Source organism: Stenella coeruleoalba (genome assembly GCF_951394435.1).
Source record: "Stenella coeruleoalba genome assembly, chromosome: 3".
NCBI lineage: Eukaryota > Metazoa > Chordata > Mammalia > Artiodactyla > Delphinidae > Stenella > Stenella coeruleoalba.
The window spans coordinates 126,426,130-126,498,218 of NC_137148.1; the positions used below are offsets into that span (position 1 = coordinate 126,426,130).

At 40.5% G+C, this 72,089-nt stretch overlaps 1 protein-coding gene across 2 annotated transcripts; it reads left to right on the forward strand.

Annotated features, from left to right (window-relative positions):
- The first annotated feature begins 1,498 nt into the window (after positions 1–1,498).
- Positions 1,499–23,139, forward strand: SMIM3 (small integral membrane protein 3). 2 transcript variants are annotated; one of them, XM_079916081.1, is made up of 2 exons: positions 1,499–1,784; positions 21,835–23,139. In XM_079916081.1, exon 2 carries the CDS (start codon positions 21,846–21,848, stop codon positions 22,026–22,028), a length of 183 nt encoding a protein of 60 aa, XP_079772207.1. In that variant the 5' UTR covers positions 1,499–1,784; positions 21,835–21,845; the 3' UTR covers positions 22,029–23,139. The 2 variants fall into 2 exon arrangements, with proteins under 2 accessions (XP_079772207.1, XP_079772208.1); XM_079916082.1 differs by lacking the exon at positions 1,499–1,784 and adding an exon at positions 14,997–20,674.
- The last annotated feature ends 48,950 nt before the right edge of the window (positions 23,140–72,089 follow it).

Here is a 72,089-nt window from a genome sequence, read left to right on the forward strand (position 1 = left end):
ATTATTCTTCCCTTCCAAAGCTGTCTTGGTAAAATCAGCCCAGCTGAGACACCAGACCTAATGTGGGATATCTCCCATAGGATATTCAAATTTCTTCTTCTGGCTTGCCTTTTGGGTGCCAGGGCAAATCATTACGAAAGAGAGACTGAGACACTGTCAAATGGGAAAGGCAGACCAAGCTTGGCTGCAACTGGCTCTGTTCGGGGCCTCTTCATTCTCTAAGAAGGAAGCCAGTGTTCATACAGGGCACATGGAGTTACCAGCTGTCCATGCAAAGGAACCTCTGCCCCCTTCCACTAACCAGGGAATATTTTGTATTAAGTTGAGATTATCCTCCTTTAACTTTTTATTTTTCCCTGTCAATAGTTTTGTATTAAACTACTCAGAATTGTGTGGTACTTGTTTTTAGGATCCCATACTTCTCTTTTCATTAAAATATGCTGTTGAGTGACAATTCCTAGAATTTTCGTCAAATAACTTCTCATGTCAGTCCCCTTCATCCTCATTGCTTGCCCTCTAAAAAACTGGCATCTGGTAGTGATGATTTAGAAATCATTTCTGCTCACCTCATTCCTGATTCAGAGAAAAGAGTAGGGGTTAAGTCCGGCGCTTACGCCATAGGAAATTTGGTCCTGAGCAAGTATGGTTCCTACTGTACATATCTACTGGGCAAAGGAAGAAACTGAAACACAGCGGGGCTCCAAGACTCCTCAAGTTTGCACTGATGGTCAAGGCCTGAGCTCCTGTGTTTTAAAATAGTAAAACTGAAGAATGCTGGGCTACTGAATTAAATATTGTAGGTGCCGAGATGGGACTGGGAGTCCCCTTCACTGGGTAGATCACAGAGGTGTGTAGGAGATTGCAGAGTTGGCACTGTCCTTGTGGAAGCTGGGTGGGGAAATGGTAGGGCCTGGGAGGCCTCTCAGACACTGAGCTCTATTGGGCCCTAGATTGGGCCATTTCACTGTTACCACAAAATAAACAGGAGGCACAGAGGCACGTTATAGCAGGCAACCAAGCAACGTCATTCATGCTGGCCCTCCAACCCTGTCCTCACAACACGACTGGGAGACAGGTGTTCCTGTCCTCATTTTACAGAGATTGCAACAGTCAGCGAGGTGAAGCCTCTTGTTAAGGATCCTACGCTCAGTACATTGCAAAAGAGGAGCTTTGAGTTCTGCTCCTCCATTCAAACCTCCTTCCAAAGCCAACTCCAACCAAAGGGCTAGACTTTCCCATGTGTAAGACTACAGCTGGAAAGTATCACAGAGGACACATTTTAGGTCAATTCTCTCTGTTTACAATACAAGAGAGTGGAGACCCTCGACAGAAGTGATTGCTAAGGTCACAAGGCGAGTGCGTGACAAGTGGCACTCTCGGAACCCCAAGACTCGGTTTCTTCTTTACTGTGCAGCCCGCTGGGGAGGCAGGGGGAGGAGTTGAGCCGGGCTGCAGCTGCCGAGGCCCCCGCGTTCCGGGGGCGGTCCCTGGCGGCCGCGCATTCCAGAGCCTCCAGAGCCACCCGAGCAGAGCGTGCCCCGTGCCCAGCCGCGCGTCCCGGCCATTGCTGCGCGCTCCCGCCTGCCGGGGGCTTGGAGCTACGGGGCACATTCGGGGCCGAGATCCCGGGGCTAGGGGTCGCATCCCACTGCTAGGACCCGTACCGTCCGAGGAGACCTGGAGAAGCGTTCCGGCTGCCTCTACCCCAGGAACTTTTCGCAGACCTGGCACGATCCAGCAGCGGCGGGGGCCGTGGGTTTTCAAAGGAGCTGTGCGGATCCAGGGTGAGTGGGGTTATTAAGTGTAGTGCCTGGGATTCTGGCTCTCGTGCTGCCTCTACCCCAGTGCCCTCCCAACTGCCCTCTTTTCTTCCACATTTCTCCCCCTTCATCACTTTTGCTTTTCTCTTTTCTCCTTCCGTCCGCCCCTAAGTTCCAAAGACCTTCGGCGCTCGATCTTGGGCTTCCCCGGAGGCCGGAGCTTGGATGGGTGGGCTCCCAACCCCACCGGAAACGGGCCTCTCTCGCGTTTCCCTGCTCCTGCCCGGGGTTGGGGAGCGCGACCCCTCCTCCAGCAGGCTCTGCTACCTCTGCTCTCCAGGCGCGGCGTCAGGGCTCAGCTCCCCAGCCTGAGCACCGCTGTGGGCGCTGTGCCGGCAGTTTGGGTCTTTGCACCACCCAGAGCAGCAGGCTATCTGTCTTACTTTTCTCAAAGTCCTGCGTGGAGGGCACCAGAGGTTTGGAGTCAGGGGTGGTGGGTTCCAGCCCTGGTCTGTCACGAGCAGTTTCTCTGTGAAATGGAGAAAATACCCTTTGCATACAGATCAAATGAAAAGGGAACGTGCAAAGTAACTCAGAGAGAAGCCTTCCTCCCAAGCTCCCTCCTCCTGCCGCTTAGGACTTGGTTGTTCCAATTGCCAGTTCTCTTGCACCCCTGAACCCCCTTGAGTGTAGGGACTGTCTACACTCCTTGAGTGTAGGGACTGTCTCGCATCCTCAGCGCTTGGCACAGGGCCTGGTGAACCGGCGCCCGATACTGCCTGCTGAGTGAGAGAGAGATGTAAACCGTTAAAAACCATACAACTGTCAAGGTTGTTTTTTGGATTCAGTGGCCAGGCTGGGCTCTTATGCATGCAGCTCCACTTGTTTCTTCTTGACTCGTTTTAGTCTTGTTGGCACCTGGGAGCTCGAGTCTCACATTTGTCTATAGATTCCCTCAAAGCTCTAGGCTGTAGTGTTGAGAGCTGCTCACTTATTCAAGGATGAAAGATTCCCTGATCATCTGCTATGATCTGTGGTCCCAGTGTGGTGGGTAAATAGTCCATAGTCCGGAAGGATTGTGAATGCTTGAATAGGGTGGGGCTGGGGGTTGGGTGAACCTTTCCTTGGGAGTCAGGAGACACTGAGTTACCTTGAGGGGTTTCCCTATCTGGACCTTGCTTCCCCCACCTATAAAATGAGGAAGGGGAGGTGGAAAAGTTGGGTGTCTGTGGTTAAGGGGGATGTGCTTTGGGGGTTATTCAGGGCACTCAGCAATCCTCTGAGCACATATGAGACAGCCCAGCTGAGCCTCAGGACGTCATGTACTTCTGTCATAACAACAACCAAAAACAGCCATGAAGAAGCGTTTCTCTGCTCCAACCGAGACCTCCTGTTTCCAGCTGTCTCGGGGTTATGAATCTTGCCACGGGGGTTATAACTCATGCCCCATCAGATCTTCCAAACACTGACCTCTCAGAGCGTCAGAGCTGTGGGCTCCGCCGTCCCATAAAATGTCTGGGGATTCCCTTTCTCTGGCCCAGCCTGAGAATCACTGAGCCTTGGTGAGGTGTTTGAGACATAAATCAGAGACTCTGGGGACCAAGTGTGGTTGGGTCACATATTGGGCCCAGGGGTGCCAGACCAAGGGGGTAAAGAGGTAGTTACAGCCTCAGATGCTTTCCCAGCCATATTCTGATCCTTTTTTTTAAAGAAAAGTGCTTCTCAGAAAAAAAATGACTCACAAGCAATTTTTGTTAGCAGTAGCTAGAGAGTGGGTAAGTGACCATTCTGGTGAATGTAGTGGTGCACCTGGTCCTTCTTGTGGCGTTTCTAAAAGAGGCCCCCGCAAAGATCCACCTTGTCGACTATCAGGTAAAATAAAAGAACATATTCTAGAGGAAATAATACCTACAGGACTTAAAAAAAAAAAAAATGCCGCCAGAAAGTGTAGAGTCTGCTCTTCCAGGGGAAAGCTCAGTGAAACACGGTATATTTGTAATAGATGTTCTGTTCCCCTACACAGAGGTGCCTGCTATACTGCCTATCACACTCTAACGAAATATTAGAATGCTTTAGTGAGACATGTACAAAGTTCCAAATAAATACATGAAGTGCGAAAAAAAAAAAGAAAAAGAAAAATGCTTCTGTTTCTTCTCCATGGATTAAAGCATAAAAACACAGGAAATATTTCCAAGGAAAGAGGATCTTTATCTTGATTGTCTTACACTACCACTATTGGCAGTGGTATCAAAGACACACGTGTACTCGCACTCACAGTTTATAAGAGTAAATGTTGGTATTACCACACATTGCTGACCCCCTCCCTGATTGGCCAGGTAAGCTGAATAATGTAATAATAATCATACTTGACATTTATTGAGTGCTTGCTATTAGCCAGGCATTATTTTAAGCATTTTACATAATGCTATGATATTTACCATAATCCTATGAGGTAGGGACCATCACTGCATCCATTTTATAGATGAGGAGAGTGAGATCCAGAGAGAGTAACTCACGCATGATCACACAGGAAGTAAGTGGCAGAGCTGCAATTTGAACCCAGGCAGTTTGGCTCCAGGGCCCGTGCTCTGAAGCTCATTGCAGTTGGGGGGATCTGAATTCAGATCTTGCCTCTGCCATTTACCCACAGGGTGACCTGGGGGGGTTAAGTGAGAATTTGACAGCCACTGGACTAGTGAATCACTGCGGACCCTAGTACCCTTCCAACTCACTAGGGAAACAGACAGTGAACCTCAAGTGAGAGTGGTGTACATCTGGGAGTAAAGGCTAAGAGTTAGGGCAACTCTTAGCCTTAACTAAGGAAGGGCAACAGGTCAGAATTATAATTGCCTGGCACATTAAACAACAGCAGAACAGATTCAGGGACTAAATTGTGTGACTTTAAACTACTTAGTTGTGTGTAGATACAGCTTCCTTATTTTGTTGATTTGGACCCTGGTTGGCTGATTGGGCATGTGAATTGCTCGTAACCCACTACATAGGACCAGGGGAAAAGAAATGGAGGAGGAAGGAAAGACAGAGAAGACAACTGGGTTCCCCAAATCAGTTTCAATTAATGACGACACATATCTGTCACACACATCACTCCTCCTAATTCCCTGCCCCAGGCTGACACTGATACCCAGGACTTTTCAACAAACCTCCACGGGGCAGGAGAATCCTTCTTAACACGGTGCTCTGGACAGCCTCTACGGACTGATTGTGAAGCGTCTGTCTAGCCCTCTCAGACTTCCCACTTCGTTCCTCTGGGATATGTATGGTCAAGGAAGTAACGAGGGGCAAAACAGGAGACCTTTCTTTTTGAGTGCCCCGGGTGGCATCTTAGGAAACACCCTGGGGCTTTTTAAAGATTAATCTTCTTTTTCCCTCACTCTTCTCTATGTTTTCTTTAATGGTTTTCACCCCAACACACCATCTTGACCTGGGGCGGAGCTCTCCGGGGAGCAGAGTCAGTCTTTGAGAGCTGGCCCCTTAGGGGGGTCACCTTGTCCATCCTCTCCTATTGACCTACAGGAAACTGAAGCTCACTTTGAAAGAGGGACTTACTGAGGATCACACCCTGCATTCGTTTTCTAATGCTGTAACAAATTACCGCAAATTTAATGGCTTCAAATATATTGTATTACAGTTCTAGCAATCATACATCTGGCATGGATCTACCTAGAATAAGTCGAGGCCTCCTCAGCCTGCGTTTCTTTCTGGAGTCTTTAGGGGAGACTTGGTTCCCTGCTTATCTGAGTTGCTGGCAGAACTCAGTTCCTGTGGTTGTAGGACTAAGGTCACTGTTTTCTTGCTGGCTGCAAGCTGAGGGCCGGCCATTCCCTGCTTCTCAGGCCACTGCATTCCTTGGCGCATAGCCCCCTTCCTCCATCTTCAGAGTAAGTAACAGCCAGTCAGGTCCTTTCTCTGACTCTGCTGCCTTCCGCTTCACTTTTAAGGACGCATGTGATTAGACTGGGTTCACCTGGGTAATCCAGGATACTCTCCCCATCTCAAAGTCCTTAACTTTAATCACAGCTGCAGAGTCCCTTTGCCTCTCCCCCTGACTCCTCCCTCTGAGCCATGCTTCCTTGTTCATATTTAAGGTTTGAGGACCGGGATATGCACATCTTTGAGGGGTCATTATTCTACCTACCATACACAGCAAGGTCCACTTCAGCAGAGGGACTTGTTCTGGATCACACATCTCGGCAGGGGGTTCGCACCACTGTGGTGCCCTTGCAGCTCTATCACTGACACCCCTCCACCCCCCAGCCCCCCGAGAGCCGATCTCATGGAGGTCTCCTTTGTCAGCCCAGCAGCAGCAGGCACTTAGTCACTGGCAAATAACAATGATGGATGGTAGAGGCTTAAACAGGATGCTGTGGATTTGGCCCGGGTTTCTCCTCTGCTGGCTCCCTGTTGGTTTCTAAGACTCTGTTATTGGCCGGGTCAGATGGTACGTGCAGTCTTGAACAGCTCTGGCTGCTTTCTGATCTCTTTGAAATATCCTGGTGTTTTTCCATTTTTCCAGCCACAGAGAGCAGATAGAAACTCAGTCAGGGAACAAGTCTTTAGACTGTTAAGAATTTTGGAGGAGATAGAAGCCAACTGGGGTTAAATGAGAACAGAGTGCTCCTCAGGGACCTCGGGTCATTGGAGAAAGTCCTCTGATTTGCTTTATTTCACATTTTTCATAGTTGTGTGTCCTTCCACTGGCCCCTTTCTTTGGAACAAAGGTCCCTGGTGAAATGGACTCCTTGCTGAGTTGGTAAATAATTGAGGCTAACTATTACATAACACTGTTTCCAAGAGTAAATGTGAAGCTGGGATGGCCTTCTCACATTGGACTTGTCGTGAGAAATCCCCTTCCCTTTTATCAGCCTCTCTGTCCTCTTTGGAGAACAGAGAGAGAAAAGGCCATACTCCGGGCAGTAACCCCCCAACCCCTACACATCCACCTCAATGCCCAGCCCCTGAACACAGGGAATCAAAACCTGAATTTGACTCACCAGCCCAAGCAAGTCAGTAGGTGGGAAGCCTAGAGGACATTATTCTGAAAGGCCAGTGCTCCTCTGCCTTGCACGTACAAGGTGGACTGGGAAATAAAGAGGCCCCATAATCCTTCCTCAGTGTACAGAGATCAAGTCAGAAGGTGTTACTCTATTCAAGAGATAAGGTTCTGGGGGCTTCCCTGGTGGCGCAGTGGTTGAGAGTCCGCCTGCCGATGCAGGGGGCGTGGGTTCGTGCCCCGGTCCGGGAGGATCCCACATGCCGCGGAGCGGCTGGGCCCGTGAGCCATGGCCGCTGAGCCTGCGCGTCCGGAGCCTGTGCTCTGCAACGGGAGAGGCCACAACAGTGAGAGGCCCGCGTACCGCAAAAAAAAAAAAAAAAAAAGAGATAAGGTTCTGACTTCAAGGTCATTGAACTTCTACAGGGATGAGGATCCTTTCTGGACCTCCCCCACTAACTAAGTTCTAGGAGTTAAGCTCAAATCTAAAGTTCCCCGTCTGTCCATATTCATTTCTTTGTCAATCTCACATTCATTGGGCACTACTGTGTCCCAGAGCAGAGCCTGTGATGGGTACTAAGTGAACAGCAGAGAACAAGAGATGATGCATCTACTCTCCTAGGACTTGCACTATACATTGAGTGGGCAAAGATGGCCAATAAAAACAAACAAGCAAACAAACAGGCTAGTTTCAGGCTGTGAAAAGTCTATGAAGAAAATAAAACAAGGTATGAGATAGAGGATGGCTGGTGGATAAGATGGTAATTTAATAGGGTGGGTCTGGAAAGGCTTTTCCAAAAAGGTGGCATTTAAGTTGAGATCATGGCCACTGAGACACTGGATATTGAAGAGATCCGGCGGCAAGAGCATTTTAAGAAGAGGGAAGAGCAAGCGCAAAGGTCTTGAAATGGAACAGCGCTTGGGACACAGGTCACTAGGTACCCCAGGCTACTAGGTGGCCAGTGGGGTCCCTTCTTGGTACATGAGTTGCCCTCTCTGTCTGGCCTAAATGCTCCATTCTTTTCTGACAATCTCACCCGCTCTTTCAGAGGGTAGAGCCTTACGAAGAGGTGCTATAAACTGGGCCTTGCTGGTAAACCCCCTAGTCTACTCCCCTGTGAACCATTACCTCATTGTTCACATTCTGCAAGCTGCTTCAAGAGATGCCTCCAGCCCAAGTGACTCAGAGCTGGTTCTAGCTGCCTCCTCCCTGGCCTCCGTGTCTAGTGGAAAGGAATCATCAGCACTGTCTGCTCAGAGCTCTGGCAGTGCCGGATTAAGGCCACACCTGCAGGAAGCCACCTGCCTCTATCTGCCTTTTCTCCCACTCTGGCATAATTAAGTTTGCCTGCCATCAGGAAGTCATTTCTTTTATTGCATTCTTCCTTGGAGAACTCCTTGGTGGTAAAACTGGTTGGATAACCACTGGCAGTCTCTCAAAAGTTAACTGTTAGCTGCAGTTCAGATGTGGAGAGTGTGCATTTCTGGTGGAAGGTCAAAGCTGGGACAGACATCAACGGCTGTTTGTTTATGAAACTATCACTACAGTTTCCTAGATCAGTCGCAGAGCAGTCATGGTGCCCAAACTAATGGTGGAGGCTCTGAACTTTGTGTGAGTTTGGGAGCTGTGTTCACTAGCTCAGTTTAACATTTATGAAGCCCTTACTGTGTACCAGGCATTGTCCAAGTGCTTTATGTGTATTATCTCATTCAACTTCCATGGCATCCCTATGAAGAAGTTACTATTAATAGTTATTATTATTCCCATTTTACAAATGAAACTGGAGCTTTAAAAGGTTAAGTTTCTTGCCCAAGCCACCAGGACTATATGTGCTCCCAACACACCAAGTATCTCATCAGCTCTGGGCTTTGTTGATGATGTTTATTCTACTGATCTTGCCTTTCCCCATATTTCTTTCTTTTGAACTCCTACTTATCTTCAAAGTCCATATCAAAAGCCCCCTTTTTTGCCTTCAATTTTACTTAGACAAAAATGAAGGCATGAGGATTAATATTTTTTTGAGCATCTGTTATTTTCCAGGACTCCATACATATTATCTCACTTTATCCTCGCAATAGGATATTGCAGTGCAGTGCTTTTAGTGTCCCTATTTTAAAGATGAGAAGACAGGTTTAGCGTTTTTAAATAACTTGTCCAAAGTCATACTTCTAAGGGTGGAAAGCAGGATTCAAGTCAAGTACTCTACTTCTTTCCTCCTTGGAGATAGCATGTAGTTTGTACCTTTAGTCCACTTTTCTGCCTTGTATTGTAATTCATGTCTTTTCCTCCAGAAGAGCCTGAGCCTCCTAAGGGAAAACACTGTATTTCTCTCTGCCTCCTAAGGGAAAACACTGTTTTTCTCTCTATCTCCACACCCACTCCCCGGTGTTAATCACAGTGCCATAAATGTTTACTGAATTAGAATGAATTGCTACTCTACTTGGACTGGAGAAATAGGTCAGCTTAACCAGTGCTGCTGCTGGTTGATTAAAAAAAATTGCTGGGCTTCCTTGGTGGCGCAGTGGTTGAGAATCTGCCTGCCAATGCAGGGGACACGGGTTCGAGCCCTGGTCTGGGAAGATTCCACATACCGCGGAGCAACTAGGTCCGTGAGCCACAACTACTGAGCCTGTGCGTCTGGAGCTTGTGCTCTGCAACGAGAGGCCGCAACAGTGAGAGGCCCGCGCACCGCGATGAAAAGTGGCCCCCGCTCGCCGCAACTAGAGATAGCCCTCGCACAGAAACGAACACGCAACACAGCCAAAAAATAAATAAAATAAAATAATAAATAGCGTTCCCTTAAAAAAAATTGTTAATATGGATTAAGCATCTATCTTCTTTGTTGATAAAGCGAAGACACAGTCCAAGTTAGGGATGCTAACAAACTCTAGCCAAAGGGGTGGATATTTGCAGAGAGTCCCTATGGTCAGGAATTATTAATCATAGGACGAACATTTGTAGAGTGCTTACTGTTTGTCAGAACACTGCTAAGTACTATATGTGATTATCTCATGGAGTTCTCCTAACCCTACAAGGCAGATACTATTACTTTCCCATTTTTGTTTTTGTTTTCAGCTGAGTAAATGGAAGCATTAGGAAGTTAAAGTAACTTATACAAGGTAGGTGAGCTAGAAAGTGGTACAGCCACATTTAAATCCAAGCCGACTGGCCTCTAAGACTGGGCTTCTAACACTACTCTGCAGTCTGAGTGTTTAGGAGCTAATTCCCTGCTGTTTCCAAGTATTCTCTCTACTCTAAGAGCTTCCATCACCTTACCAGATTACAGGAGCTTGGGGCTTTGCTGACTTAAGAAATGTTTATTCAGTACCTATACCACTGAGTAGAGAGGGAAGGCATTCTGTGAGGAGAACGGAGCTGTGTTGGGTAAAATCAGTGCTGGGGCAGAGCTGGAACCCAGGCAAAGTCCATTCCTCTCCTAGTCTTTCGTCCTCTATGCATGTTGGCTTTTTTTTTTTTTTCCATTTTGGTGGAATCTCCCACTACAAGTAGGATTCCATTGTCTCTCCCTGTCTTCTCTGATGTTCTTACCCAAGGTGAGGAATAAATAAGTTACAAGGCTTAGTCATTACGTTCCTCACTGGGTTGATCTGCATTTGGACCTTAAGTCAAAGGGATGAAATACAAACGCTGGAACTATATCCATGAGTGCTTCTGACAGGACACTGCTTTGCTTTGCTTTTGGTGTGTGTGTGTTTGTGTGTGTGTGGTCCTGGAAAACTATCTCCCTGCCTCACCTTTGGGGAAATTGTTTAGGGCTCTGGGCCTAAAGGTCCCCTTAGGTTTTTATGTAGTAAAAAAGGTACAGTCGAGAAGCCTGTACCAGCCACTATGGAAAGCAGTATGGAGGTTCCTCAGAAAACTAAAAATAGAATTACCATATGATCCAGCAATCCCACTCCTGGGCATATATCCGCATAAAACTTTAATCCCAAAAGATACACGCACCCCTCTGTTCATAGCAGCACTATTCACAATAGTGAAGACAGGGAAACAACCTAAATGTCCACTGACGATGAATGAATAAAGAAAATGTGGTACATATATACAATGGAATACTACTCAGCCATAAAAAAGAATGAAATAATGCCATTTGCAGCAACATGGATGCAACTAGAGATTATCATACTAGGTGAAGTAAGTCAGAAAGAGAAAGACAAATACTATATGATATCACTTATATGTGGAATCTAAAATATGACACAAATGAAACAGACCATGGACATAGAAATCAGACTTGTGGTTGCCAAGGGGGAGGGGATTGGGGGAGGGAGGTTAGGGTTAGCAGATATAAGCTATTATACATGAAATGAATAAACAACAAGGCCCTACTGTATAGCACAGAGAACTATATTCAGTATCCTATGATAAACCATAATGGAAAAGAATATTTTAAGAAAGAATATATATATGTATAACAATCACTTTGCTCTATAGCAGAAATTAACACAACATTGTTAACATTGTTAATGTTAATGTAATCAACTATACTTCAATACAAAAAAAAAAGAAGCCTGGCTGGGTCTCATTCATTATATTAGTTTATTCTCTATCACTGCTCTCTCCAACCCGATGCCCCACCGTCTTCTCCCAGCTCCCATCTCAAACAGGATAGTGATGGAATTGAAAAGAGCACTGAGAATCAGGAGGCCTGAGTTCTCCCCTGGGTCCTGCCATTAACTTGCTATGTGACCCTGGGCAAGTCATGTGCTTCATCTGTAAAATGGAAGGTAGATTATGTGGTTTAAACTAGATAGTGTCTAAATTCTGTGTAGATTTCTAGAATACCATTACTTTGTAGAAGTTTCACCTCCACGGAACAAACCCAGTAGGATACAGTATTGCTGTATTAGTTTTCTATTGCTACCATAACAAATTACCACAATTTTGTGGCTTAAAACATACATTCAGAATCTCACAGTTTCCTTGGGTCAGGATTGCAAGCACAATTTAGCTAGGTCCTTACAGAGCTTCAGTCAAGGTGTCAGCCAGACCTCATTGTCATCTGGGGGATCCATTAGGGCAGAATCTGCCTGCAAGCTCTTTCAGGTTGTGGGTAGATTTGTTTCTTGCAACTCAAGGCCAGCAGAAGAGTATCTTTGACCTAGGGAAAGCTTCAGCCCTCTTTTAAAGGACTTCTACCTGATTAAGTCAGACCCACCCAGGGTAATCTTTTCCATTACTTTAAAGTAAGCAATTCTAGAACCTTAATTACATCCGCAAAATCCCTTCACCCTTGTTACTGACCTAACCTAATCACAGGGTAACACCAGGGAACGGAGATTATGGGAGCCACCTTAGACTTCTGCTTACTGTCATTGCTTTACAGAAATAGCCTATTTACAGTTGTAACTGGAGCATACTAGAGCCAGCTCTCTATTTTCTGAGTCAGGTCAAATGACTTAATGTATGAAATAAGTTCTAAAACTTACTTGTTCCTACACTAAAACTACTCTGCTTTGAACTTGCTTTTTGAATGCAATACGTTATGCTTCCCTTTATTCTAATGTAATTACTCTCCAAGTTATTCTCTTCCAATACCATTAATGAATATATAGTTATTCATAGAGGAAATAATCTAAATGTTAACTTTTAATTTTAAATTAGTTTTTCTACTTGAAATTATATATTGTAGAAAACTACTAATTTAAGAAGTTTTCTGTGTCCTTAGGTGATTTCTAAAATCTTTTTGTTCCGTCAGTATTTGAGAGAGATGTGTTGAACTCTCCCACTATAATTGTAGATTTGTCCATTTCTCCTTATAATTCTGAGATTAGGTATATTAAAATTAAAAATCATTTTATCTTTTGACATCTCTAGTTATACTTTTTGCCTAAAAGTCTACGTTTTCCGATGATAAGATAGCTCTACTAGCTTCCAAAATTTGTGATAGATGGTATTTCTTTTGTTTCCATTTACTTTCAAAATTTCTGAATCCCCATGTATCTCTTGTAAAAAAAAAAATTATATTTTTATATGCTCTGATAGTTTCTGTTAGTTTGGGTTTAAATTTACTATCTTTTTATGTGCTTTCTATTTGTCCCACCTGTTCTGTTTTTCCCCCCCTTTTTCTTGTTTTCTCTGAAAATCATGTACCCTTTTGCTACTTTTAAATGGCTACCCTAGAGATTACAATATACATCCTTAATTTAACAAAGTCCAATGTTATTTGGTTATCTTGCCCTTTCCCAGACAATGCCAGAAAATCAGAACACTTTAATTCTGTTTCTTCTGCTATTTATTTACTGTTATTGAATATTTAAATCCTGTATTTTTATCCGAAATTTTATTTCATCTTAATACTTTTCAGTTATTTTTGTTCACTTTAAAGAAATCATTCTGCTTTCTAGATTACATTGTTTCTGTTGAGAAGTTAGCTCTCAGTCTAACTGGTTTTCATTTGAAGATAATCTTTTTTTCTCTTTGTCTCTGGCTTTCAGCAGATTTACTATAATGCACCTAACTATGGATTTCATTTTATTTATCTCGCTAGGACTTCATGGGGCTTCTTTACTTTGTGAATTGATGTCTTTCATCAGCTTAGTTCTTTCTTTCTCTAATGTTGTTTCTGCCCCATTCTCTCTTCTCTCTTTCTAGGACTCCAGTTACGTGTATGTTGTATTGTGTCACTGTTTCCTCTATACCCCTTACCCAGTTTTCTGTATTTTTCACCCTTTTATTTGTCTGCATCATTATATTTTCTCTCTGATCCTCCACTTCACTAATTCTTTTTTCAGCTATGCTTCATTTGCTGTTAAGTCCGTTCATTGAGGTTTTTTTCTTTCAATTAACTATATTCTTCAGTTCCAGAATTTCTATTTGGTTCTTTTCAAAAATCTGTTGTGTTCTTTCTTATAGTTTCCAGTTCTCTGTGAAAATTTTCAATCTTGTTTTATTTTGTCCTCAAACATAGTAATCAAGGTTACTTAAAGTGTGTGTCTGTCTGACAACTCCAATATCTGGAGCCCCTGTAAATCTTTTTTTTTGGCTGCGTTGGGTCTTCGTTGCTGAGCATGGGCTTTCTCTAGTTGTGGTGAGTGGGGGCTACTCTTCATTGCAGTTCACGGGCTTCTCATTGTGGTGGCTTCTCTTGTTGCAGGGCACAGGCTCTAGGCATGTGGGCTTCAGTAGTTGTGGCACGAGGGCTCAGTAGTTGTGGCACACAGGCTTAGTTGCTCTGCGGCATGTGGGATCTTCCCGGACCAGGGCTCGAACCCGTGTCCCCTGCATTGCCAGGTGGGTTCTTAACCAATGCGCCACCAGGGAAGCCCTGTAAATCTTTTTCTATTGTCTGTTGTTTCTGATGGTTCCATTCTAGGCATCTTGCCTTTTTTCACTGCTGCTTATTTTTGGTCATGATTGGACATTTGAATAAAAAATTTGAAATTTGAATGAAAGTTTGAATTGTGATGTTATCTCCTCTAGAGAGGATGTAAGTTTGCTTCTGCCAAAGACCTGAAGGTACTAGTGATCTGGAACAAAATTCAATTTCAGGGACTGTGAAGATTCAAAGCTGGGTTGCAGTCTCCGGGATTGGTATACTTCTTGTTCACTCTTAGCACTAAGAGTGCTCTTTGAAGTCCAAACTCAAAATGCAGGGGTTTTGCTTTCTCTGTCTTGGGAGTCTTGTACTTTTGAGTCTGTCAGAAACACTGCTTAGCCTCTATCCTCCACTAACGGAAATGCTGCTTCACATGCCAGGCTCACCTCCCTGAATTTCTGTCTTCTTCCAGATCTTAGCCTGGTAATTCTTCATTATTTTGCTACTTCTTAGTGTCTTTGAGCAGATTTTTGGGGGGCCTAATTTTTCCAGTCCTCAGTAAGAAGTTTGGTCGAAATTATCTAGTTTGTCGTTAACAGAAGTGGAAGTCCTGATCTTTGTAGATTGCATCTCTCTTTTTTTAAACTGAGGTGTAATTAGCATATGACATTATATTAATTTCAGGTGTACATGATTCAAAATTTGTATATGCTGTGAAATAATTATCACAATAATTCTAGTTACCATCTAGTCACCAAAGTTACAAATTTTTTTTCTTGTGATGAGAAGTTTTTTAAGATTTATCCTCTTACCACTTTTCAAATATGCAATACAATACTCTTGACTATAGTTACTGTGTGGTATATTACATCCCCACAACTTATTTATTTTGTAACTGGAAGTTTGTACCTCTTGACCCTCTGCTCCCATTTTACCCACTCTCTGACGCTTCTTCCCTCTGGCAACCACCAATCTCTTCTCTGTATCTATTGGTTTGGTTTAGTTTAGTTTTGTTTGTTCATTTGTTTGTTCATATTTCACATATAAATGAAATGAAATGGTATTTGTCTTTCTCTGACTGGCTTATTTCACTTAGCATAATACCCTCAAGGTCCATCCACATTGTCACAAACGGCAAGATTTCATTCTTTTTATGGCTGAGTAAGTATTCCATTGTGTATATACACCTCACCTTCTTTATCCATTCATCCGTTGATGGACAGTTAGTTTGTTTCCATATCTTGGCTATTAAAAATAATGCTGCAATGAACATAGGGCTGCATTTATCTTTTCAAATTGGTGTTTTTGTTTTCTTTGGCTAAATACCCAGAAGTGGAATTGCTGGATCATATGGTAGTTCTATTTTTAATTTTTTGAGGAAGCTCCGTACTGTTTTCCATAGTGGTCGCACCAATTTACATTCCCACCAACAGTGTACAAAGGTGCCCTTTTCTCTACATCCTTGCCCACGCTTATTTCTTGTCTTTTTTGTAATAGCCATTCTAACAGGTTGAGGTGATCTCTCGTTGCGGTTTTGATTTGCATTTCCCTGATGAGTTGTGATGTTGAGCATATTTTCATGTGTCTGTTAGCCACCTGTTTGTCTTCTTTGGAAAAATGTCTATTCAGATCCTCTGCCCATGTTTTAAATCAGATTTTTGTTGTTGTCGTTGCATTGTATGAGTTCTTTATATATTTTGAATATTAACCCCTTACTGGATATATGCTTTGCAAATATTTTCTCCCATTCAACAGGTTGCCTTTTTATTTTGTTGATAGTTTCCTTTGCTGTGCAGAAGCTTTTTAGTTTAATGTAGTTTTTTTTATTGTTTATTTTTGCTTCTGATGCCCTTGCCTTTGGAGTCAGATCCGAAGGATCCTTCCCAAGACAAATGTACAGGAGTTTACTGTCTGTGTTTTCTTCTAGGAGTTTTATGGTTTCAGGTGTTTAATCCAGTTTAATTTTTATGCATGTTGTAAGATAGTAATCTGATTTCATTCTTTTGCATGTGGCTGCCTAGTTTTCTCAATGCCATTTGTTAAAGAGACTGTCCTTTCCCCATTGTGTATTCTTGCCCCCTCTGTAGTAAATTAATTGACCGTATATGTGTGGTCTTATTTCTGGGCTCTCTATTCTGTTCTGGGCTCTCTGATCTGTTTGTTTTTATGCCAATACCATGTTTTTGTGATTACTGTGGCTTTTTAATATAGTTTGAAATCAGGGAGCATGATGCTTCCAGCTTTGTTCTCTCTCCAGATTGCTTTGCAACTCAGGATCTTTTGTTGGTTCCATACACATTTTAGGATTGTTTGCTCTATTTCTGTGCATACCTTTTCTTAATTCTCTAAATCTAGAATGCCCTTTGACCAAAAACAGTAATAGTCTGACCTGGGCTTAAAAGAGAGCTATGGATCTGGCATCTCCCTGTTCATACTCCTGGGTCTATGTGGGTGCTTTGGAGGTAGCTGTACGTAGTGGTGAATACAGGGTCGGGAGACCTGAGTTTGAATCCCGTTTACTAATTTTATGATCACAAGCCAGTTAACCTCTGTCAGATTTAGTTTCCACATCTGTAAAATAATATATCCTGCACAGGATTACTGTGAAGTTTAAATAAATTAATGTATGGGACAAGGCCTAGCACAGTCCTTAGCAGTTGGTATTTGTTAAACACATGCTGGCTTGTGTAATTCTGTGTTTAAGGGGAGGGATACTTAACTTCTTTGTGCTCCTTGGAATTAAGAGTCACGTCTTTTGAGTAAATAATAGTAACTTCTAAGAGAGTATCTTGTATATAGCTAATACTTAACAAGTGAATGAATGAATGAACACCCTAGACAGAGTTACTAGTCCTGAGAGTGCTCAACCAAAAACTATTAGTGCTCTGTCAGAGAGGTGAAAGTTATTTGTTGGGGAGTGAGTCTCATAATTGAAAGGTAGATACATAGCACAGATTAGTCACTTTGAATTTGGTTATTCTAAAACTCCTGACTTGTAGGAAATTTTAATTTATGAAATGTATATTTTTTTGTTGGCACTAGAAAATTTGCCATATGATAGAACTGACTGGAAGGATTCTTTTTTTTTTTTGTAAAAGAACTTTCAGTTACTTAAGAAAAATGGTCCCCAAAATAAAATTTGATGTTTCTGAAGCAGGCAGCAGGGAACCTCTGCTTTCCTTCCTAGACTGGACCAAACAGACTACTTGATAGATGGGATGAATTTCCCACTTTTGGAGAAGGTACAGTGTTTTCCTCCTTTGGAGGAACTACCATTTTTTCTTTTTTTGCCCTTACACTTAGTCTTATTAATGGATACAAAATAGTCATTTTGGGATTCTTAACTTTTCCATTGCTTAAACTCATGGTCTAAAGTTGAGCCATGATGTCTCCAGGTCACAGCGCAGGTGGTGTAGGGCCTAGATGGTGTCAGTGGCTGATGGAGCCAGTGGCTCCTTTGTTTGTCAGCTCAGGGTGACTTTAACATAGTTTCTTAGACAAACACATCGAACATATGTTAAAGTTTATTATTTATTAACGAGGTAAATAGATAAAGTATACCAGTTTGAAGTAACAAGAATTTAGGCCTGACTGCTGGTTTACCTTCCGTGGTCATAAAAACATTATATTTTTATCAATGATAAGGTTACATTTGTGACATGAATGGCTTGTACCATATTCCAACTTGATGTATTCATTAGAAATCACAAGTAATATATCTGCAAAGCAAACAATAAGCTTATTGATCTATAGTTATTCATTAGATGTACCAAGAAACGGTTTTATGCCCTCACAAGGAGCCAGTCACCCAGATGCCAGATGAGGTCAAACAGAAGTCAGTGAGTCCTGCTTTTTCTCAAGCCAATTTTTCTAGCATGCCATTAATGGTGCTGAACGTATGGTTTGTGTAGTTCTCATTTGGGGGAAAATATCTTTTCTTTCACAGTGGGGAAAGGTGGAAGTTACTGGAACCTCTGTTACATGGGAGGGAACAGCTCATCAGAGAACACGCTGGAGGACTGAGACGGTTGAAACAGGGAGAGGGAGCTCCCTGTGCCCTCTGACTCCTGGCCACATGTATGGCCAGCCTTAGAGCCCTGAAGGGCCCTTGGAGAACATCACAGCTTGTGACTTTCAATCTGTGTTCTGAGGAGCCCAAGGGGTCAAGGAGCAGCTGAACAGCTGTGCTGTACCACGTGAGCAGGCTGTGCTAAGTGGGGACACCAGAAAAATAACTGGGAAAAGTTATGTTCTCAGATCTTTTCAGTTAGAAGAAAAAAATGACTTTAATTTCATTATAACATGTACATTTTGGTGTTATGGTTTAGTATTGCTTTGAGTTTGAATTATATATGTGAAGGGGGTGGGCACCCTAATCTCTAGGGCTTAGGGCCTCTAAGGGTTCAGCTCTGCTTACTGGATAGGACCCCAAACCCCTCTCGCTGAGCACTCCCCAGCAGTCTAGAGGAGCTCCAATTTTATCTGTTTTTGTGACTGGGTTTTAAACAATTTCATGTGTGAAAAAGTAATAGTGGTACAGTCTGGAATACAGGTTACAGACAAAGTTTCATTTATTCATCGATTTGTTCTGTTTTGTTTTAATTAGGGCCAGTGATCTGATCAGATTTATGTCTTTGAGTGATCATTCTGGAAGCGGGTGGGCTTGAAGGTGGGGGAAGACCTTTGGGCTTCAATGTTGCCACCTGTGAAACAAGGCTAGTTCTAGCTTCAGTGGTTTTTGGTTGTGGATGAGCCCTGAAGCCTGAGTTCCCGTAAATGACAGGTTTTCCTTATGAAAATCAGCCAGGGAGATTATGTGTTCCTGGCATTTGGAGTTACAGAGACTGTTTGATGTTAATGGGTTTACCGGAAAGGGCTTTTGTGTGGTTTTTTTGGCCCAAGGCAAGCTAGCTATTGATGTAATCAGGAGACCACAACGAATGATTTCCCCCACCCCTGTCCCTCTTTAACAGTGTGCGTCTCCTGTGACTCACGCTTCTGCGCCTTAGACCTTGGAGAAAGTGACCACGTTTCTGAGGCTGAGGCAGGGCCAGCCTGTGCCTCTTCCTCCGGGGCAGGCCCCCTGCCTTATAATCCTGTGGCCCTGAGAGCCTCGCTAGAGGCTTCTCCTCCATCCTAGAATGTGCCCGCACCTGACTTAGACTGGCTACAGAGCACGGAGGAATCAGTTCCCAAATCATGGAGCTAGGAAGAGTGGTAGAGGCCTTAGGGATCAGGGATTCCCAAAGCTGGCTGCACATTCAAATCACCTGGGACATGGGAGTGGGGGAGGCCCCTCTGGAGTCTAATTCAGTAAGTCTGTGATGGGACCTCGAAGCAACGTTTTTTAAACTGTCCATAGGTGGTTCTCACTTAGCACGGTATATGGCATTTGGTGACCACTAATCTAGTCTCATACTTTAATTTTATTTGGCTTGAAAATTGTATGTGTGTGTATTTAGTCTTTTTTAATAAAGAAAAAACAAAAACAAAAAAGCCCATTTTTCCATCAACCGGTTGACTTGAAAAAAATTAAAAGTAAGACATGCTCATGTTTATAAAACTCAACAGTATAAAAAAAATGAAGAATGAAAAGCAGGAACTTTTCCCACTCCTAGTCCAACTCCCAAAGGTAATCACTATTAACATTTTCTTCGGATTCTGCTTATAAATGATTTTACTTTAATATATCCTCACCTATCTATCTACTTAATTCTACAAAATCTGAACCAAAGGAGTTATCCTATACACATTATCCTGCACTTTATCTTTTTCCCCACTTAGGACTATTTTGGAGCTCACTACAGATCATCATTCTTTTTGATAATAACTATTAAATAAGTTAATATTTGTAACACACTTGGAACCATGCATGGTGTGTAGCAAGCACTGTATATTTGTTAAATAAATGAATGAAAATTGCTGCCTGGTGTTCCATTATATGGATATACTCTACTATTTATGGGTACTCCTGTTGTGTTAGTTGCTATAGCAGACAGAGCAGAAACAAACACCCTAGTATGTATGCATATCTTGGAGACTGTACCTTGGGTATGGTAATCAGTAAAATTACTTAATGAGGCCACAGTGGGCATGGAGCCAAAGGCATTAAAAAGGAAAAGCTATTGATTTAGGTAAAAGCAGGAAATAGGACTGGAATTGGGAATTTTGCCTGGGACCTTGAATCACAGAATTATAAATCTTTGATCTAGAAGGAACTGTAGGAGATTGTTTATTCCGGCCTTGTGACTTCTGGGCAGGGAACACGTTGCACCTGTGGTTCCCGGGTTGTGCGCTGAGCCCTGGGGAGCTGCAGTGAACTCATTGGAAAAGTGTGTGTCTGGGAGCTGTGGGATCTTTAAAATTTTTGACAGGAATATTGATATTTGACAACTCTCAGACGTTGTGCAAACTACTAGTTCAAGATAATTTACAGTCTAACATTAATCATCCTACATTCCTTTTGGTGATGCTATATTTTGTGATGCTGAGTTTTTAACAGTTGCCATGATACTGCAAGCACAGCACACAAATGAATGTGGAATAGGAAGTGAGCACGGCATCGTCCCATCTGACTCCAAAGTTTGAAAAGTTGTGCAATGCCTCACAGTCGCACACATGCCGTAAGTAACTGGCTAAGAGTGAAATACAAATTTTTTCTTTCAACTTCTGTGTATTATATTTTCAAACAGCTACTCATTTGTTAGGACATAAATGTTTATTAAATTGAACCTAACTACGTAATAAATGGAACTGCGAGGTATATCTTTTGGCCTAGAGTGCTGTGAGAAAATTACTGAAGGTGCTGTGAATCGAAAAAGTTTGGGAACAGCTGATTTACATCTTGATCCATCAGAACTCTTTTAACTGCAAGTGAGAGAAACCAAACTGACACTGGCTTTAGCAAAACTAGAGGATTATTCGCTTATATATCTGGGCCGTCCGAGGTTGCAGATGATGTCAGACTGGCTGGGTTCAGGTACTCAAATGAGGTTGTCAGGACTCCACTTCTCTTTCCATCTCTAGGACATGCTGTCACATGTGGGCAAGACAGCCCCACGCGCATCCTTTCCAGACTCATATCCTTTCAGTTTAGCAATCCCAGCAGAAAGAATCATCTTTCCCAATACTTTGTGAATAAAATCCCTGGGAGGACTTTGGTTGACCTAGCCTGGATCACTTGCCTATTCCTGAATTGAGGCCATGGAGAGTTGTAATGGCCAAGCCTAGGTCACATGTGCTTCCCTGTGCTCAGGTGTGTGCCCTAACTAAACCACACAGAAAGGGTAGGTTCTTCAGAAAAGAGGAGGACCTGTTACCAGGAGAAAGGGAGAAGGGGTGCGGGACCAAAAACAATAAATTTCCCATTTTACAGATGAGGGAACAGACTGGTGGTATGATAGTTTAATAGTTAAACATGAAGACTCTGGAGTCCCACCCACCTGGCTTTGCTTCCTTGGGGAAATTAACTACAGCTACATCTTTTAAGGCTTTAGAGTCTTCATCTCCAAAATGGAAATAACTGAAGATAAAGGCCAAGAAATAAAAAAGCATGACAATAATAGTCCCTACCGCAAAGGGTTGGTGGTTGAAGTGAGGACTAAGTGAGTTAATACACGTAAAGTGCTTAGGATAGGGCCTGGCACATAGGAAGCCCACAGTAAATGAGGCCGTTACTATTATTGATCAGGCAACATTAACGAATACACAGCAGCTGGTAAGTGACCTACCTTCTGACTCCTGGGGTACAGAATGGTGAATTCCTCTTTCCTGCCTGTTGCAGAGTGAAGCAGCATGGATGCCATCAGCCAGGTCCCCATGGAAGTCGTGCTCCCCAAGCACATCCTGGACATCTGGGTCATTGTCCTCATCATCCTGGCCACCATTGTCATCATGACCTCCTTGTTGCTGTGCCCGGCCACTGCGGTCATCATCTATCGCATGCGGACTCATCCTGTCCTCAATGGGGCCGTCTGAGAACCTCCCAAGAGGGGCAGGTGACGGATGAGGACAGCGTCCCTGCCCCCAGCTTCTTTCCCTTTCTCAGAGAGCCGCAGGAGGGACTTTGGAGCATGGACACTGGAGCTCGATATGTGAGGAGACCTGAGTTCTGGTTTTGATTCTGCCACTGGCCAGTGGTGTGAGTTTGGTCAAGGGACCTAATTCTATGAGTTCCAGGCTCCTTATTTTCCAAATGGGGATCATGATTCCTGCCCGTCCTACCTCATGGGGCTGTGAGAACCAATGACCTAGTGGAGGTTAAAGCTGTTGGTGAGTAGATACACAGGTGTTACTGCTGAATGCTGAGAAGCTTTGAAGAACCAAAGACCCTAGCTGCTGATGAGGGTCTTCAAGGTGGTGAGGGAGACACTGGGGCAGAGCAGTCTTCCCCAGTGCCCCTAAGATGAAGGCAAGCAAAGGCACCCCGTCATCATTCCAAGGGACCAACAGCATGTGGCTCAACGTTCTTTCCTTTGAGGTGCCACTCCCTTGAGTTGTCTAATTTGGGAGGGAATTGAGCATGGCAGGGGGAGGGAGATGGGTGGATCTTCCCAGGACACCGGAATCTGCAGTTTGGAGGGGCTCTGACATTTCTTGGCAACGCCAAGGGAGCTGGGGTGATGGGCTCCATTCTGCATTAGCGTCCTATAGCTTTGACGCTCAAGCAGTGTTGGCAGATGCAGGGTGGCTGAGTTCCCTGGCCAGCTTTCAGGATACCCAGCGCCCGCCCCGTCCCCTGTGTGCCCCTCCGCCCCAGCCCCTGCTGTAATTAGGTCCACCGCATAATGTGTACTCCCTTCATCCCCTCCCATCAGCACTGCAACCATTCCAAGGTACGAAATGTTCCCAGCACCTTTGGAACTAACTCAAACAATGATGTTTATTTTAAATGCTACAATTTATATTTATATGTATAGAGAGATTTCTGGACCACTCAAGCTCTTTGACCGAAATAAGAAGCTTCTGGGGATTTGTTAAATTATGTAAGAAGATAGCACAGATTATCGGGATATTATTGTGTGAAAATGATGCTTTTAGGTTGATCTGATTTCATTGATGTACCTAACTAATTTCCAATAAAGTGCTAGAATGAGCATGTCTGAAGTCTTTCTTTAAAGAGCACCTATTAAACTCAGTAAGAGGATTCCACTGAATTTATGGTCTTAGGGACAGATTGAATATAGGAATAGAAAGGGAAAGAGGACAATCAAATCAACTTCAGTAAGTGGGTGAATTTGTGCAGTTTACACAGACATAGAATGCAGGAGGGAGAACAGATTTTGGAAGTGAGATGACTTGAGTATCGGGTTTAACATGTTGAGTTTGAGGTGCTTGTGATATTCAGGTGGGTACTTTCAGGATGCAGTTGGAAACCTGGGAAAGATTTTATAGCTGGGATTATGTTTGGGGGGATTATCTGCATAATTAGACTGGGAGGAGTGAGGTACTAATGCAGAACTGGTAGAATGCTAAAGAGGAGTGGAAGGGGAAGAGGGGGGGAATGACAAAGCAAGGAGACGGAAAAGGTCATGTGATGTGAACTGATTATGAGAGGGATGCAGTCGTACTCTGTGAGCAAAGGAAGGATGGGGGGTTAGGAATTGGAGACAGCGGGAACAGACAACTCTTTCCAGGAATAGAATGTAGTATAGAGGTAAGAGAGGAAGGTTTCGGAGAAAATGGTCAAAGGGGGATAGATATATGTGACAAGATTCTGATTGGTTTGCTCAGCATCTATTCCAATTTTTTTGTTGTTGTTTTCTAATATGCCTTCCTGGGTGGCAGAGGCTAGAAAGTGAAAAACTATACTGAATGTGAAAAACTCCCATTTTCCTAACTAAACTTTAGCCAGAGATTCACGTGTGATTTAGATTTTGCTAATTGGATGCGTGCATTGGAAGCTGAGTTTGGAATCTATTTGGGTTGGGAGAGATACTGCCAGGTGTGAGGCATTCATGGTGCTGATGTGAATCCAATAAGAATCAGTAGACTGGGAACTGCTGGGTGTGCGGCCAAGGCTGTGTGTGCTGCCCAGTCTTTCTGAGTTGGATTCCTGGTCTGTAAGGCAGAGGGTATCAGAATTCAATGAGAAAATCCTTCCAAGGTTCTAGGTGACTGAACGTGAAGACTTTCAGGCAGTGCACCAGATGGTGATACAGCTCTTCTTTCACATGGAACTGTCAGCTCACAGAAGTTTCCAGAGTCAATCCCATCACATTCCTAGCAGCTCAAGAGTTTATTTTACAGTTCTGCTTTCAGACACTCTGGAGGTAACAGAGGGACCATCCAGTCCAACCTCCCCTGTAATGAAGGGATCCCCTTATTAACCCTGGGGTTGCCAGTTGTTGCCTATTTGGTATTTCCCTGTGTGGCCCTAGACCACCTGCCTCAGGTTCACCCAGGAGCATTTGCTTATACGCGCAGCTTCCAGGGCTCTGCTTCACACTTACTGAGAGTCCCTGGCAGAGGGTTCTTGCGTGTCTGCTTTGTAAAAACAAGCTCTATGGGTGATCAGTGAACAGGTCAAAATTGGAGAACCAAGTGCCAGGGAAAAGGAGTCCTCTTCTTGCTGAAATGACCCCTTGATAGCTGTTCTGTTAGAATTCTTCCTTCAGTGAGAGAGAGGTGGGGACCCAGGGGCACCAGCTCGGCCCTCTTGGGGCCACCCTGAAGAGATCAACTTCCTTTTCCTGTGACAATGTCTGAACAATTTGAAGATAGCTATCATGACTTACCTCATCTTCTCTAAGTGAAAGAGTCACACTTTGCATCAGGCATTGGCTGTCATCCTCCCTCCCTCCCTTTCCGGGAGACAGTATAGCCAGAGATTAAGAGCAAGGGCCTGAAGAATCTTGGCTTCGCGATTCACTAGCTTTATGATTGTGGGCAAGTAACATAGACTCTTTGAGCCTCAATGTCCTCACCTGTAAGACAGATGTAAAATTATCTTACATCACAGAATTGTTACGAGTATTAAATGAGGCCACAAATGCAAGGTGAAAAGGTAAAATACAGCAAATAATCAATGTGATCTATATGAATGAGTCTCAGTTTCTCGAGCCTGTCTGATGGTCGTGACAGTTACTTCTGAGTGTGGGGAGGATTAAATCAGATAATGTAAGTAAAGGATTTGGCCAGTGTCTGACTCATAGGAGTCTCTCAATAATGGTAACTATAAGGTAGCCAATAATGTAAAAACACTAAAGGCCTAAGATCCTAATGGGTGGGATTTTAAAAATCACTAAAGCAGTGAGTTTAGCAGAAAACTTCCCCACTGGCACCCTGTAGAATTGGCACTACATTCACAAACGTCCTTAGAACTAATATAAAAATTGTACTTCTCCAGAAATTATTTCATAACTAACTCACAATAAAATACAAAGTTTTCCAGTTTTAATTCTTCACAGAAATTGCCTTCTAAACTTTTAAGAGTGCAAAAAAACATTTACGATCTTTAAGATAAAACTTTAATCAGGTCTCTACATAATTCTTGCTAAAGAGAAAGAATGGAAAAGTATTGTGAGATGAAATGATAAGAATAAAATTGCCTTTGAAACCCTTAATTCCAAAAGTTGAAGTAGCAACTTTTAAATTGTCCAAATCACACAAATAATTTAATTGAGGTGTATTGAAAGCTCTTCAATTCCCATAAAGATTTACATGCTAGAAAAAAAGTTTCTGTGTTAGCAGGTCTCTAACATTTTTTATGAAAATCATAAAAATTATTTTATGTATTTAAATTTGGACAGCTACCATTATACAGTGAATTGTTTACGTGCACAAACTTCTGAGTCAAGCAGACTGAATTCCCATCTGGCTCCGCCAGTGTGTTTTTGAAAGTAGCTGTCTCGGAGTCTTACTGCCCTCATTAGTTAAAGGGAAGGTTTGTTGATCGCTGCAGGGCCGCTGGAAGAATTAAGTCAGGCTCGGTACCTAAAATATTTACAGAGAGCCGGGCCTGTGTAAATACTCAATGCTTATGTTACCTAAAAACAAAGCAGGATTGTTAGCTCTGTCGTAGAGAATATAGATACAAGTGGGGCATTTCTGCTGGATTGGTCTCCCTAGATTGGTTTCACCCAAATACCTCAGGGAACACTCATTCCCAGGGCATGAGCAGGAGAGTGGAAAGGGTGAGCAGGCTGGGGCGGAAGTGGGGTGGGAGACGGTAAGAGACAGCTTTTCTGTGCTCCTGGACCCAGTTCCAAAGTGCATGTGAGTTGTGGAGGTGCGGGCGTTCCCTGCACCAACAAGCAATGCTCAGACACCAGTAGGTGTCCAAGAGTTCAACTCAATTCTGGAACCTGGGAATAGCACTACATCCTACAGGTAAAGAACTCAGTCCCATAAGACCACCTTCTATTTTAGATGCCAATGGCAAGCCTAGGTTGTTACCTGTCCTTCTGGCCCACTGGCTATAAATCAGGGGGTTTCCATGACCTCCTCCTTGGGTTTGATTAATTTGCTAGAACGGCTCATAGACCTCAGGAAATTTACTCCCTACATTACCCATTTATTACAACGGCTATTAAAGGATTTGAATCAACAGCCAAATGAGGAGACATATAGGGCAAGGTCCCAAACAAAGGGGCTTCTGTCCTCATGGAGTTTGGGGCTGGGTAAGGTAGAACATGAAAAATGTTCTGGTTCCCTAACCTGGAAGCTCTCCAAACCTCCTCCTTTTGGGTTTTTATGGAGGTTTCATTAATAGGCGTGATTGATTAACTCATTGACCATTGGTGATTCATACAACCTCTAGCCTCTCTCCCGTACCCAGAAATCAGGAGGTGGGACTGAAAGTTCCACCCCTCTATTCCTGGCAGCCAGCCCCCATTCTTAAGTGCTTTCCAAAAATCACCTCATGAACATAACCCAGAAGTGATGAAAAGGGGCTTGTTATGAATAATAACAAGACTTATTTCACCTTTATGCTCTGAAGGGTTTTCAGGAACTGAGAACGAGACCAAGTATTATAACAAAAGAATATTGCTCTTATTGCTAAGGAAATTCCAAAGGTTTGCGGAGCTGAAAGCGACAACTGTGGATGAAGACCAAGTAAAATGAGGAACATATTTTGGTCATCTGAATGACCAAGTATATATATTTCTTATAAATTACAATATCACACAGCTAAACAGTCTGAGGAGAAATTAGGGTAAGGTAAGCTAGCTAAGGCTGAGTTGGAGGGTTGTGATTGGTGAATGTCAGGGTTCCTTGTGGGTGTTTCCAGTAAACGACTGAGGTTTTGATCTGTGATGTAGGCTGGGCTGTGGGCTCACCCTCCATTTTGTGGTCCAATAAATGAACTCACTTTATCACAACAGTATAAGAAATATATATTAATGAATCTTTAAATTGTTATTAGTGGCTTTAGAATTTCCACTACTGGGGTTTTTTATACTTCATTACTTTTAATCAAGATTTGTACCTCAGAAAACATACTTAAAGTTTTGTTGTTATTGTTGTTGCTGTTGTTAGAAAAAATCCAGTATGACTGCTGCTGTGTCACTTGTTCACGGCAATTATCTGGGACATGTATAACAAAGAATGCATAACTAAAAATGAAGATATTTTGTGCTCTAGGAATCGAACCGCAGTTGGCCAAAGAATGATTTATGGAATCCCTGAATATCAGGGCAGTAGATTGCTCTTATTTTCAATTTTTCCATACTTAGTACTAAATTATTTTGAACTTATGGGAAGTTAGGCTAATAAACCACAACTTTTCATTTTGTTGCAAGAAGCCTGACACTTTCAAAAGGGACTAATACTCTTTCTTGGTGTAATGGATTGAACGGTGACCCCCCAAAGCTTTGTCCACTTCCTAATTCTCTGAACCTATGAATGTGAACTCATTTGGGAAAAAGGTCTTTGTTGATGTCATTAAGTTAAGGATTTTGAGATAAAGAGACCACCCTGGATTATTTGAGTGGGTTCTAAATCCAAAGACAAGCATCCTTATGAAAGTCACATAGAGGAGAGACACACAGAGAGAAGAGGAAGAGGCAATCTGACCATGGGGGAAGAGACGGGAGTGATGTGGCCACAAGCCAAGGAATGCTCAGAACCAGCAAAGGACAGAAGAGCCAAGCAATGCATTGTCCCCCAGAGCCTCTGGAGGGAGTGTGGCCCTGCTGACACCTTAATTTCAGACCTCTGGCATCCAAAACTGTGAGAGAATAATTTTCTCTTGTTCTAAGCCACTAAGTTTGTGGAAATTTGTTAAGGCAGCCCTAGGAAACTAATACACTTGGTAAACTGATGTGGGACAACAAAGTTTTTCAACAACTGTATGAATGGACTAAAAATTCTAAAAAGTAAACAATACTGGATAAGGAGAGATAACATTATACACACTAGAAAGGGAAAGGAGAAGGAGAAGGAAGGGGTTTGGGGAAGAGAGAAAAAGAAGGGAGGTAATCATAATGTGAGCTAAGATTTGTCAGGCTTCCAGCAAAAGTATAAACTGTTGGGGTCCAGGGCAGGCTGCTCCCAAATATTCCACAGTGGCACATTATTTTGAATTACAGTTATTTAAGAAGCGGCTAACACAAGAGGGACATGTCAACCCTCCTGTCTCCCGGAAGGCAGGAAATAAATCTCCCATGTGAAAGGTGCCCTCCCCACGTCTGGAGGTAAAAGGACACACTTATCGCCAGAGATAGGGAATTCAGCCTGAGAATCCTGTATAAACAAACCTGGTTACTTCTTTAATTCACTACCCAAACCCCAAATCTGTTTAGATTCTTCACTCATTAAGCACCCAAAGCCTAAGTTTGTCCTGTTGATTCCTCACAAATTTATTGTTTGTCTAAAAAGTATAAAAGCTGCTTCTTTTGTAGGAATATGCTATAATTTGTTTAGTCGTTTTATTGTTTATGGACATTTAGGTTGGTTCCCATTTGGGGCTATTATGAACCGGGCTGCTAACACTCTTCTTTGAATCTTTTTGTGAACATGCTTTAATTTCTCTTGGATAAGTGCCTGAGTGGAATTGTTTCGTCATAGGGTAAGATGCAAATTTAATTATATAACGAACTGCTGGACAGACCTTCAAAGGGGCTGTACATTTTATACTCCCACCAGCAATGCATGAGTGTTCCAGTTGGGTTACATCCTTGTCAACATTTGGTATAGTCTTTTTTATTTTACTCATTAATTTTGACATTTCTGTGAAATGATATATCATTGGTGGTTTTAATTTGCATTTCTCCATTGACTGAAGATATTGAGCACTTTTCCAGGAGTTTATTAGCAAACTACTGTTCTTTTCTGAAGTAACTGTTCAAGTCTTTTGCTTATTTTTTAAAATTGGGCTTTTTGGGAGACCCTCAGATGGCAGAGGCGAAAGACGTGGCAATCACCTTCCTCCCCACAAATACATCAAAAATACATCTACATGTGGAACAACTCCTACAGAACACCTACTGAACGCTGGCAGAAGACCTCAGACTTCCCAAAAGGTAAGAAACTCCCCACGTACCTGGCCGTGTGGCTGACAGGGTATTGGTGCTCCAGCTGGGTGTCAGGCCTGAGGTGGGAAAGCCGAGTTCAGGATATTGGTCCACCAGACACCTCCCAGCTGCACATAATATCAAATGGTGAAAGCTCTCCCAGATATCTCCATCTCAATGCTAAGACCCAGCTCCACTCAACGACCAGAAAGATACAATGCTGGACACCCTATGCCAAACAACTAGCAAGACAGGAACACAACACCACCCATTAGCAGAGAGGCTGCCTAAAATCATAATAAGGTCACAGACACCCCAAAACACACCACCGGATGTGGTCCTGCCCACCAGAAAGACAAGATCCAGCCTCATCCACCAGAACACAGGCACTAGTCCCCTCCACCAGGAAGCCTAGACAACCCACTGAACCAATCTTAGCCACTGGGGGCAGACACCAAAAACAACAGGAACTACGAACCTGCAGCCTGCAAAAAGGAGACCCCAAACACAGTAAGTTAAGCAAAATGAGAAGACAGAAAATCACACAGATGAAGGAGCAAGGTAAAAACTCACCAGACCTGACAAATGAAGAGAAAATAGGCAGTCTACCTGAAAAAGAATTCAGAATAATGATAGTAAAGATGATCCAAAATATTGGAAATAGAATAGAGAAAATACAAGAAACATTTAACAAGGACCTAGAAGAACTAAAGAGCAAACAAACAGTGATAAACAACACAATAAATGAAATTAAAAATTCTCTAGAAGGGATCAATAGCAGAATAACTGAGGCAGAAGAACGGATAAGTGACCTGGAAGATAAAATAGTGGAAATAACTACTGCAGAGCAGAATAAAGAAAAAAGAATGAAAAGATTTGAGGAAAGTCTCAGAGACCTCTGGGACAACATTAAATGCACCAACATTCGAATCATAGGGGTCCCAGAAGAAGAAGAGAAAAAGAAAAGGACTGAGAAAATATTTGAAGAGATTATAGTTGAAAACTTCCCTAATATGGGAAAGGAAATAGTCAATCATATCCAGGAAGTGCAGAGAGTCCCATACAGGATAAATCCAAGGAGAAACACACCAAGACACATATTAACCAAACTATCAAAAATTAAATACAAAGAAAAAATATTAAAAGCAGCAAGGGAAAACCAACAAATAACATACAAGGGAATTCCCAGAAGGTTAACAGCTGATCTTTCAGCAGAAACTTTGCAAGCCAGAAGGGAGTGGCAGGACATATTTAAAGTGATGAAAGGGAAAAACCTACAACCAAGATTACTCGACCCAGCAAGGATCTCATTCAGATTCGATGGAGAAATGAAAACCTTTACAGACAAGCAAAAGCTAAGATAATTCAGCACCACCATACCAGCTTTACAACAAATGCTAAAGGAACTTCTCTAGGCAGGAAACACAAGAGAAGGAAAAGACCTACAATAACAAACCCAAAACAATTAAGAAAATGGTAATAGGAACAAACATATCTATAACTACCTTAAACGTAAATGGATTAAATGCTGCAACCAAAAGGCGTAGACTGGCTGAATGGACACAAAAACAAGGTCCATACGTATGCTCTCTACAAGAGATCCACCTCAGACCTAGGGACACATACAGACTGAAAGTGAGAGGATGGAATAAGATATTCCATGCAAATGGAAATCAAAAGAAAGCTGGAGTAGCTATTCTCATATCAGACAAAATAGACTTTAAAATAAACACTATTAGAAGAGACAAAGAAGGACATTACATAATGACCAAGGGAGCAATCCAAGAAAAAGATATAACAATTGTAAATATTTATGCATCCAACATAGGAGCACCTCAATACATAAGGCAAAAGCTAATAGCCATAAAAGGGGAAATGGGCAGTAACACAATCATAGTAGGGGACTTTAACACCCCACTTTTGCCAATGGACTGATCATCCAAAATGAAAATAAATAAGGAAACACGAGCTTTAAATGATACATTAAAGAAGTTGGACTTAATTGATATTTATAGGACATTCTATCCAAAAACAACAGAATACACTTTCTTCTCAAGTGCTCATGGAACATTCTACAGGATAGATCATATCTTGGGTCACAAATCAAGCCTTGGTTAATTTAAGAAAACTGAAATTGTATCAAGTGTCTTTTCCAACCACAACGTTATGAGACTAGATATCAATTACAGGAAAAAATCTGTAAAAAATAAAAACATATGGGGGCTAAACAATACACTATTAAATAACCAAGAGATCACTGAAGAAATCAAAGAGGAAATCAAAAAATACCTAGAAACAAATGACAATGAAAACACAGTGACCCAAAACCTATGGGATGCAGCAAAAGCAGTTCTAAGAGGGAAGTTTATAGCAATACAATCCTACCTCAAGAAACAAGAAACATCTCAAATAAACAACCTAACCTTACACCTAAAGCAATTAGAGAAAGAAGAACAAAAAAAACCCCAAGTTAGCAGAAGGAAAGAAATCATAAAGATCAGATCAGAAATAAATGAAAAAGAAATGAAGGAAACAAAAGCAAAGATCAATAAAACTAAAAGCTGGTTCTCTGAGAAGATAAACAAATTGATAAACCATTAGATAGACTCATCAAGAAAAAAAGGGAGAAGACTCAAATCAACAGAATTAGAAATGAAAAAGGAGAAGTAACAACTGACACTGCAGAGATACAAAGGATCATGAGAGATTACTACAAGCAACTCTATGCCAATAAAACGGACAACCTGAAAGAAATGGACAAATTCTTAAAAAAGCACAACCTTCTGAGACTGAACCAGGAAGAAATAGAAAATATAAACAGACCAATCACAAGCACCAAAATTGAAGCTGTGATTTAAAATCTTCCAACAAACAAAAGCCCAGGACCATATGGTTTCACAGGCAAATTCTATCAAACATTTAGAGAAGAGCTAACACCTATCCTTCTCAAACTCTTTCAAAATATAGCAGAGGGAGGAATACTCCCTAACTCATTCTACAAGGCCACCATCACCTTGATACCAAAACCAGACAATGATGTCACAAAGAAGGAAAACTACAGGCCAATATCACTGATAAACATAGATGCAAAAATCCTCAACAAAACACTAGCAAACAGAATCTGACAACACATTAAAGGGATCATACACTATGATCAAGTGGGGTTTATCCCAGGAAAGCAAGGATTCTTCATTATACACAAGTCAATCAATGTGATAAACAATATTAACAAACTGAAGAATAAAAACCATATGATCATCTCAATAGATGCAGAAAAAGCTTTTGATAAAATTCAACACCAATTTATGATAAAAATCCAGAAAGTAGACATAGAGGGAACTTACCTCAACCTAATAAAGATGACATATGACAAACCCACAGCCAACATCGTTCTCAATGGTGAAAAACTGAAACCATTTCCTCTAAGATCAGGAACAAGACAAGATTGTCCACTCTCACCACTATTATTCAACATAGTTTTGGAAGTTTTAGCCACAGCAATCAGAGAAGAAAAAGAAATAAAAGGAATCCAAATTGGAAAAGAAGAAGTAAAGCTGTCACTGTTTGCAGATGACATGATACTATACATAGAGAATCGTAAAGATGCTACCAGAAAACTACTAGAGCTAATCAATGAATATGGTAAAGTAGCAGGATACAAAATTAATGCACAGAAATCTCTTGCATTCCTATACATTAATGATGAAAAATCTGAAAGAGAAATTAAGGAAACACTTCTATTTACCATTGCAACAAAAAGAATAAAATATCTAGGTATAAACCTAACTAAGGAGACAAAAGACCTGTATGCAGAAAATTATAAGACACTGATGAAAGAAATTAAAGATGATACAAATAGATGGAGAGATATACCATGTTCTTGGATTGGAAGAATCAAGATTGTGAAAATGACTCTACTACCCAAAGCAATCTACAGATTCAATGCAATCCCTATCAAACTACCACTGGTATTTTTCACAGAACTACAACAAAAAATTTCACAATTTGTATGGAAACACAAAAGACCCCAAATAGCCAAAGCAATCTTTAGAGAGAAAAATGGAGCTGGAGGATTCAGGCTCCCTGACTTCAGACTATACTACAAACATACAGTAATCAAGACAGTATGGTACTGGCACAAAAACAGAAAGATAGATCAATGGAACAGGATAGAAAGCCCAGAGATAAACCCACACACGTATGGTCACCTTATCTTTGGTAAAGGAGGGAGGAATGTACAGTGGAGAAAGGACAGCCTCTTCAATAAGTGGTGCTGGGAAAACTGGACAGCTACATGTAAAAGCATGAGATTAGATCACTCCCTAACACCATACACAAAAATAAGCTCAAAATGGATTAAAGACCTAAATGTAAGGCCAGAAACTATCAAACTCTTAGAGGAAAACATAGGCAGAACACTCTATGACATAAATCACAGCAAGATCCTTTTTGACCCACCTCCAAGAGAAATGGAAATAAAAACAAAAATAAACAAATGGGACCTAATGAAACTTCAAAGCTTTTGCACAGCAAAGGAAACCATAAACAAGACCAAAAGACAGCCCTCAGAATGGGAGAAAATAGTTGCAAATGAAGCAACTGACAAAGGATTAATTTCCAAAATTTACAAGCAGCTCATGCAGCTCAATAACAAAAAAACAAACAACCCAATCCAAAAATGGTCCGAAGACCTAAATAGACATTTCTCCAAAGAAGATATACAGACTGCCAACAAACACATGAAAGAATGCTCAACATCATTAATCATTAGAGAAATGCAAATCAAAACTACCATGAGATATCATCTCACACCAGTCAGAATGGCCATCATCAAAAAATCTAGAAACAATAAATGCTGGAGAGGGTGTGGAGAAAAGGGAACACTCTTGCACTGCTGGTGGGAATGTGAATTGGTACAGCCACTATGGAGAACAGTATAGAGGTTCCTTAAAAAACTACAAATAGAGCTACCATATGACCCAGCAGTCCCACTACTGGGCATATACCCTGAGGAAACCATAATTCAAAAGAGTCATGTACCAAAATGTTCATTGCAGCTCTATTTACAATAGCCTGGAGATGGAAACAACCTAAGTGCCCATCATCGGATGAATGGATAAAGAAGATGTGGCACATATATACAATGGAATATTACTCAGCCATAAAAAGAAACGAAATTGAGCTATTTGTAATGAGGTGGATAGACCTAGAGTCTGTCATACAGAGTGAAGTAAGTCAGAAAGAAAAAGACAAATACCGTATGCTAACACATATATATGGAATTTAAGAAAAAAAAATGTCATGAAGAACCTAGCGGTAAGACAGGAATAAAGACACAGACCTACGAGAGAACTGACTTGAGGATATGGGGAGGGGGAAGGGTGAGCTGTGACAAAGCGAGAGAGAGTCATGGACATATATACAGTACCAAACGTAAGGTAGATAGCTAGCGGGAAGCAGGGAGATCAGCTTGGTGCTTTGTGACCGCCTGGAGGGGTGGGATAGGAGGGTGGGGGGGAGGGAGACGCAAGAGGGAAGAGATATGGGAACATATGTATATGTATAACTGATTCACTTTGTTATAAAGCAGAAACTAACACACCATTGTAAAGCAATTATACCCCAATAAAGATGTTTAAAAAATTAATTAATTAAAAACAAAAAAAAAGAAGGTAAGAAACATACAACAAAATTATTCCCGATAAAGCAGTGGAAGGCACTAAGAGTAGATTAAGAAAACAAAGGAAACTAATAAAAATGATTGATTTAGAAAACAATGGTAAAATGGAGAGAATCAAGAAAGGCAAAAGAGAATTTTAAATATACATAACTACCAGGGCTTCCCTGGTGGCGCAGTGGTTGAGAATCTGCCTGCCAATGCAGGGGACACGGGTTGGAGCCCTGGTCTGGGAAGATCCCACATGCCGCAGAGCAACTAGGCCCGTGAGCCACAATTACTGAGCCTGCGCGTCTCGAGCCTGTGCTCCACAACAAGAGAGGCTGCGATAGTGAGAGGCCCGCGCACCGCGATGACTGCAATGAAGAGTGGCCCCCGCTTGCTGCAACTAGAGAAAGCCCTCGCACAGAAACAAAGACCCAACAGAGCCATAAATAAATAAATAAATAAATAAATAAAATTGAAAAAAAATATATAACAACCAATCCAGTATAGATTAAAATATAGTAAGAGAGTACCATCAAATAATTTATATTGATAATTCAACAGCTTAGATGAAATGACTGTTCCCGATAAAATATAACTTACTAAAATATATCAAGAATAAAAAACCTAAATAGTCCTATAACAATAAATGAAACTGCAAAAATAGTTATTATCTTCTCTTATAGGAAGCACAAGTACAGCAGCCATATAGGCAATTCTCCAACAATTTCAAAAAGAGATAATTCCAATCCTTTACAAAATCTCTGAATATGAAAAAGGAGGGAACTACATCTTAATTTATTCTGTGAAGCTAGTTTAACTTGATAACAAAACCAGATGAAGACAGGATAAGAAAGGCACACTAGAGTGTCTTTTTACCCATGAGTGTATATATAAGAATTAAAACAAATTATTGGCACAATAAATAAAGCAGTCATTAGATGATTTTTCATTTTGACAGACAGACAAACATAAATGCAACTGGAGTCCTACAGGCAGAAGAAAGTAGAGAACAAGGTAGAAGTAATATTTGACTAAGAATTTTCCAAAAACAATGAAAAATATCAAGCCAAAGGTCCATGTCTGGAAAACCTCAGGTAGAATAAATAATGAGCAATATAGACAACAAAAACCTCAAATAACCAACCAAATAAACAACTCCACCCACAAATCTAAACTCGTCATTTTTGAACTGCTGACAATCAATGATAAAGAGAAAATCTTGAGACATCGAGAAAATAAAGACATTAAATCAGAGGAATAAAGATAAGAAGTATATGTCATAACTGGAAGACAATGGTATGACATCTTTAAAGTTCTGAATCTCAAAACTGTCAGCCCAGAATTCTAGTCACGATAAAAATATTTTCAAAGTCAAGGTGTCAGGAGCACAGCTGAGCTAGAGACAGCTGAGCTGCCAGGTGTTGGAGTAGCCAATTTAGACAACAAGGCAAAATGAAAATAACAGAAAAGTTTTTAATCACTTACTGTCACAGTACAAGCAAGAGGCTAAACAGGAGAAAGCACTGACTCCTCCATTCCATTTTCCCTCAAGGAATGGTGCCTCAGTTAAGGGTTAAGTGGATTAGCACAGATGTGGGCCTTGTGTCACTGCTGAGGGAGCCCTGATCAGAAAGCTCCCGCAATTTCATGGACCTGGAAGCCAGGGGCAGGGAGAGTAGGCTAGACTTGGAAAAGTACTGAGTGCTGAGTCAGTGCGGAGAACAAGGCTTCAAGATTCCCTTCCCTCTTCCCAACAAAGGGGTTTCGGCAGAAGTGTCTGACAAAGGCTTCTGCCAAGAGCCCCAGTGAAGAGGCCTCCAGAGGCACTTGAACTAGGAATGCCGATATACATAAGAGCATAGGTGGACAGGGGATGGGGGGGGGGGTGGGGGTGGGGACGAGGGTGGGGGTGGGGACGAGGGTGGGGGTGGGGTAGGCCTGCATCACTGACTGCAATTCCTTTCAGAGACTGCAATGCACAGGCTGTGCTCCAAGTCTGGTGTGGGGAGGGCAGCCAGATAAAGCTATAAAAAATTAATAAACAGAAACCTCCATTAAATAGAGTTGGGAGACCAGAAAGGGGAGCTCTCACACCCAGCGCCATTGCAGAGCCCAAGAGGAAGAAGTCTCCTCTCCTTTCCTGGCAAGGACTCAGCCAAAGAAAACCACTGACTCTTTGTTAACTGCAGCCCTCCCAACTTCCTTTTCCCCTTTTCTTCTTTTGCTGTGTGGGGACTTGCATGTGGCTTGCCATGGTTGCAGATCCCAAATTGCAATTCTCTGCTGATCCTGAATACACCCATCTTTGCTGGAGAAATATCTGGCAGTCTATGTTTCAGGTCCAGAAAGACTTTGTAATTGCCTATGGCCAGATCTGAAAAAAAATCACACATAGGTTTTTAGTCAGAAACAGGACTACTTGAAAGGTAAAACAAAGACTCCATGACACAAATAAAAGTTGAGAGAATTCACTACCAGCAGAATGTGCTACAAAAATGTTAAGGACATTGTTTAGGGAGGAGGAATATTATAGTAGACAGAAACTGCAACACCAAGAGTGAACTGTAATGTAAACTATGGATTTGGAGTGATTATGATGTTCAATGTCCGTTCATCAGTTGCAACAAGTGTACCCCTCTGATAGGAAATGTTGATAATGGGGGAGGCTGTGCATGTGTGCGGACAGGGGAGTCTATGAGAAATTTCTCTGCCTTCCTTTTCATTCTGCTTCATATATGAAACTACCTTAAAAAAGTAAAGTCTCACAAAACAAAGAAACAGAAAACCAAACCACCACTCTTGCCATCATTTATGTTTTCATTAGTCTTGAGTCAGGGAGGCCTTAGACACCCCTGTACACCGGCTCTCCTGTGTCACGCTTACTGAGCACCAGGTGCTGTGTTAGGCAGTTTACTGACATTCTCATTAGATTCCTATGATAACTTATGAGCTGAGTATTATTTTACAGAAAACAGAAGTTTAGTTCTAGCTAACACAAGTTGAGCACTTCTTGTGTGCCAGGTATCGTGCTGTCTACTTTTCACAAATTGTCCTATTTATCCTCACCACCAACCTATGAGGTCACAGGTTCTATTATTTTCCTAATTCACAGTTGAAAAATCTTAAAGACAGAGTGCTTAAGTAATGTGCCCAAGCACATACAAGTAGGAAGCATTGGTGTCAGGATTCCAAAGACCCATGCTCTAAGCGCTAGCTACATGGTTGCCTGGAAAATGTGGGAATGACAGTAGAATACAAAGAGAAACTAAAGCAACACAGAAACATGAGAAAAGCAGAAAACTGGGAACTTTTCCACCTGGAAAAAATAGTAAGATTAAATGTGGGAAAACAGTGCTAGCTATCTTCAAATATTTCCAAATTCTGAAGGGGAGAGTTCTCTGTGGTGCCAGGAACCAGAGCTGACTTGGCTCACTGGGGGTATATTTTCATTTAAAGAAGAACTTGAAAGTACAAAGTTCCCTAACATCTTAGTGGGCAGCTTCAGTAGGAGGTGTTCTAATGTGCTGGAGTTAACCACAGTGAGTGATACAGTAAAGGGGATTCCTGCAAGTCAGGCATGGAAAGGATATGAGGAGTCAGAACTAGGTAAGTTCTTGTTCCCTTATAACTCTCAGTTTTGATTTCAATACTAACACTACAAACCTTGGTTGGCTAAAAAAGTTGTGAACTTTGGGCTTCCATGGTGGCGCAGTGGTTGAGAGTCCGCCTGCCGATGCAGGGGACACGGGTTCGTGCCCGGTCTGGGAGGATCCCACATGCCGCGGAGCGGCTGGGCCCGTGAGCCATGGCCGCTGAGCCTGCGCGTCAGGAGCCTGTGCTCCGCAACGTGAGAGGCCCGCTTACCGCAAACAAACAAACAAACAAAAACCTTTGAACTTCTGGAGTGACAACCTGGAACCAATGGCAAAGTGCTCCATTTGAAAAAAGAGCCACGCTGCCATCTGGTGATCATAATAATTGTTATTTTTATTCTTTTGTTTTTGAGTGTTTGGAAGAAAATCCATTAATACCCATCAGTAATTAAGATATAAAAGTTTCCTTAATTGTTGACATTTTTCCTTCAGTGCATTGTCTCTGTGACATTCTCTGCTAAAAAGGTCTATTTTGTTTTTACTTTTTATTTCCATAAGTAATAAAATTTTGCATCTATATCCCTATACAGTTGTCTGATCATTTCTTTGCAATAATTTCCTAAGAAAGGAGATGCTGTGTCAAAGAGTATTGTTTAATTTTTAAACTTTTGACATGCATTTTCCAATTGTTCTTCTCAGAAATATTGTGCCAACATGCCATCATTTTATAAGGGAACGTTCTTCCCTGCACCCTCACCAGTTCTACATAAGATCTTCAAGCTGTTTCTTTGCCTATTTGAGTTTATTTAATTATATATAGATGGAATTTCCTCTACTGTAAGTCTGTAGTTTCTGAATACTACTTATGTTTAATATTCAGATACACATTTTGTAAATTTTCTTGGTTTTCTTTTCTGCTGGTCTTTTCACCTGTTCTTCTTTACTTACTGATTTGAAAGAGCTCTTTATAAAATAAAAGAGTAATACTGTATTTTAAAACATCGAATATCCTTACAGGCCAGGCATACTGCTGCTAAAGCACATATTTGAAAATAGCTCAAATTCTCTAGGGGGGTTTTGTTTTCTTCTCTACCCCATCACCATGCAATCAATTAAAAAAATTAACTGTCTAATATGCACTAGGCATATCACAGTGCTGGTGATATGTCCATGCCTTATCACTCAACCATGCCCTCTTATATAATACAGGAAATATTCATAGTACCTTTACTAAATTGTGAAACTTTGTAGTGGTTCCAGGAGTCTAAGGGACAAAATTTTTATTGGAATATCAGGACTTCTATTCAGACTCTCAAACAAAAAATATATGTCTATTTTGTGCCAGTTACTGACCACAAAGAAGAGATTCACATAGGTAAATAAAACACTGCCCATCTCATTATGGGCTTACAGTCTAGTGTGTTGAAGGGGGGGAATCAGGCACAGAAAGCAATAATAATAACTACTGCTTATGGTGCAACTAAGAATCAAGTACTATGCTTGTTACTTTTGATGCATTATCTCTAATCCTTACCACAATTCTGAGATGTGATTTTTGTCCGCATTTAAATAATAAAAGGCTGGAGTAAGATTGGTCAATTTGGACAGTTCAGGTGAAATAGGGTGGTTTTTCCTGGAAGTAGGGAGTTCAACCTGGAGGAGGTTTAATGAGGAAAACAGAAAGATATTTAAGCTATGATTTAAATTCTGGCTCCAATAAAGAGCCTGTGTGTGACTATCTCTCTAGGGCAAAATGCTGGGGGGAAGTGGGGGAAAGCACAGAATAGGAGCTTCAGAAATTTTCACTTCAGAAGCCATTAAAGTTGATTTACATCCTTTGTGAGAGGTAATCTCTTTGAGAAATTTTTCCATTTTTTTCTGCCCTGACTTGAGTAAATGAGTCATTAAAAATAATTGGAATTATGGTTAAATAGGGAACAGTAAGCTAAGTTTGCCTCCTCTCATGTTCAAAACACCACTGTTATGACAAAAAAAAATTTTAAATTAATAAATCCTTAGAGAGAAAATATGCCACAGGGATTACAAAATTCATATGAAGATACTGTGAACTAGTTTGACAATAAATTTGACACCTTAGGTGAAATGTATTAATTCCTAGAAAACGTGACTTGCTAAAACCAATTCATGAAAAAATGAAAATCCGAACAAGTCTATCCATTAAAGCAACTAAATGAAACATTAAAAATCATCCCAGGGAATTCCCTGGCGGCCCAGTGGTTAGGACTCTGTGCTCTCACTGCAGAGCATGGGTTTTTCATCCCTGGTTGAGAAACTAAGATCCTGCAAGCTGTGGGAGCATGACCATCAATCAATCAATCGATCAATCAATTTCTCATTGAAAAAAAATTAAAATAGGGCTTCCTTGGTGCGCAGTGGTTGAGAGTCCGCCTGCCGATGCAGGGGACACGGGTTTGTGCCCCGGTCCCGGAAGATGCCACATGCCATGGAGCGGCTAGGCCCGTGAGCCATGGCCGTTGAGCCTGCGCGTCCGGAGCCTGTGCTCCGCAACGGGAGAGGTCACAACAGTGAGAGGCCCGTGTACCGCAAAAACAATAAATAAATAAATAAATAAATAAACAAACAAATATAAAAATAAAAATCATCCCATAAAGAAAGCTACAGGTCCAGATGACTTTCATGAGGAATTCTTCTAAGCATTTAAAATGGAAGAAACAAAAATCTCCCACAAACTCTTCTAGAGAATAGAAAAATATGGATACTCTTCACCACATTTTGTAAGGGCAATGTAACTTTGATGCCCAAACTTGATAAGACATTACAAGAAATGAAAATTATAGGGTACTATGTTAACAAAATAAATCAACTTATCTACTGATCTCTCTGTGTTACAACCATATTAAGTTTATTTTCGGAATGCCATGTTTATTAATATTTGAAAATAAATTGTTGAAAACCACCACAATGTTAGAGACAAAGGAGAAAAAACATGACAATCTCAATTTGAGAAGGACTTGGATGTAAGTATTTATTTGGAAGATGATCCTAGGAAACACAAATGAGGAAACTGGGAAAGTGAGACAAGGGTGGGAAAAAAGCTAAGGAAAATACATTAATGAGCAGGTTAATATTGTGGAAAGTTGGAACTCTCTGAACACGTGTGAGAAAAATGACTCAGAATCACACTAACAGAGGACAGGGATGCTGCGACATTTATCCACTGATTGCCATTCCCTGCACTTCTGGCTGCTCCTTCTAGCAGCTGAGAAAGCTCCCCTGGTGCTTGAGAAAGCTCTCAGGCAGAGAAGAGAGATCAAGGCTCCTGATGTGGAAAGCTGCCAGGGCAAATATCTCTTGTGGTTACTGCTGAACCCACGTGGGCCAAGGGAATATGGGACAGGGCACCGACAGCATATGCTACAGAATCCAAGAGGATAATGTAAGAGACAAGAAGTCATGCACAAAAATCGGATAAAAATTTTAAGAGCTAATTTTTCTTTGTGGAAAAGCAATACAAATATCAATCTAAATGATCAGAAAACACTGATATGGAAGGCGACAGAGGGTGGCAGATGCAGCTCCTACTTTCTATGTCAGGGGAGCTATGGAAATGTATTAGCTTTAGAAATTATGTTTACTGTTTAATAAAATAATAGGTAAGATTAATAGAAAGTATATTATATAAACATTACGACAAAACATGTCAAATGTTTTTTACCTGAGATTTTTAAAAACTAACTCTCTCCTGTCAGATAGTTATGATAATTGCTATTATCATCCCATTTTCCTGTTAAGAAAATGAAGCTTAGAGAGGTTCAGAAACATGGTTAGGGTCACACCTAGCAAGTAGTGGAACTAGGAAATGTTCCCAAGCTGTCTGACTCCAGAGCCAATGTTTTTACCTACAGTGCTGTATTATGGTTTGATGTTAAACAGTTAAGCATAACTAAACAATAGATAAGTGAAATAGGAAACAAATATTGAGATGATGGAGCTAAACCAAAATAAACATTGATTCTATTGAGTGTAAACAGACTACACCAAGTAGATGTAAAGATTGTTAGACAATAAGATACTGAACTACATGTTCCTTATGTGAGACATACTTAAATACAAAGCAAACTAAAAATTTAGGTTAAAAGGTTTGGGGGGAAAAGCCCCATATAAGGTCTAACAAAAGGAGAGCTTGGGTGGCTTGCTAAAATTAGTCAAAGTAGACTTTATAGCATTAAGTATAACTAGACTTATGAAGAGACACTTTACAATTGTAAAAAGTTCAATTCACTAGGAACATATAATAATTATTTCAGCCTAAATATCAGCAGTCATTGAATAATGGCATGTTTCTCTGTTGAGTGACAATATACTCAATTTCACTAAATCAAAATTGTAAAGGAGATAAAATATACCCCCGATCAGGAAAAGATGTCTTTATGTCTTGAAGTAAAGGCAATGCATTTTATCAGGTGAACTCTGTTCTGCAGCTTAAGTTCGGTGGCTCTGTGATTCTGAGTTCCCATGGTGTTTGAGTCTCTGATTGTAATCTTCACCAAGTCAGTTGTTGAGGCAGCTAATTCATTCTCCCTGTCCTGTCTGGAAATTCCTGTAGCGGGAATGGACTCATATGGGTCCCAGTGTGGGAGAATTCATCACCCTAACAGCTGGAGACAATGCACTTGCGAGGTGTCAGGATGACCAGCTTGGGAAAAGAGGAGGACTTAGCAGCCTATGTGTTTTCTCCAGAGCACTGGCTTATCCTGATTTAAGACACAAAATTAAAACAGGCTTTGAGGGACTTCACTGGTGGCACAGTGGTTAAGATTCTGTGCTCCCAATGCAGGGGGCCCAGGTTCGATCCCTAGTCAGGGAACTAGATCCCACATGCATGCCACAACTAAGAGTTTGCATGCCACAACTAAGGAGCCCATGTGCCGCAACTAAGGAGCTGGCAAGCCACAACTAAGGAGCCCACCTGCCACAACTAAGACCCAGTGCAACCAAATAAATAAATATATATATATATTTTTTTTTTAAAAAAGCAGGCTTTGAGAAGTCTTGGAATGTGGAAGACTTGGAATGGGAAGATTGGAATGTGTCCCTATGGCTTGACTCAGGTAACCTCATAGTGAGGGACATAACTATGGATGAGTTGGATGATGTTAAATGTTGAAGACAGGGCATAATGACTGTGTTTTGTTAACCAAATGTGATTTTTAAAAAAAAGCTTGACAAAGATACTGCTGATAAACTAATGGAAACTTTACACAGCTCTCTACAACCCATCTGGTCTACAGGGAAGGCGAAGCTGCTCAGGGGGTTGAACAAGTGAACTGCAATAGGCCTGGGGCGGAAAAGGCGGGGCGGGGGGCGGGGGGGGGGCACAGAATTCAAGTCTGAGGCCTGTGAGTCACTCTAGGGCCGGTAAGACCGTCCCATAATATTGTGTAGGTTGCTCACTGCACAAGGGCACCTGGTTCAGAGGTGAGGGGGAGAGCATACAATCCAGGCTGCATTACTTTCACCAAGCTGTATAGTCATCCTGGTGCTGGCTTGCCATAGCCTGGAGGAAAGGGCACCCGTCTACTAGCCAAACTGTGTGTCTGAGGGGCTGTGTCTGCCCAGAGGGCCCCTTTGTCTAAAAGGGCACTATGTATGGGTTAACTGCATTTAATAGGTGCTGTGCTTGTAGATGCTAGGGAAACAGACCCTTATGAGGCTGTTAAGGAAACTGGGACAAGAGATAATGTGTCTTTTCAGCTGTCTTGACAAAATATAGCCTTAAGCAATAAATCTGTGTTACTGCATTACATGGTTCAAATGGCTCAAGCCTGCAAAGACCTTAGAGCTGACCAGGTGAGTCTAGGCATTTCAGTCCCTCCCTTTAAGAATGATACAGCAGAACAAAGACAGTATTGCAAATAATACACTCCGACATGGAACCCAAGCTGTTAGGGGCCTCCCCATGGGAGGACTCCCAAATATGGCATGGATTCAAAGGAAAGAGAGATCTGACACAGCCCCAGAGGTTCACCAAGCCTTCATGGAGGAAGAGACCTTTGGCTGAGTGTGTAAGGGGGACTGTGGAAAGTAACACCAAACAAGGAGGTTGGGGATGTACAGTGGGCCTTGCATGCCAGAGTGAGGGAGGGAGGGAGTGATTCGCACGTACCTTTTTTCAGTAGGTGGCAGGGAGCCATTAAAGGTTTTTGAGCTGAGGCATGATGAGATCAGTGATGTACTTTATTAATCTGAATTAGGGCTCAACCTCTCAAGAAAAAGAGATGGATGTGAGAGGTGAAGTAGAATGTACAGGACTTGGTAACTCTTTTAACAGAAGGAGTGGAATGTGGCTGGGCCTATTTGTTTTCCTTCCGATTTTTTTCCACCTAATCTCCCACTCTTTGGCTCCCTGTAGGCTGTAGCCCTTCAACTTAATAAAGATATCAATCTGTAGTCATGGAAAAACAACATCTCCATCTGAAGGTTGCCAATAGCTGCTCTTTTTACCTCCTGGTGTGTTGCCCTGAGATCTTTTTGTTTATTGGGAAAACCTCCTGAGACCACCAGGGGAGAGTTCTAGCAGTGCTCAGGCCATCCCAGCTGGGACACAATGGATGTATCTCCCTTTGAGGCAGAGGACAGGAAGAGTCTAGAAGTAAGACTTAGCAGATACTCTAGAAAATGGGGCCAGGGTGTTTTGGTTCCTGCAAAGCAGGTGGTGCTCTGGGGCTCACCTGAAAAATGAATTGCATTTGGAAGGGTTCGAGACCAAATGAGCCACCATTCAGAGGCCTTGCCACAAGGTTCTTAGTGCTTCCAAAGTGAGATTTCTTAGATACCAGCTCCTCCATTCGAATACCCACTGTTGTAATGCCTTCTAAATCATACTGACCATCCAATCTATTCTTGAACACTTACAATTCCAATACAGGCAGTCTGATCCGTTGCGGGACATTTTTAACTCATAGAAAGTCCTCCCTTTATTTGAGTCCTAATCCATCTCCCTGTGACTGTCACGTATCGATTTTTGTCTTCGTCAGAGGTGGTACAAGCTGTGTGCATGTGTACAATTTGTTAGTTGCTATCAAAATGGCCAGCAGTCTCACTTCTAGGAATATATTCTGAAGATATATGAACAAAGGTATATAAAATAAAGGTCTATTGTGGCAGTTCTCTTTCTAACACTGGAACTATTCAAGTAAAACTTGAATCACCATCATATGGATACTAGAGAGGGGATTAAACAGGAGATTGGACTTGACTTCAAGTCAAACTCTTGACTTATTCATCTACGGTAAGAGAGGGAGCAGGCCTTTCTGGTCTCACTCATTTTCTCTATTGGTTTTTTCCCCCTTGGCACAGGTCATGAGTATCTATGGAGAAGGGCATCAAGGTCAGGTCAGAATCAGGTGACTTCACATGATCCCTGAGATATTTAAGGTCATCTCTTCTTGTTATGCTTAGGTGGGAGCAAGGAGGAATCCAGTAGTCCTCCCAGACATACTGTGTTTATGGAAGCACACACTCTTTTGCAATCATGAAACCTATGCTGCCTGACTAAGGGGCAGCAGCAGGGGCCAGGGAGGCAGCACTAACAATAGGAGCCACAGCAGGTGCTATGGACATGGCATCCACCAAGTCTCCACACTCAGGACAGATCAACTGAGCACTGGCAGGAGCAGCCTTCATGGATCCAGGAGGAAGCAGAGCCAGCATGGCCAGGGCAGTTGCTTCTGACATGTCCCCACCTATGAGGTGAGGTCTTAACATGTTTGTGGCAATGGCTGTAAGCATCTTTTTGTCCTCAGAGGGCAATTCAGCATGTCAGCAGGAGGTACGAGTCTCTCCCCAGAGGGCAGCATGCATGTGGTGCTGGCAGGAACAGATACCACAGCAAGCCTCTAATGGAACAGCTAAAGTTCCAGTGGTGGGACCCCTCATCTCAAGCTTGCAGACTGAAAGCTGCATGATTAACAGGATGGAAGCCAGAAGGTCTCCCAAACCATGCTGAAGCCTAGAGGGAAAGAAAGGAAAATGACAGAACTCCCAACAGAAGGCATTCCCGTCACCATATGACTGGAAGAGGACAAATCAACCTTAATATCATCCTCCTGCTGGCCCTTTGCCTGGCATGGAACCACTAGGGGTGGAAAAGAAAGAAAAAAGGCTGGAGCAGCCCAGGATGCAGAGGACACAGATCCTCCTCCCATGAAAAACAAAACAAAAACAAAAAGCCATCAGTCTCAGCCTTACCGAAAAGGAGTCTGGGTGGGTGGTCAGATTACTCTTCCTTTCCTACTTTCTACTGACTTCAATACAATTGTGAAAGGCCCTGTCCTCAGGTCTGGGTGGTGAATCAGGGGAAGTGAGAAACAGTAGTCCCCTTCTCAAGGAGCTCACAGTATAGTACAGTGTATTGCCATCTTTTCTCTTATTCTCTTTGCTTGCCCATGAGAATCACTAATGCTGAATCACAAATAGTACAAGGCAGATTGATGAGTGCCACAGGAAAGGAAATCATGTAAAGCTGAAATGATTGGAATGGTCTTCTCTCTGGACTATGGGCTCCAAAAGGATAGGGACATAGCACATAGGTCAACTCAATCGTGCAGTGGGAAGGAAAACAGTCTTGCTGCTGCCTACTCTGTGCCAGGCATTGTACTTGGCACTTAACCTACATACCTAATTCTCACAACAATTTTATAATGAAGGTATCATCATCTCAGTTTTACAGATTAAGAAAATGGAGGCCCAGAGGACTTGAGTAACTTACCCACAGACACACAGGTAATAAGTGATAAAGCTAGGATTGCAACCTATGTCTTTCTGACTACTTAAACTATGTTCTTGGCAGCAGTCCACAAAAGCTAATTTAATAGGCAAAAACTGACTTACATTTTAAAAAGCCTTATTTTGACCTACAGTAACGTTGCAAAAATAGTAGAGAGTTTCCATATATTCCTCACCTGGCCTCCCCTAATGTTAATATCTTAATACCATAGTACAATGATCAGAACCAGGAAATTAACATTGGTAACAATATTACTAACTAAACTAAAGCTTTCATTTGCATTTCATCAGTTTTTCCACCAATGCCCTTTTCTACTCTAGGATTCCATCCAGGATCCCACATTCATGACTTCTTTTCCACACTAGTTTCATGCTAATGAGGCTACAAATAATGTACATACCCTGCATTTTGCTGAAATCTTTCTTAATTTTATGACACAGAATGTAAATGACACTTTGTAAATGGTCTGTAGGCACTTGAGAAAAAGTTGTATTTGTACTCTGCTGTTGTGTTGTGTTGTGGGATGTCCTATAACCATCGATTAGGTGAAGTTGGTTGAGAGCCATCTTTAAGTCTACTATGTCCTCACTGATTTTTCTTTCTACTTGTTCTATCAATTACTGAGATATTGTTATTGACATTTCTGAGTATATTGTAGATATGTCAGTTTCTTCTTGCAGACCTATCAGTTTTTTGCTTCATGTATTTTGAAACTCTGTTAATTGGCACACAAACAATTAGGATTGTCTTATCTTCTTGATAAATTGGCCCTTTATCATTTCTACATGGTCCTCTATCCCTGGTAATATTCTATATTTTGAAATCTAATTTGATTGATATTAATATGCTATTAATAGAGCCACTTCCGATTTCTTGGATTAGTGTTAGCATGCTATATTCTTTACTATCTTTTTACTTTTCGCAATGTTTATTTATATTTTTATTGGCTTTCTTATAGACAACATAATGTTGTGTCTTTTTTTTTATCCAATTTGATTTAGTTGGGTCTTTTGGAACATTTATGCTTAATGTTACTATTGATATGTTTGTGTGTAACACTTTTCTATTTGTTTTCTACTTGCCCATCTGTTGTTTGCATTCTCTTTCCTCTACTTATACTTTATTTATTTTTTTTTATTTTTTTTGTTACACGGGCCTCTCACTGTTGCGGCCTCTCCCGTTGCAGAGCACAGGCTCCGGACGTGCAGGCTCAGCGTCCATGGCTCACGGGCCTAGCCGCTCCGCGGCATGTGGGATCTTCCCAGACCGGGGCACGAACCCGTGTCCCCTGCATCGGCAGGCGGACTCTCAACCACTGTGCCACCAGGGAACCCCTTATACTTTATTTTTAATTAATTATGTTTTATAATTTTGTTTTACATAATGATGGATTCTTAGATAAATATTTATAGTATACATCTTTAACCACAGACCACGTTCAAGTAATATTAAACTTCATGGCACTTTAAGAACCATAAAATAGGACTTCCCTGGAGGTCCAGAGGTTAAGACTCCATGCTTCCAATGCAGTGGGTGCAGGTTTGATTCCTGGTCAGAGAACTAAGATACCACATGCCCTGCAGCGAGGCCAAAAAAAAAAAAAACGAGAACCATACAATAATACACTTCCATTTATCCTTTCCTTGCCTAAGTACTATTCTTGTCACACATTTTACTTCTGTGTATGTCATAAAGCCCACAAATATGTCATTATTTTTGCTCTAAGCAGTCAATCATCTTCTGAAGAGATTTAAATATTAAAGGGAAAAAAGTCTTATATTTGTCTCTGTATTTATTTTCCATAAATTTCATTCCTTGTACAAATCTGGATTTCCACGTGCTCTAGTCTCCTTGGGATTACAGGCCTTCCTTTAACATTTGTAGTGAAGCTCTGTTGGTAATTAATTCTTTCACCTTTTTTAGGGATGAATAAGTATTTTACCTTTGCTTTTGAAATTTATTTCTGGTGGGTAAATTGTAGATTGACAGTTTAAAAAAATTTTTTAATACTTTAAAGAAGTTACCCTTACTCTCTTCTGACTTGCATTTTTTCCACTAACAAGTCTGCTGTAATTCTTATTCTTATTACAGAATAAGAATAATGTATCGTTTTTCTCTTTCTGGTTTTTAGATTTTTCCTTTATCACTAGATTTCAGTAATTTGATTATTGTGTGACTTTGTGCAGTTTTCTTCGTGATTCTTATGCTTTGGGTTCACCGAGCTTCTTAGATCTATGAGTGTTCACTATTTATCAGATTTGGGAAATTTTCAGCCAGTATTCTTTCAAAAAAATGTTAGCTATCTCAATGCAAAGCACAACAGTTAATCTACAAGCAAAGTCAAAGATGGATGGATAATGCTCATGATTACAATGCATTTACTTTGCACACAAGTCATGTCACTCAGACTGATGCAACAACAGGTGATTCATTACTGTGAACTGCAAATCATAATTGCCAACATCAGTTATCAGGGGAAAAAACAGTGACAGTGACTAAAGAAGGCAGATAATCTATGCTGTATTCATTTGATATTAAAAAGAGTGTTGCTTTCAGGGACTTCCCTGGTGGCACAGTGGTTAAGAATCTGCCTGCCAATGCAGGGGACACGGGTTTGAGCCCTGGTCCAGGAAGATCCCACATGCTGCGTGCCTGTGTGCCACAACTATTGAAGCCTGCGTGCCTAGAGCCCGTGCTCCGCAATGAGAAGCCACCGCAATGAGAAGCCCACACACCGCACACCGCAAAGAAGAGTAGCCCCCGCTCACGGCAACTAGGGAAAGCCCTCGCGTAGCAACAAAGACCCAACGCAGCCATAAGTAAATAAATAAATAAAAGCTAATAAGAAGCAAGTAATAAACAAAATTAAAAAAAAAAAAGAGTGTTGCTTTCAGACCTAGTTTTTGGGCTGCTGCACTGGTTTTACAGTTTTCCTCCAACCTTCTGTACCCATTATAGAAAACTGGAGATTTCTGCATCATGAAAAGGGGTTTCCTGGGACACATGAATTTCATTACTAAAACCAGGCTCATCCCAGACAAACTGGGATGATTTATTACCCTAGGGCCAACCTTCTTGAAGCCTGACTGGAGAGCACCAAAGCTGCCAAAGCACGTTTTCACCCACCTCCCCAAAAGAGAGCTGATTCAGCTAAGGAGAGCACTTGGATATGGACGGCATGAGTCAGAGCCTCACAGGCAAAGGAGGAGCTCAGTAAAAGAACCCAGTTGGGGAAAGAGAGAGAGAAGCACCTGTATTAAAAATTGGAATCAATGTAGGGGTTTCAACTGTGATTCTGAAAATCAACTACATGATGGCCCTTTCAGTGGAATTTATTACTGCAATGATGGAAAACGGACAATATCAATTCTATTCCCCAGTAGACATGTAGCCTTCACATACTTCTTGCAAAAAAAAAAAAAAAAAAGGTAAAAATAAATAATTTTAAAAGAAATGAAAAGAATCCGTATTTTTCAACAAGTGAGAGACAGGATTCGAATGGACAGATCAGAAAGTATCCAGAAGTTTGAGCCGTATTTCCACCGATCCCAGACATACATACTGTTATGGGTAACCAGACTATGCAATGTGAAAAAAGAGAAGGGCAAAGACTATAACAAAAATAGTCTGCCAAAATTTACTGTTTCAGATAGCCAAAACCTGGTAGAAACTCAATGTACTGAAATGTCTGTAGTTTTACTTTAGCTAAAAATAAGCATATTACAAATTGATGGCTAGTGGGAAGCTGCTGCATAGCACAGGGAGATCAGCTGGGTGCTTTGTGATGACATAGAGGGGTGGGATAGGGAGGGTGGGTGGGAGGCTCAAGAGGGAGGGGATATGGGGATATATGTATACGTATAGTGATTCACTTTGTTGTACAGCAGAAACTAACAGAACACTGTAAAGCAATTATACTCCAATAAAGATGTATAAAAAAATAAGCATATTACAGAGACTGATGAAGAGTAAAAAGATGGAGTTATTGATTTTCAGACCCAGGTCAACTGTGATGAAGACATTTCTAGTAGACCATGGAAGTTCAGAAGACATAGAGAATGGAGAGACAGAAAAAATAACTTGGCACACAAGTATGAGTAATTACTAGCTCTCTGCTACTACAATTAGCAAAGTGAAGCATACTGTGAATTCCTGGAAGTGGTCTCAGTAAGCTCCACAGAGAAATGTATTTTGACTATCTTTTGAAAGTTATGAGACTGTGAATCTAGGCATCAAAATGGTAACATTGCTCATGGCGAACAGATGATTAGATCATAAATTACATGTGATGTGTATTCAACTGAATATGAGGTTAAAGGTAAAACTGGCTCTTTCACACTGACCCGGCTGTGGATGAGAGGAAGTGAGAGGAAGGAAGGAAGCGAGGGAGGGGAAAATGTTTAAAAAATTGTTCAACATGGTTTATGTGAGATAGACTATGAAAACAAAACTTTTGAATAATCTAAAATACAAAGGCCATATAGAAAAATGTAGAGAAAAAACTGGGAGTGAAGAAACTTTCCAAGTGTCAATTCTGAAGTAGCAAAAAAGGTTGGACAATTTTGGAGATGTGTTGGATAAAAGGAGAGGCCTGGGGAGGGGGTAATAAGTGCTCTAATTCAACTGGAGCTCTCTAAGCCCATCCAGCCTTGGGGCCAGGCAAGCCCACTCCATGGAAGATGTTCATGTCCTCCAAAACTGAAGAAAAAGAACTAGGGCAAAGCCAGAGAGAGGTTTGCCCCAAACTACCCAGAAATCAAACTTCGGAAAGATGCAACAGAAACTATGCTTTGGGTAAAAGGATCAGTCCCAGAACAACTATTACAACTTTTAAAGCGTTTTGAGTCTTTCATTATATTGCAGAACTTTTTCTCTCCCTATCGAAATAAGTGTGATAGGGAAACCACACGGCTATTTACCCCATCACTATTCTAAAATATGTGTTTTGCTTAATATGAATTATTTGGCCAAACTGCACAAATTAAACATACGAAGTCTTCCTCAATGGATGATAAGTGCCAATGCTAAGCCATGTTCTCCTGGATGACTGTTGAGGGTGACTTCACCTATTTTCTAGCTGTCACTCTGCATAACCAAGTCAGCACTGTGAAGTGTAAGGGTCCATAGCAGGTGTATTAGATTGAGGAGGATGTGGGATTAGGACAATGCAGCAGCATTTTGAGCACAGATTTACTTAGATCATGGAAAGAAGGAAGTCCCAACTGGCAGCTGCTGTTGAACACAAATATTACCAACATTGTATTTCAACTCAGAATTGCCCTTGCCTGAGACAGACATCACGGCAGAGAAGGGGCTGCAATACTGCAAGTTGTGTGTTCAGAATCCCCATCTCAGTTCTGGTACTAGGACTAAACTGGTCCCTGAATGTCTTTAGACCTCAGTTTCCTCACAGGGAAAATGAGGGATTGGGTTCAACATGTAATTCAACACAACATTAATCAAGTGCTTCCTATGTTTCAGGAATTTTACTGGAAGAATAAATTGTTAGGATTCTTACCATTTGGGGCTCCTGTGACAATTTTATGATTCTGTAACAAGAAAATGGACTGTTGTTTACACCTTTATTTAGTGTCTGGGTGGAGAAACCACAAATCGAGTTCCGCATCCATGCTAACATTCTTTGGTTTCCATGCTAGGGATGCCAAATGTAGAGGAAGTGGTCCAGGATGGGAAAAGGCGATGTCATGTGAAACAACTGGACCAAATCATGAGAGAGGAAGCAGGCCCCTCTTGAGATAAGGGGTTTTTTGCCCTTCCTCATCCACCCCTTACACTCTCAGCATTCTCAGGTGATCCTTCCTGGTGGGTCTGCTCAAGCAAAGGAGAAGGCAGGGACCCAGCAAGGAGGTCAGAGTCTGTGGAGAACTGTGGCTCAGCAGAACATCTATTAAATGATGTTTGGTTTGCAGCTGATCCACCATTCTCCTTGAGGGATCCTCACCTTATGTCTGATTAACTGATATGCATGGAAAGTATAACTAGAAAAAAATTATTGACTATTTTTTCTACAATTTTTTTCAGAGTATTATACATTCTTATTATGGATAATAGGGAGGATCAGAAATATATGGAGAGTGAAATAAATATATGGAGAGTGAAATAAATATCACCATGGATATAAAAAGAAAACTCTGATTCATTCCATCTTACGTATTTTTTCAAATTATATATTAACTTTATAAAATATGGACATTTATACATTTTAAACTTAATATTTTCTTAAGTATTCTTTCATGAAATTCAATGCGTTTAGAGATTCATAATTCATATTATCATTTAATACCTCTGATCATTTTTAAAGTAAGAAATTTCAACTTTATTTAATCAGATATTTCCCCAAATCTCCCCTAATTAACATCTGGGGAAAGTGTTCTCCAGGAGAATGTTTGAGAAAGTTTAAATTATCTCTAAGTTATCCCCTTATTCAAATATGGGTTATATCTATACTTTTGGCTTCTTTTTAATTAACTTATTTTGATAGTTTGTTTTTCTTTTGCTGCTGTGTACACAGTGGTGTCCCACACTTCACTGCTGGACATCTCATCTGCTCCATTATGGGAACCAGGTTACTCAGGGCCCCTATACAAATCCTAACTGAAGCCAAACTAAGGGAGGCTGAAGGACTAGGGTCCATGTGGTAATCTACTCTGTTGGGCAAATAGCATTTTTTCCACAATAGCAAGACTGAGAATAACATGCCATTCAGTACCAAGATAAAACCAAGATTCCCAACTGAAGAAGTGCTACCAAAAAATGACCCTTCATATTCCTGCTTTCCAAGCCTTCAGTCTCTGTCACCTACATATCATTTAATTCTTTTAGATAACAATTTTACTCTTCCAAGTCACCATCTTACTCTGCCCGGTCCCAACAATGGACATACCCAAATGACAGTCATCACATTGCCCCAGCCCACTTACTTTTAGATCTTCTTTGCACTGCAATGAAGAAAACAACCACGGAAATGCAGACCACAGCTAAAATAATACTCAAAGTTATCCATATATTATTTCTGTCATGAAGGAAAATATAGACATCAATTACGACTAGTGGCAATGTGTGTCAGTACATACTTAATTTCTCAAAAGAGCCAGCTATCTAGTTCATGCTGACCTTAAAGCATCTTACATTTTCTGTCTTTTTTTTTTTTATAACATTTAAATTCTTCTCTACTGTAGCCCCTGTCTACACTAGACGGGATGGGTCAGTCCTAATCTGATCACTCCACACACACATGCCTCCACCATTTTTTTTGCCTCCACCATTTTCAAATCGACCAGTAAAATAATACAAATAACTTCCCTGGTGTCTTACAGACAAAACAATCATTTCAATGATTTTAATATAATTCAACTATTTACTGTGCCATTGCATAAATATTATGAATAAAAGAAGTGCTTATGTAAGGATAAAGGAAAGCTTCAACTTCACTGTACTTCCTGTCAATTTATGGGGAGGGGGAAGGGTAAGCTGTGACAAAGTGAGAGAGTGGCATGGACATATATACACTACCAAACGTAAAACAGATAGCTAGTGGGAAGCAGCCGCATGGCACAGGGAGATCAGCTCGGTGCTCTGTGACCACCTAGAGGGGTGGGATAGGGAGGGTGGGAGGGAGGGAGACGCAAGAGGGAAGAGATATGGGAACATATGTATATGTATAACTGATTCACTTTGTTATAAAGCAGAAACTAACACACCATTGTAAAGCAATTAAACTCCAATAAAGATGTTAAAAAAATGAGACTCTGGTAAGAAACCCAAGCTCAAGAAAGAATATTGTGAATTTTGAATTTCATATCACACCTCACTTAGCAAAGATATGCTAGCAACTCTAGTCCAAGTAGGAGACTTTGAATAGAATAGTTCAATTTGGTATTGGAAGGTTGACTAAAAAAGTACAGTTCAGGGACTCAAAATCATTTTCCTTGCTATTAGAAATTCAACAATACACAAGAAACACAGCTTTTAAAACACTGCTCAAGGCAATGAGATGTAATAATATAGAAACTAACCTGACAACAGAAATAGTTATTTCCTTCTTCTCGTTGAGCCTGGGGTTGAGGACCAAAGAGCTCATGGCTACCAGGACTGAAGACTCAGTGGAGAACAGGCTGTTTCCACCTGCTCTGTTGTTTTCAGAGTGCGGCTTTAAATTCTGTCCTTAGGGATCTCCCCAGCTTGCCTCAGGCTCTGGGTACCAGCCTGCAGCCTGACACACCAGATGGACCACTCTGGCATCACTGTTCTTGATGAGAGGGTGTGGGGAACTTCCTAATCCTGTGAACTGTGAAGGGGACAAGGAGCTCAATTAAGAGAGCAACAACCAAAAATTGTTTTGATCCTAGGTTTTAGTACATTTAACCAAACAGAATGATTGCTCATCTCTTGTGTAACTTAGGTAGTAAGAATATTCTGTGAACAATTTCCTCAGAATGAATGATTATCCTACGAGATCAAAGGTAGCAGAAAAAGGGAAGAACAAGAAATCTTGAAGGAATGAGATATTAACAAATAGTCAAGAAAAGAAGGTAATAATGAGAAGTCGAGTGTTAGGATTTATGGTAATCTCAGAGGCTTGTTAAAGGACACAGTTCTGATTAAGTCATTACACTACCACAAATGTTCAACCGTCAAAACAGATTCACAGCAATCACATGCTGTACCTAGCACCAAACTTTACTATGATTAGTGACAGACACAAAAAGCAAGAACAGAGACAGCGACATCCACCTCTGAAATGGTCTAAAACCATCTGACGTACTTCTCAAAAAAGTCATTTTTCCACCCTGCGATGTATTTTGGTTTTACATTAAGAGATGAGTGCTAACAATATGTGTAACACATGTGATTTAAAAGTTAGAGCCTGAGGAAGCCACTTTAGATTCTTAGCTTTTACATTCCATCAATCACACAGGTAGGGAACCTACATGACTGACTTTCGCTCTCTAGTTGTGCCGTATAAACCATAAATTCCAGTTTTATGTACAATAAGCAATGTAGAAAGATCAAGTATCCAGAGAGGCTGTTAACTCCTCCTTTCCCAGTTATGAGTGGGTGAATCAATGCTGTAGCCTTCCTTTTTGGGGATGTGCATGAGTTGCAGTCCTGGGAGTGGCAGGAGATTGAATCTGCATATGTCAGGACGATTCTCTACTCCCTAGACACCCTATTGTACATTGTGGACCCTGGGCCCTCTCAGGACTCCTGATGGAAGACATTGACAGATTTCTGAGCATCCATGAGATGGGCCTTGAGCTCCAATGAAAGTGCCTCTGGCCCTCTACTCTCTTACCTTTCCCCTGGGCTCAGAATTATTCAAGTTAGCACTTCTTTTTATACATCTTCCAGGTCTCCATCTCTGACTCACACTGAGGCCTATAATGCTAAACATATAATACTAAGAAAAAAGCAAGGCTACAGGCAACAGGAGAGAGTGTGAAAAAGGAATGAATACACTGGAGACACTAAACTGGTCCTTGGGATGCTCCTGGAAATGTAGTAGGGCTGCCCACTAGACAGTGCCCAGTGGTTTGGGAGACTACAAGGTAATAGACATTTCTGGATCTCAACACAATTTTTAAAGCACACAACACACAGAAGCACCATTCATGGTTGATATATTTGGCGAAATCAGGGAACAATGCTGTATTCTGTGTCTGGAGTGATATTTTGGAAACTAATAAAAGCAACTGAGGGAAAACAAATTGACCACTATACTTAGCTACTATTAGAATCCAGATGCTAGTAGCAAATTTGAGCTTTAGACTGTAAACATGGAAATATTTGGAGGCGGCTGTTAGACTTTGATATGATTTTTTGGACTAGAGGTTCAGGGCATTGTTTATTGTCAATGTCAAGATGATTGCTGCTGATATACCAAGGGTAGATCAGCAGCAGCAGCATTTATTGTGCACTTACTATGTACTATGAAATGTACTAATTTCTTTGCATGCATTCTTATTTAAATTACATAATATCTCAATGAAGTAGGTAGTAGAGTTGACCCTTGAACAACACAGGTTTGAACTCTGTGGGTCCACCTACATGCAGATTTTTTCCAATGATTTTTGTATTTTCATTTTACAGATCTTCATACTAAGTGTGGGGAAAAGTATATTCGATTAGAGATCATAATATGTGAAATCAAGAGAACCAGGGTTTGAGTTCTGATTCTGTTCACACTGGTTCAGCTTTCTGCCCTTGGGTGAGTCATTTATCAATTCCTTTGAGAGACAGCAGTACCCAATTTTCAAGGGCAGTGTTGGGGAGTGAGGGGTTGGTGCCTCAACCCTCACGTTATTCAAGGGTCAGCTGTATTTTTCTCACATTTGTTTAAATAATGGAAAAATGTTAAAGGTCAAGTAACTTGCATAAAAGTGTATTTCTAAAATATAGTAGAGCATGAACTTCTTCCCAATTTCTTTTTTATTCTTTGTTACAAAATAAGGAATGAACATTATCTTCTCAGAGGTGACTTCCTGTGAGTTTATTTGTGCTCCATCAGTAAGGTATAAAATCTCACCTTGAAATGATAAATAACATAATCTTAGAGGATTTCATCCCTGGAATTATACATTTTAGGCCAGTGTCCAGTTGTTCAACCCTACTAAAATCCTCTGTGCTGACAGGAAAGAGATGATGTGTTACTTCCTCCTACATTCTCTCAGGCCTTCTGCAGTGTTGTTGGGATAACATTTATTGATTGCAATCGTCAGTTAATAAAATTTAAGAAATGTACCAGTAAGTCACTTTGATATAAATATTTGATACTGAATTTATGAAAATATTTGTGGAGAGATTAAATTATAGACATCTGAGAATAGTAAACTTGAGACAGAGAGATGAATATAACATTTCACTGGTCTCATACAATGAGTTTATGGGGTTCTTACCATGATTCAAGGGGAGGAGGGATGTGCTACAAGAAAATTGCATAGAATGGAGATATACTGCACAAAATCACCAGGAGGAGGTGGAATTCCATTTTCTCTTGCCAGTTCTCCTTGTATGTGAGCAGAGTGGTCATGTGAGAAATGACAGGTCTTATCCTAGAACTCAGCCACACAGACTCCTATCCCAGAGACTCATCTGCCACATACACTTAAAGTACCATTACTGTGACAGGATAAATGCTCAAAGCTGCATCTGTACTGCTCTTCATCAGAAGGGTGTATCTTGCAGCCTCAGAGCAACACTCCCCATGGTGTTCCCTGATGATCAGACATTTAAAAAAACTGTCTTAGCTAAGGGGTGATCTTGAGTCCACTCACTCCATGTATTGGGCATCCACTTGGGGGGAGGGTCTGAGGTGACAGGGGAGCACAGCCTTGTGCCCCATCAGGGCAATGATTGGCTCGTTGGCTCCAGCACTGAGAACTTCCCTGGGAAAAAGGAGCTTTGCAAAAAAACACAAACAAACAAAAACTGTCTAAGTGAATCCTAACTGAGCCAAAGAAAGGAGGAGTCAGAACTCTCAGAACTTTTTGGACTCATTATAATTGGCAAGGATATCACTTGCTATTTCCAGAAAACTGCCCCATGTTAACCATTTTTCAAGCTCCTTTTGTATTAGCTAGAGCTTAGAAAACCTTTGTGGATTTTGAATCCACACCTACATAACTCCAAACATTCAGTCAGGCTGGAGTGAACCCTAGTTATAACTACAAGAAACACTAAAGTTTCAGAACCATATTTCTAGATGATAATCAAAATTTGACAATAATTTAAAAACAGAAATTACTCTGTATTATGATTCATTTAGCTCTTATCTATGAATAAGATATTTTATTGATGGAGTCATGATACTTAGCTTAAGAAAAACCCACATATTCTGGAATTCTACTTTCAGAATCCCAAAGAACTTATCTTACTCTGGAGACACTTGCAGCTTAAGGATTTATCTGGACTTTCTCTACAGACTTTGCAATTTGAATCAGATGCCAAACTAATTCTCTTATAATCCCCTCTTTGACAGTATGGGCATCAATGTCTCAAGAGCCACCCTCTCAGGCCAACAATAGCAGGTCTGATTCATGGAGCTTTCTAGTCAACAAAGAGGGCAGATACCATGAACATAAATAAGTAATTATACAGGTGAATTAACCTGCCATAATTAGTGGGTGATTCAGTCCCCTCACAGTTGCTGCTGGTTTATTATAGAATCCATCTCTGTCCTCCCAATATCAACAGATGCTCACAGACTCTTAGATCACTGTCTCTGAGCTCTCAGATCACCCTTTCTCCCAAGTGCTGCCTCCTTAGCTATATGGAATCCCAGGTCAAGTTCTCTGCTCTGACAAAATATATGTTAAATCACACTTAATAACCTGAAGAGCCTCAGCTCCCAAAATCTCCATGTTCTCATGCTCAGATGCAAGAGACATTATTTATTCAAATTATTTGGCAAATTATTATTTATTGGATGCACAGCTATAGACTAAAGTTTGTGTCCCCTCAAAATTCTTATATTGAAAACTAGCCCCTAATATGATGGTATTTAGAGGTGGGCCTGTTGGGAGGTGACTAGTCATAAGGGTGGTGTCCTCATGAATGGAATTAGTGCCCTTATAAAAGATACCCCAGAGAGCTCCTTCACCTTTTCTGCCTTGTGAGGACACAGTGAGAAGACCACCACCTGTGAAACTCTTGAGAAGAGGGCTCTCACCAGAAATTGAATCTGCCAGTGTGTTGATCCTGGACTTCCCAACCTCTAGAACAGTGAGGATAAATTTGTTTTTAAGTCAGTCAGTCTATGGTATTTTTGTTATAGCAGCCCAAACGGACTAAGACCTCTACTATGTGGCAATCATGTTCCAAGCCTTAGGGACAGAGCGTGCATTGCCACGAACAGTAAGGAGGCCAGTGTGGCTGGAGCACTGGGAGCAAATGTGGTTAATCATGGCTATATTCCTGTTTCTTTCCCTTCAAATAATGCAAGTCACTGTTACTATTCCTTCAAGTACAGCTGAAGTGTGACTCCAGCACACTCTCTGTCCTCTTGCCTGGACTCCTGTACAATTTAAGTGTTTTCACTAGAAGTCTGTGGACTCACTATAACAGATTTTCCCTTTCGAAACTGAGACTTGATGCCAACTCAAAGACTTTTAAAATTAAGTTCCCTTTGTCTGTACCACTCTTCTCCATGCAGGGCTCACTCCTTCACAATCTTCAGTATCTGAAAGTCATTATAGCAAATATTTTTATAATGAAAGTCCAGATAACAAGAGATCCCTATATTTGTGGTGTGCGCCCCCAGTGGTAGCCCCAGGATAGCGAACATACTGCCAGTTTGAAACTTTTATCTTAGTCCCTTTTATTTGCCAGACATTTTTTCTGTCTTTTACAGATTCTTCTGCTAATGCTATGAGAAAGGTGAGTACCATCATCCTCATTTACAGTTGACAAAACTGAGACAGAGGGAGGCTAACAGATTTGCTTAGTGTCTTCTTGGCAAAGAGTGGAAGAACAAGAATTCTGACCCTAGCTCTCAGCATACAGATTTAACTAAATCGATAACTTGTATAGGAAAAACAACCAAACCAAACTAACCAACCAAGCCAAACCAACAAACAAAAGCACCTAGAATTCTAATATTTCATCACCATTAAATGAAAATAACTGATTCTGGGGTTATTGAGTAGAGACAATGTGGCTTCCATCATGAGTTGGGTGGAGCCAACCATGTCATTCACTATCACTCACTTACCCTGCCTACTCCTGGATGCCACTTCAGAATATTGTGTCATTTTCATCCTAAGTGGTAGAACTTCCATCTAACACACACACACACACACACACACACACACACACATGGTAGACACTTATTTTGCATAGATAGAAGAAAGAAGTTGAACAAACTCAATATCTTTCTCTTCTGCTGAGCTTGGATTTTCTTGGATATAGATAAATAGTGCTTAAATAATATTCCAAAAATGTTCAGAGTTTTGGAGATGGAATGGAGCAACTCTGTTGCTGTTTGCTTTTTGTCTCTAAGCTGAGAGACACCAGCAAAGGGTGTAAGTGTAAACAATATGGAGAGGGACAATTTGGTTCCTCTCAGCCCATCAGATGCTTTTCCACACTCTAAAGGCACATTTTAGCCAACATTTCACCTTCTACCCAGTACTAAAATCAGGCCTTCAAATGGATATCGAGGTCCAACCAATGATTCAAATGTAATGTGAAAAATGTATTTAAATACAAATAATAAACATTCATTGTAGAAAAAAGGGAAATAAAAACAAGAATAAAGAAAGCAAAATAATAAATAAAGGGAATTTAGAAACAAAGTGAGAGAGATGAAGTATTGCAGCCAGAGGAATATGATACAAGCAAATGCCCAGAAGTGGATACGTGTAGATGTTTTGAGGTCAGGGCACAAAACAACTGGGGAGTGTTGTAGGACACTTGCATCACAAAGGTAATTAGATGTGTCAGTTCACAGAGAGCACTGAGTGTCAATAACAAAAGTTTTCAATTTACCATGAAGTCCTTAGGGAAATAATTTTTGAAGAAGAATTATTTGCACAAACTTGTCAGTGACTTCATTTTTTAGGTTTAATGAAACCATATGTTCACATTTCCACTTTGGTTATCTAATTAATTCACCAAGTCAGTAATGCAATAATGCAATAATGTAACAGAAAATCCATTACAAGTAGACTGTAAGGAATTGAGAAATTATAAAAACAAACGAAAACAAAAAATAATGTGTCCAAGAGCAGCTGTCCCTCCCTGTTTCCTCAAGTTTCAGTATTGCTTAAATAGTGCCTTTTTTTGAAGCAAGTGAGGTAATAAAGTAATAATAATACTTTACAGAGTTTGTAATGAAAGGACAAGACACTTCATTAGCTGGAACCTGGTCTAAATTTTTGTCTTATAGAGTGAAACCTCATTAAAATGTTTTATAATTGACTGTGCTTCAGTGGAGAAAGTACTTGGATTTCTATAGGAAATGATTTCATTTTAGTAGCTTGAAACATCATCCACTGGAAATCAAAATTAAAGTTTCCTAATTTACAAACTACTTTACAAATTATTCATAGAGGTTATCTACCTAAACACACATTGCTCATTTGGTACTAACTCCCCTGCCCACAACCAGATTCTCTGAGAAGATAAAGAACAAAAGCTAGACAAGGGAATACTCTTGGGAAGACCCCCCCCCAGAGCCAAACTGAACCACCAGGCAGCTGCAAAGTTGTTGCTGGGTGTGACATGCTGGGAATGATCCATGCAGGCAGCCTGAGGGTTAGACAATGAGAGATAGATAGGGAGATGGAGATGGCAGGACAGCATGGATAAGAGAAAATAATTGTTTCAACATTGAAAAATTGGTGTCTCCAAGAAGTTTTGTGATACAAATAACAGAAGAGGGATGCTGATTTTAATAAAGCTGTGGTGGTATCCATACTTACACTATTTTAAATATTTTCAAAATAGATGATTAAAGTCATGACTATGTGAGATATGGCTTACCAGCAACAATAGGGATTTGTATCTGTGTCTATATATAGTGTTCCAAAACACAATTTTACTTTCTGAATATCTTTTCTACACCAAATACCACAGGCTTTTCAAATAACTATGAAAAATTTGCACTGTTATCATTCCCCTCTCAGTGTGAATGGTAGGAAATTCAGTTTTGTTTTGCTTGAGTGAATTTTTATCAAACTATAAGCAACACTAAGAGACCGCACGATCCCGTAGTCAGCCAAGGAAGCTCCAGTTAGCCTGGGTTATGATATACATCAGTGTAACTTTCTGGTTGTCCAAGGCTGAAATCAGTTGCAGTTGCAGGGTGGTCAGTGAAAGAAGATCCATTCCATTGTCTAGGATCTTAAGGGAGAAATATAAGAGATTGGAGGAAGGTGTAATTAAAACTATAAATATGGGTCCACTCTGTCACATTATAGACTAGATCCTCTCCATAGTGATAGGACTGTCTGAAGGAAAGGAGGGAATGCTGAGAAAGAACTTCAAACGGATTGTCCTTGAAGCTCAGTGAATAGGAAACCATGGTCAACTGAGTATCTACATCCCTTCCTTCCCAGTGACCTCAGTCCAAACAAAAATTCAACAGACTTTCTTGGGACCCTCACCTCCCAGTAGTGACCACCATCAGTAAACATCTCTTCACCCAATGTACATATCAGAGTTTCAAAGTGTTTCCTGTTCTCTGAAGGATGATGCTTTTTGAAACTGGAGAAAACCAGTTTCCTATAATTAAGTATAACAAAGTAGGGATCCAAAGTCACCACATTTTGAAAAGGAAGGTCATTTAATGTACTTTTACTTCCATCCATGAAAAGGTAACAGCTACACAGAAAGTTCTCTCATCATAAATGAGTAAACTGAATAAAATTTATGAGACAGCTGCTTTCAGACAATGGACAACAGGTAATAGAGGACTGGGATCTTGGAGGAAGGGAAACATAAGCTGAGCCCTAAAATCACCCCAGCTTTCTATCTCCTCGCCATCCATTATTTTTATGCAAATGAAAACACCATAATCTTACACTCAGGGATCACCACAAAGGTTGACACCTTATTATATGTCTTGGTGGATCTTCTTCTACACATGTATGTATACCTGTAAGTGTTGGTTTTTAACCAAAGTGAGAACATTGTGTCTCTGCTGTTTTGTAAATTGTATCCTGGTCGATAATATCGCCTCTGTGTTTCAGTAATTTAAAAAATTTCTCTCGTGATCTTGAAATGTCTTTACACTTATGTCCCTTCCTATTCCAGGATCATACTTTAATCATACTCTTAATCTAGCATAGTCCCTTTCTTCTGTTTCTGACTTACTGAACAGATTGGGCCAATTTTCTTATACTGATACCTGGCGATTTCAAGGCACCTGCACAAAAAGTGGGAATCAATAGATACCCTGCCATTCTTACTGAATTGAGTCCAAAGCTCTTTAAAGGAATAAAACAAAACCTGTCACTCAATAATGTAAAAATCATACATCCAGCATCAAATTAAATTAAGTAGACATGGGAAGGAGTAGGAAAATGTGACTGGTAACAAGGAGAGACAAACAAAGAAGAAAAAGCAATGACGGAATGAGTAGAAAAGGACTTTACACATATGTTCAAGCATTTAAAAAATAAACATAATGAGATAAATGGACAGTATAAAGAAGAATGAAATGGAACTTCTAGAAGTGAAAATCACAATATCGGAAATTATGTCACTGAATGGAACTAAAAGCAGATCTAACTCTAAGGAGGAAAAAAATCAGGAAATTGTAGGTGTAATAACAGACATTTGGCAAAATAAAAGATTTTAAAACAAATTTACAGAATGATCAGTCTCAGGACCTGTGGGATATATCAAGCAGTCTAACATACACGTAACTGGAGTCTCAGGAGAGGACAAAAAAGAAAAAATAATTGTTGAAAATATTTAAAACAAGTTGAAAACCATAATAAAATTCTATACAAGAGATAAAAAGAAATTCTAAAGCATCCAAAGGAAAAAGAGAAATTACATAGAGAAGAAGTAAGATAAGAATCACTGCAAACTTACGGTCACAAACAATGAAGGTCAATAGAGAGACAGTTTTAAAGGGTTAAAATGGAAAAATTTCTACCTAAAATTCTATACCCAGCAAAAAATGTTGCAAAACACTTAGATTCACTTTCAAATTAGTTCTTTCAAGTTCAAACATTTTTAGGATCCAACTGAAAATGTGTACGACCATGCTGAAGTAATTATTTTTTTATATTCAACATTGGCTACAGTACACACAAACATTTTCACTCCTCTAATTCTATGAATATAAAAACATTAAAAAAAGTGGTTTTTTGACTGTTGAATCTCCTTTTTGGTGGAATATTGTAGCTTGTTAGAATGAAAATATGAATTTTGTATGTACTACAACTGAAATATTCTCCATGGGTTGCTTAATTTAGTAAGAATATAGTTTTCACTATGACACCAATATTTTAATTTATATCACCATCATAAAGCATACAGTTGACCCTTGAACAACATGGGTTTGAACTGTGCTTGTCCACTTATACAACGATGTTTGTTCAATAAAAATATTGGAAAAATTTTTGGAGATTTGTGACAATTTGTAAAAACTTGCAGATGAACTGCATAGCCTAGAAATATTGAAAAAAAATAAGAAAAAGGTATGTCATGAATGCACAAAATATATGTAGATATACATATAACAGTAAACTATTTCTAATTAAGTTTTGGGGGAGTCAAAAGTTATACATGGATTTTCCACTGTGAGGGGGGGTCAGCGCCCCTAAATACTGCATTGCTCAAGAGTCAATTGTAATTTTATAGTCAATGTTAAAGTTTTGAGCTGAATTTATACTTTCAATTATGTAACTTGTCTCATAAATGTTACAATTATGTAACATTTCTCAACAAAATGAAATTCCAAAATAATTCTTTTTACTGTGTCAATCGAATAAAAGAAACAAATTGTTATTAGAATTAACTAATTTTCTGGTTGATACAGCTAATGACACTGGCTTCATTCAAACTCTTGGCAAAGTTTTTCCAGTGAAACAACACAGTAGCACTAGAATGGTGCTCAAGAAAACTTGAGGAAAAAATGAGACAAACTATTTTAGAAGAACAGTGACTAGACTATATAAAAGGACATGTGTCACAAAGTGACATGTAAACCCCCTTCTGCTGCCTAATGTGTGAATTTATCATCTTTGGCTAGAGTCTTCTTAGAACACTTACTTTTTAAAAACATGCTGATGCTTCTTCAGCTAACTTGTGTCTTCTCATTTTCATGGGGTCAGTGATATTGCTACTGTTCTTAAGGCAGGTGGAAAACATTTCCTGTAAGGAGCACATACACCATCAATTCTCTTTAAAAGGAACACAATTTAATTATACAATATTTTATTAAATGTAAGCTTTTCAGGTTCTTTGGCTCATTGTTGCCAAAAACGTTCATTGACGAATGGGAAAATGTTTAAACCATTAAATAGCTGAAGATTTATAACATACATTTCGTGACAAAATGATCCTAGCTAGTGTTCTGGCTACTCTTTATAATACTGCACACAGTAGGACCACTCATCCTCTATTTCCCACACACATCTCATTGCAATTTACATGTAATTGCCCGCTGGTAGTCAAAAGCTGAGAGAATACAGCTCATACAAAGGCCCAGTCACTTGCTTGAATCTGAAACCACTTTGCAAGGCCATTCTAGCTCCAGAGCTCCTTGTGGGATCAAAGTCTCTCTCAACACTGCCTCTTAGTTCAACTTGAGCTTTCCCTACTACCTCCCTAATAAAACTCCTGCACTCAAATGTTCATCCCTGAATCTGCTTCCCAGAGATCTTGAACTAAGACCCAAGAGTCTTTCTGTGATCCAGCATGATGCATTTCTTAAAGGCTAAAGAAGAAACTGCAGGTGAAGACTTGCCTGAGAGCTGAGAAGATAATCTGGGTGAGGGTGTCCCTGTGGAAGTAGCCATGCAGGATCCTGAGGGCCAAAGAGAAGCTTGGGCCAGTCAGTGCCATGCTCATGGCAGCATGAGCACAAGAAGGCATAGGTGGGAGGAGCTCTGAGACCTGGGTAACAAAGAGCAGGAGAGATCGGCTAGGAGTTGGAAGGAGTAACATGCTTTCCACTCAGACTTATAAATTCAGTTTGCTGACTGCTATACAAAGGATCTAGCAATCTCTAATGTGGAGAGGGAGAAGAATGCAGATAGGTAATAACATAAGCTTACAGAAAGTAAGAGCAATATTATCCAAAGGATGTCATTTTTCGTTGTAAAGCTTTAAAGCAAGGCTGATTTTCTTTTCTTTTCTTTTTTTTATTAATTAATTTTTATTGGGGTATAATTGCTTTACAATGTTGTGTTAGCTTCTACTGCACAGCAAAATGAATCAGTCACACATATACATATATCCCCTCCCTTTTGGATTTCCCTCCTATCTAGGTCACCACAGTGCGTTAAGTAGAGTTCCCTGTGCTATACAGTATGTTTCCATTAGTTGTCTATTAAGGGTGATTTTCTTTAAGCCATGTGATGCTACAGTTAGAGATGCTACAGTTAGCATGAGAATGAGTCCTGTGTTCTAAGAAGATATACCTGTCAGAGAAGAGGTATTTAGCTTGTGATCTTTATCATTCAGAAAAGGTCTTCTCCCTTGAAGCTATCACAGAGATTGTATTAAGGTACATTAGGCTTAATCAAGACACATCCTCACCCACAGATAAGGAACTTTCACAGGATCTACAAAGAGAAAGTTCTGAATTGCTCTGAACAGTGATCTCTGTGTGTTTCAATTATCTGTTACTATGTAACAAATCACCCTCAAATTAGTGGCTTCAATCAGCAACAACTAGCATCATGGCTCATGAGTCTGTGGATTTGCTGAGCTCACCTGGGTTCTTCCTTACGTGGGTTGAGCTGTGGCTGCAGTCATCTGGAGGCTCAACTGGTCTGGAATGTCCAAGACGGCTCACTGGAGGCGCAACTGATTCGTAATGTCTGAGACAGTGGCAGATGGTGCTGCCTGGAGGCTGGGATTTCATGTGGGGCTGTCAATCAAAGCACTTTGATCCTCCTTCATGTGACATCTTCAAGTGGCTCACTTAGGCTTCCCTAAGAGTCTGGTAGTCTCAGCATAATCAGACTTCCTCTATGGTGGCCGAACCCTAAGAGTACAAAATTGGAAGTAGTCACGTCCTTTTAAGTCTTAGGCCAGGGGTAACATAATAGCACGTGTGTCACATTCTATTCTATTAAAGCAAGCCACGGGGCCAGATCAGATCAAGAGGAGCAGACCAAACGAGGAGACCACTGGAAGGAGTCATTCATTACTGCTCACTGCTGTAGAGATTACCACAGCTTCCCAATCTTTCTATTTTCAAACAGGAGTGTTCACAGTGGTTATCCTGTCCCTCTTCCTTCATTGAAGGATAGGTGTGTGTGAGTTTAGTCTCTGGATTAAGAGAGGCACATCTGAAACTTATACATAAACTATCATGAGACTCTGACTCTGAGACTAAGCCAAATGATAGGCGTTTTGGCTGCCTCCCTTAGGGAGAATGGGAGGATAGTTTGCACATTAAAGAAGGAAGGTGAATACTTATCAAAGTAATATTATATTTAAGAGTAATATTAGATAATCTAATGTCTATTATAATATTAATATAGTATAACATTATAAAATTATCTATCATATAATACAAAATATATTAATATAAGATGTATAATATAAATATATACTACACATTATCATATATATTAATATATCTAATATTACAGAATATTTTAGAGATAATATTCTTAAAATTGTTGTTTGAATTCTGAAGAAAATTTTTAAGATATACTTTGTGAAGGAGCCTGAGCCTGCGCCTGACAAGCAGTCAGTACTCAATTTATATTAATGTCTATTCCTGACCTTGGTCACCTCTTGTCTCTTTTACATTATTAGTCCCTGTGAAACACAGTAAAGAACAAAGACAGCTCTGCTAAGCAACTCTCCATTTTGAATTTATCCCCAGGAAAACGATCTCTTTAAGGAGAGTCATAATTTGAGCTCACATATTTGATAAAAATAGAAGTAGATAAAACTCATCAATTAGTTTCTGACATTTTTCTGTTAAGTTAGCAGAACACATAGATATTATAGGAAATCCAAATAAAATTATTCTCAATGATTTTCCTTTAATACCCTAGACAAAATTAGCTAATAAGGTTTTGAAAAGGTCTAAATGAATAAATACAAAACTCTTATATAAATATTTACATAAAACCCTATCTGTAGTGGGGGAGGCAGTGAGTGAATTCTGCCACAGAGTTGCCAAGTTTGAATATAATGAATTAGTTACTGCTTCTAAACACAATCCCAATGCCTGGGCATTAACAAATATATTGTTTGTGGGAGGAGGTTTAATCAAAGGTGGTAAATAGGAGTGAGGGTGCAATGGACAGCACATTCTTAATTGAGAAAGTTAACAAATACTTTTCCATGAGGTAATTGCTGCTGGGAGCTACATAAAAATTCAGAAGCACCAGTAAGGAGATGTCTCAAATAACTCTCCAATTAATAAGCTTTGCTCAAAACTATAAACTGGGGCAATTTCCCAAAATGACCACATGGGATGGGCAAGTGAATGTCTTTAGAGGTAAAAGACAGTAACTCAGGAATGATAGCTTTAAAAAGGATCCTGGCATGTGAATTCCTCTTGGGTACCCTAGTAAAACCTGTGGAGAAACATTAGAGAAATAATACTTTTTTATGTTTTCAAAGTGGACAACATATGCAGAAAACGAAGCAAGGCAAGACGAAAATCTCTCAGTCCATCCTTTCACCTTTTTTTCCCACATATGAATTCCTTGGATTAAATCTAACTACAAACTTCCACAGTAAAACCTTAGAAATTGTGACACAAACTAATATTAACTGTTACCTCCTAGCTCGAAAACTTTCAATGGCTTGACATTGCTTTCATGATAAACTCCAAATCTCCATCTTCTTTCCAAGACCATTCCAGCCTTTCATAAGTTCCACTCAGTACATACCATCTCACAATGACATCTTTGCTCCTCCTTGAATTGTCTTCTAATTTTTGCTTTCCCAAATCCTAGCCTATCCTTAATAATTCATTTCCTAAACAGCAATTAAATGCAGATTCTTTCTTGAATACTTTGGTGAGTTCAACATGCCACACATGTAAACATACACACACACGTGCACACGTACACAAGAGAGAGAATATTTTAATAATTTTTTATTGAGGTAATAGTGACATAACATTATATAAGTTTCATGTGCACAACATCATATTTCTACTTCTGTGTACACCACAGCATGCTCACCACCAAAAATGTAGTTTTCATCCATCAGCATATAGTTGATCCCCTTTACCCACTTAGCCCTCTTGCCCTCCCCCCAGCCCCTTCTCCATTCTCTGTATCTATATGTTTGTTTTTGTTTGGTTTGGTTTGTTCATTTATTTTATTTTATTATTTTATTTTATTGTTCATTTTTTATACTTCAATATGAGTGAAATCATGGTATCTGTCTTTCTCCGTCTGACTTATTTCACTTAGCATAATACCCTCAAGGTCTATCCATGCTGTTGCAAATGACAAGATTTTCTTTTTTTTTTTTATAGCTGAGTAGTATTACATTGTATATATATATACCACATCTTTATCCATTCATCTGTTGATGGGCACTTAGGTTGTTTCCATATCTTAGCTATTGTAAATAATGCTGCAATGAACAAACGGGTGCATATATCTTTTCAAATTAGTGCTTTCATATTCTTTGTATAAATACCCAGAAGTAGGATAGCCAGATCATATGGTAATTCTATTCTTAATTTTTTGTGGAATCTCCACACTGTTTTCCACAGTGGCTGCACCAGTTTATATTCCAAGCAACAGTATAAGAGGGTGCCCTTGTCTCCACATCCTCACCAACACTTATTATTTCTTGCCTTTTTGATAACAGCCATTATTACAGGCTTGAGGTGATATCTCATTGTGGTTCGATTTGTATTTCTCTAATAACTAGTGATGTTAAACATCTTTTCATGTGCTTGTTGGCCATATGTATGTCTTTGGAAAAATGTCTCTTCAGCTCTTCTGCCCATTTTTTAATAGGGTTGTTTTTTAATTTTTTTATTGGAATATAACTGCTTTACAATGGTGTGTTAGTTTCTGCTGTATAACAAAGTGAATCAGCTATACATATACATATATCTCCATATCCCTTCCTTCTTGCATCTCCCTCCCACCCTCCCTATCCCAACCCTCTAGGTGGTCACAATTTATTTATTGGAATATATATTGGAATATAACTTTATTGGAATATAACTGCTTTACAATGGTGTGTTAATTTCTGCTGTATAACAAAGTGAATCAGCTATACATGTACATATATCTCCATATCCCTTCCTTCTTGCATCTCCCTCCCACCCTCCCTATCCCAACCCTCTAGGTGGTCACAGAGCACTGAGCTGATCTCCCTGTGCTATGTGGCTGCTTCCCACTAGCTATCTATTTTACATTTGGTAGTGTATATATGTCCATGACACTCTTTCTCACTTCGTCCCAGCTTACCCTTCCCCCTCCCTGTGTCATATAGAGTGAAGTAAGTCAGAAAGAGAAAAACAAATACCGTATGCTAACACATATATACGGAATCTAAAAAAAAAAAAAGGTTCTGAAGAACCTAGGGGCAGGACAGGAATAAAGACGCAGATATAGAGAATGGAATTTTTTGTTGAGTTTTAAGACTTCTTTATATATTTTGGATATTAACCTCTTACTGGATGTGTATGATTTGCAAATATCTTCTCCCATTTGAAAGGCTGTCATTTTGTTTTGTTGATGGTTTCCTTTGTTAGATTGATGTGTTCTCACTTGTTTATTTTTGCTTTTGTTTCCCCTGCCTGAGAAAACATATTTAGAAAGATGCTGCTAAGAGCAATGTCAAAGGGCATACTGCCTATGTTTTCTTCTAGGAGTTTTATGGTTTCAGGTCTTACCTCTAAGTCTTTAATCCATT

Coding starts and splice junctions, on each gene's coding strand:
- SMIM3 (XM_079916081.1), top strand. CDS start 21,846: ATGGATGCCATCAGCCAGGTCCCCATGGAAGTCGTGCTCCCCAAGCAC.